The sequence below is a fragment of the Rattus rattus genome, chromosome 3 (assembly GCF_011064425.1).
Source record: "Rattus rattus isolate New Zealand chromosome 3, Rrattus_CSIRO_v1, whole genome shotgun sequence".
Classification (NCBI taxonomy): Eukaryota; Metazoa; Chordata; class Mammalia; order Rodentia; family Muridae; genus Rattus; species Rattus rattus.
This window is the reverse complement of record NC_046156.1, coordinates 1,627,109-1,699,197: the sequence shown is the minus strand read 5'-3', so window position 1 is coordinate 1,699,197 and position 72,089 is coordinate 1,627,109. Positions and strand designations below refer to the sequence as shown.

The 72,089-nt window shown below is 39.1% G+C and overlaps 5 protein-coding genes and 2 pseudogenes across 6 annotated transcripts; 5 read left to right on the top strand and 2 right to left on the bottom strand.

Moving 5' to 3' along the window:
- Positions 1-3,464: 3,464 nt before the first annotated feature.
- Positions 3,465-3,695, top strand: LOC116895274 (small proline-rich protein 2I-like). Its single transcript, XM_032896591.1, has one exon. The coding sequence runs from the start codon at positions 3,465-3,467 to the stop codon at positions 3,693-3,695; it is 231 nt and encodes a 76-aa protein (XP_032752482.1).
- A 15,121-nt stretch (positions 3,696-18,816) lies between these two features.
- Positions 18,817-19,101, top strand: LOC116895271 (small proline-rich protein 2H). The gene has a single exon (XM_032896589.1). The coding sequence runs from the start codon at positions 18,817-18,819 to the stop codon at positions 19,099-19,101; it is 285 nt and encodes a 94-aa protein (XP_032752480.1).
- Positions 19,102-26,110: 7,009 nt separating this feature from the next.
- Positions 26,111-26,502, top strand: LOC116895270 (small proline-rich protein 2G-like). The gene is made up of 2 exons (XM_032896588.1): positions 26,111-26,200; positions 26,365-26,502. The coding sequence occupies exons 1-2, from the start codon at positions 26,111-26,113 to the stop codon at positions 26,500-26,502; spliced, it is 228 nt and encodes a 75-aa protein (XP_032752479.1).
- A 5,290-nt stretch (positions 26,503-31,792) lies between these two features.
- LOC116895204 lies at positions 31,793-34,785 on the bottom strand (annotated as a pseudogene).
- Positions 34,786-44,359: 9,574 nt separating this feature from the next.
- On the top strand, positions 44,360-44,590 carry LOC116895269 (annotated as a pseudogene).
- A 10,600-nt stretch (positions 44,591-55,190) lies between these two features.
- LOC116895268 (small proline-rich protein 2G) lies at positions 55,191-55,409 on the top strand. The gene has a single exon (XM_032896587.1). It carries the CDS (start codon positions 55,191-55,193, stop codon positions 55,407-55,409), a length of 219 nt encoding a protein of 72 aa, XP_032752478.1.
- A 7,485-nt stretch (positions 55,410-62,894) lies between these two features.
- On the bottom strand, positions 62,895-63,284 carry LOC116895267 (cornifin-B). 2 transcript variants are annotated; one of them, XM_032896586.1, is made up of 2 exons: positions 63,186-63,284; positions 62,895-63,080 (listed from the first exon to the last, which is right to left on the bottom strand). In XM_032896586.1, exons 1-2 carry the CDS (start codon positions 63,282-63,284, stop codon positions 62,895-62,897), a joined length of 285 nt encoding a protein of 94 aa, XP_032752477.1. The 2 variants fall into 2 exon arrangements, with proteins under 2 accessions (XP_032752477.1, XP_032752476.1); XM_032896585.1 differs by having other exon boundaries at positions 62,895-63,284.
- Between the last annotated feature and the right edge of the window lie 8,805 nt (positions 63,285-72,089).

Below are 72,089 nucleotides of genomic sequence, written 5' to 3'. Positions count from 1 at the left end.
TTCACTCTCTTCTATACCTAGTATCCTCAGGTCTGATCTTCTCATTGTGTCTTGGATTTCCTGTATGTTTTGGGGTAGGAGTGTTTTGCATTTTATATTATCTTTATCAGTTGTGTAGATGTTTTCTATTGTATCTTCTGTCTCTGAGATTTTTTTCTTCTATTCCTTATATTATATTGGTGATTCTTACATCTATGACTCCTGATCTCTTCCCTAGGTTTTCTATCTCCAGGGTTGTCTCCCTTTGTGCTTTCTTTATTGTTTCTATTTCCATTTTTGACTCCTGGATGGTTTTGTTCAATTCCTTCACCTGTTTGCCTGTACTTTCCAGTGATTCTTTCAGGGATTTTTGTGTTTCCTCTTTAAGGGTTTCTACTTGTTTACTTGTGTTGTCCTGTATTTCTTTAATGGAGTTATTTATGTACTTCTTAAAGTCCTCCATCATCAACATAAAATGTGAATTTAAATCTAAATCTTTCTTTTCCAGTGTGTTTGGATATGCAGTATTTGCTTTTGTGGCAGAACTGGGTTCTGATGATGCCAAGTAGTGCTAGTTTCTGTTGCTTAGGTTCCTGTGCTTGCCTCTAGTCATCAGTTTGTCTCTGGTGTTAGCTTGTCTTGCTGTTTCTGAAGTGGCTTGACCCTATTCTAAGCCTGTGTGTCAGCACTCCTGTAGACCTGTTTTTTTTCAGTCGGATCTGCAAACAGAGACCTCTGCTGTCAGGTGTGTAGGTGCTCCTGGTGACTGGCTTTCAGCTCTAGGTGCATGCAGAAACTGGAAGGGTCCTGTCCCTGACTGCTCCTAGGTCCCTGTGCTCAGAGCACACAGATGGCACTAGGCAATTACCTCTTGAGTCTAGAATGTGGGCAGAGAGTAGTCTCCTCTGATTTCTCAGGAGTGTCAGCACTTCTGAGGGTCTAACTCTCTCCCCCATGGGATTTGGGTGGAGGGAGCTGTTTGACTGCTTCAGGTTCCAGGTGCAGACTAGAACCTCAGGTCCCTGCTGCTGACTGCTCCTATATTTTTTGTCCAGTGGCATGAGGCAATTTCCTCTTGGGCCAGAGATGTGGGCAAAGGTGGGCAGAAGTTTCAGTCTGTCCTGTGCTCTCAGGATTGTCCACCCTTCTGCGTATTCAGCTCTCTACACCACTGGATTTGGGAGCAGGGAGCTGTGGGATCTGTTTAGTTAAGTTCCGGACAAAGCAAGAAAAAAGAAGTGTCTTATCCCAGGGAACTTTTACCTTTGTGTGTCCTGAGTCCACCAGGCAGTCACTTAGAGCAGAAAAGTTTGTCTTACCTCTGCTCTCAGGTGTGTAGGTGCTCGTTTCAACTGGCTTTCTGCACTTGGAACAGGAAGGTACTGGAAGGGTCCTGCCCCTGTCTGTTCCTAGGTGCCTGTGCCCAGGGGACACAGATGGCAGTAGGCCATTTCCTCTTGGATCGGGAATGTGGGCAGAGAGTGGTTTCCTCTGATTTCTCAGGAGTATTCTCACTTCTGAGGGTCCAGATCTCTCCCCCACAAGATGCTGAAACACATGGACTTGTACTGTAATTAGGAGAGAAATGAGAAGCCAGAAGGAACTTTTAGAAAATGACTGTGCATATTTCTTATTCTTTTAGCAATATACAACAAAATAAAATATTTATCATGCTGAAATATATTTAATTACAGTTTGAAAATTTTGATTTTATTTAAGAAAAATTCAGACATTTTCAACAATGTCTTTGAAACCATACATATTTATCTGCTACTGATTCAAATTTTCCTATAATCAGAAATGGCCATTTTTAAATAATATCTAATAAATTAATTAAAATTACAAACAATAAAATTTAATTCATTTTGTCAGTTTTAATATGACCTTACTTAAGTAAAGTCTTAGAAAATCAGAAAGTGATACATCTACCTACATTGGAGGTTGAACTATAAGAATGGTTTTTATTCTGTGCATTTGTTTCTGTGACTGTTTATCTAACTCTTCTCATTTCACACTCCTCTCTATGTCAGATTTTTGTGTGTGTGTGCGTGTCTCTCTCTGTTAAACACCTAAGAAAAAACTTGTTCAGGACAGGTACAATTTTTGTTTTCATACTGTCATGATAAGCGCTCTTGTGGTTACCTTTAGAGTTGAGTTCTAATACATATTTCACATATGTCATTTAACATGCAGTCTTGAAGAATGTCAGGGTAAGACCCAAGGCTACAATGCTCTCTACTGAAGGATATACTCTATTTTCCAATATTCACACAAAACAACATTTTCAGAGAGGACACATGAACTAACTCAAGGAACAGGATTGTCAAAAAAATAAGGTGAAACCACAGCTAAAGTCATTAATTCTTTTTCTCTGCATATGCAGTATAGAAACCTGAAATAAAAATAGGCCAAGGCACAACACAGTATTAATAAGCTTAAGCAAAACAAATAAAATACATAAGTTAAGACATAAGAGGACTGAAAAACAGAAAGAAATATTTGCTTCAATCACAAAAGAGAACTTGGGCAACCAGTTAGATCTTACTGAAACTTAAAACAAGGAAGGACTCACTGAGTCACAGCTCTCAACAATGATGATGTCTGGGAACAGGACGTTTCCCATTTTGTAGAGTCCCATTCAAGCCAGTCATGCATGGATTTGCATTTTGGTTTGGAAATTTTGGGACCTGCCCACTCTCAGTCATCTCTGCCTCCACTGGGATAACCAGCCACTTCTATAAATTGGCCCTTGACTGTGTATGAGTGCAGACTCCTGATATTCACATCCTAGGCTACTTTGGAGAACCTGGTGAGTGTCTCTTTTTAAGTTGGTCTGCTATTTTGTTCGTTCTATGGGCTTTGGTCAATTTTGACAGAGTAAGTGTCTTGAGTTCAGTTTGGTCATGGGATGAATGGGATCTAACTAGCATTCAGAAAATTCACAGTGGTTACAATAATAGTGATAAGTGGCTTTTCTTTCCATATAATACCTGAAGAACACAGGATATTTCTCTTTCATGTGTAACTTTTGGTGTACTTTGAAGGGTTATACACTTAACTATGTATTAGGACCTGAGTCTTTCCTAGCTTTCCTTTACTCTTCTGCCTCAGACAACCAGCTGGCATGATACATGTAATGAAGAGGACAGGAGCTGGTGTTGTTAATTCCCAGGGCACCAGCACTTGGGACAGCCTGTGTTGAAGGGGTTTTCTTGTGTAAATATCATTACTTGCTTCATTGGAACGAAGTACTTTCTCTTGAGAAAAGGACTGAAACACAGGATCATTTTCCAAGGCTGCTGCAAACGAGTGCTGACAGGAAAGTGAAAAGCCAGCAAGCCCTAAAATAATAGGAATTAGGAAATTATGTTGATGTTCAGAGAAACAAATTGAGTTGATATTCCATAGCTCCATCTCTCTTCTCTGAATTGATCATCCCTGAAAACCCTCATGTAATCTCTTTCAGATCCTGAAACTCCAGCAGTATGTCTTACCAACAGCAGCAGTGCAAGCAGCCTTGCCAGCCTCCTCCTGTGTGCCCACCTCCAAAGTGTCCTGAGCCATGTCCTCCTCCAAAGTGTCCAGAGCCTTGTCCTCCACCAAAGTGCCCTGAGCCTTGTCCTGTGCCATGTCCCCCTCCCTCATACCAGCAGAAATGCCCTCCGGTGCAAACTCCTCCTCCCTGCCAGCAGAAGTGTCCACCCAAGAGCAAGTGAGGCCTTCAGCAGTCATGAGGACAAGGGAAAGAGAAGAGAATCTATTTCATATAGCTGCAAAGGAACACCTTCCTTTTCCCTCCAAAGCCTTTCATGAATGCACAGGAATCTTCTCCACTTTTCCCTCTGCATGTGCCTGTGATGACCGCTTACACAGAAGTTTTCCTGTTTTTGCTATCAAGAGCCTGCTGACAATGATCTGTCCTCAATGATTTGGCATTCCAGACAGTCAGTGTGAAGTTTAGCTGTTATCTATCCTGTGCACTCAGGAGACGTTTCTCCAAATTTCTGTTACCTTAGTTGTAGTGCTGCAATTGAAATTCCATTTCCTGAATAAATCACAATTTGATGAATGGGATTAGTGTGTCCTTTTCTTTTGATATGAACACTATTACAAGTTATGCAGGGATTTGCATTTTTGTTTCAAAATTTTAGGACCTGACCACTCTCAGTCAGTTCTGCTACTACTGGGCTGGTCAGCTAGTCCTATAATTGGTCCTTGAATGCATGATTGCAGACTTTTGGTACTCAGGTCCTGGAATACATTTGAAAAACTTGGTGTGCTTTCTTTTTCTTGAATTGGTCTTACTTTTTGTGCTTCCTATGTCCTGTAGTTCTGTACTTTTAATCATTGACTCTCAAGTCATCTGGCTGTAATCAGGTTTTGACTGATTTTTTGTCATAACAAAGATTGTTTTGTGTTGGTTTCTTTAGGAGACACATTATTTAACTCTGCATAACTATAGTGTCTCCTTTAGGATATACTAATTCAGGAGCACTATCTTATCTTCAGATATGAGGTGCCATTTAGAATATATTCCTACTTTCCCCTAATACCGCCATGTATTTTGTTCTTCATTGACTCATTCCATGGACAAATAGTAACACATTTATATCAACTATCATAATTATGTTTTTGTACTTTTATAATTGGCACCACTATGCCAACTATGGAATTTATAAGGTCTGTATTTTTCTTAATATAATTATATACAATTTCATTCAGTTTTCTCAAAATTATATGACATCATTATTCATTATCATTGACTATCACTCCAGTATATCTGTGTGTCATAATTTCTTAATTCATTCATTCTCTGGTAAGCAGCTAGATTGATTATTTTGTATGTTAGAATTAGTGCTGAAACATAGATGGTTATGCAGGCATCTCTATTGTATGTCCTCTAGGATATTTATTTAATAATATAATGAACCTAAATGATGCTGCTGAATTATATGATAGTTTTGCTTTAGTGTTATTTCTTTGGAAGACCCCACAGTGATTTCAATATTTGATTGGTTAATCTACTCTTTCCCAATCTGAGTATTTGTGCTCCTTTTGCTCCACTGTTTGGCCACGTCCTGTTATTATGTCAATGATACTCATTCTTACACAGGCAAATGATTTTGGTGTAATTTTGTGTTTTGTTTCTTTAATAACTGGAAATATTGAACATTTTCTTGTTACTATTATTTGTTGAAACTGTTAATTATACCTCAAACTTGTCTTTAGTAACTATTGAACTATGTTGTGCCTTTGGATTTGCACAGTCTATGGCACTTCATTAGTTGTTTGTAACTGATAATTTTAGAAGCTACTGGTCCACATTCTTTCCACTACCCTTACTACCATCCCATTTTCATCTGCAGGATGTACATCACTAATTCCACCATTATTATCACAAACAGCACAGGCTATCACACTATCCACTTCTACAAACCTTCACTATCATTTCCACCCTCACTCTTCTCATCCCATTTAAGGACATCATATTCATGTACATCCCTAGTTACATGTTCATTGACTCCAGCAACAACAGCATCAATTGTACAACCACCATCAGTAGCTCAATGACTATATTACAGTTGGTACAGTAAGGATGTGGCTTGCACATAATTAGCGTAGGTATCATGTTCCAACACATGTTATATTTAATCTTCCCTTTATTTTCTTCTGATATTTATTTTATCCATAATATTGCAGATAATAGGTGAATGTAATTGGGTATCTTCTTTGTTTTTGGAGGAGTTTTATGTATGAACCGAAATATTTTCATGTTTCTATTAGAATTCTTCTACTTACTATTATCATTATTATGTTACACATTAATTTTATATTCCTTTCATAGCCAGTGCTCCTGGTCAACCTCTTCCATAGTTTCTTCCCCATCATCCATCACTTTTTCTTAAGGGCAGATGGGTTCCTCTCCTTGGAATTCCCCCACCTTGGCACATATAGTATCTCTGATGCTAAGTGAATCTTCTCCAATGAAGCCACATACAAGGCAGCTCATCTAAAAGAATATATTCCACATAGGGGCAATAGTTTTTGGGCTAGTCACTTTTCTAACTGTTTGGACTCCATATGAAGACCAAGCTGCATATAAATTTATTCACTTTACATCTGGATTGTGCCTGCTGTCTCTCCCTTTCCTACTGTTATTAATCCCTTCCCCACTACTCCCCTTCCTTCTCCTCAGAGAAGTGGAAGCCCTCCCACCCCCTTGGGTTGTACTCCATCCTCAGAATCCAATCACCATAAGAGAAAGTGCATCCTTTTCCATTGAGATCCAACCAAGAAGTCCTGTCGGGGGAAGGGGATTCAATGACAGGCAACACAGTCAGATGGAGGCTCTGCTCAAATTAGTACCCTTTAAAACATGGATGTTTCAGAAAGTTAACATTGTTTCTAAAAGTTAAAATGGTCTTTTCTTCTCTTTTGCTATCAACTTCCTTTTACACTCCATAAAATTTAAGAAGCATTCTCTCATGGGGCCACACTTCTACAGATATTTTAAAGGTTAATCGGGGGGCTAGAGTTATTTTAAAAGTTAATCTGGGGAGTTGGGGATTTAGCTCAGTGGTAGAGCGCTTGCCTAGCAAGCACAAGGTTCATCCCCAGCTCCAAAAAAAAAAAAAAAAAAAAAAAAAAAAAAAAAAAAGTTAATCTGGGAGTCCATAGATCCTGAGTTCAATTCACAGCAAACATATAGTGGCTCATAACCACCTATAATTGCATCTGATGCCCTCTTGTGGTGTGTTTGAAGATAGCTACAGTATACATGCATAAATGCATAGATAAAAATAAATAATTATATTTATGAAATTAAATAATTTCCTCAATTGCACATCCAGATACATTTGTGATTTCCCTTTTAATTTAGAATTGGAAATTACTGCAGATTTACAACATTTCTTCTTAAGTACTGAACACGCTGGTTAGTTAAAGTTATGGCAAGTACTAACCGAGTCCTTTCTATACACTGGACAATAAAATTAAGGGCTATTATCTTTTAATAAGTGAAGATTAATTCTTGTTTCCCCTGCAACCATCAGGATTTTCTGTCCAATTACAACTTTCTTGAGAACAAGTGTGAGTCTCCATGATTTTTAGGAGTCTTTTTTGGTTCATTCCCTCAAAGCACAGTCAAATTCTTCAAGATGGCTTCCCAAAAGATAATGTTGAGTGAAAGGTTTATGAAGACTACTAAAACCATAGAGTTCTCTTTCTTTCCCTAATGATGCCTCAGAAACATTCTAGCATATCTTTCTGAAATAGCATGTAGTAAATGCCACAAGTCTTGCCAACAAAGAAAAATATTCAGAATACCAAAATGAGAAAAAGCCATCCAATCTCCCATGTCCCTTATTGAGACAAAAATATTGTAGGTAACTGACAAGCTGCCTGCCCACTTCTTTATCAAAGTATATACTTACATAAAGTGCAAAGAAGCCTCTCTGGTGAAAACTGTTAGGAGAAGTTTGTGCTGTGTTTCCCAAGGCATGGGTTAGTAAAACACATGTTTAAAAGTGTGAAAGCTTACTTCTAGGATACCAGTATGTGTTTACTGTACTGTATTTTTATTTAATACTTTCTATTTTTGAATTTAAATAATTGATCCCTTATAAAATATTTGATTATAATATTTTAATTCATTCTTGTTCAATGAAAATATTACTATTACTATTTACTTTTCTACTCAGTGTAGATTTCTTTGATGTTACCATTTGCTATTTCTGTATTTTATATATGATGAACTGTTGCTGATATGTAACCAAACATCAGGATATAATGACTATAATTTGTTCCACATATTAAAGTCTATTATTATTTTATGCCTGGTGCTTTAAAATGCTTTTTTTCTGTTTTCTTTCTTTCTTTCTTTCTTTCTTTCTTTCTTTCTTTCTTTCTTTCTTTCTTTCTTTCTTTCTTTCTTCCTTTCTTTCCTTATTTATTTCTTGCCTCTTTTTAAATTATTATTCATTAATTATTTTATTTATCTACATTCCAAAAACTGTCACCTCCCTTTCCCACCCCTATGGAATTCATCCCCTAATTTCCTCTTCCTGCTAGACCCTGAGTGTGTTCCCTTCCCTGGCATGTTTTTTCTTAGGGCGCTAAGTGTTTATAGGACTAGGGACATCCTCCTGTACTGGCCAGACAAAGCAGTACTCTGCTACATATGTGCCTAGGGCTGCAGAGCAGCTCACGCTTGCTCCATGTTTGGTGGCTCAGACTTTGGGAGCTCCCAGGGGTCCAGGTAAGTGTGGGGTTACCATCCTCTTCAGTTCCTTCAATCTTCCCTCCAACACTTCCATAGGGGCCTCAACTTCTGTCCAGTACTTAGCTGTGAGCATATGCATCTCTGTCAGTCAGCTGCTAGTAGAGCCTCTCTGAGGAAAGCCATGCTTGGACCCAATCGGCAGGCGTAACATAGCATTAGTGTCAGGGTTTAGTGCCTGCACAAGGGAAGGATGACAAGTTGGGCAAGTTACTGGTCAGCTATCTGTTCAGTTTCTGCTCCATGCTTGTCCCTTGTCCTCTTCTAGATATTAATACCCTGGGGTCAAACTTTTGCAGCTGGGTTATAGAAGAGTATCTATGGATGATGATGGTATAAATAGGAGGTTATTCATTTTTTCCCTGATGAATATTTCTCTTCATGTCGATCATTGATTATTCAATTAACTTTTGTGAACTCAGCATGTATATCAAAAGTTCTACCTTCCCAGTGGATTGTTTCCTTTTTTACATGTAGTGGTACTTTTAAGTTCCTCCTCTTTCCTTTAATTTTTTATTATATATTTCTTTACTTGCATTTCAAAGGTTATTCCACTTCCTGGTTTCCTGTCCATAAACCCCCATTACTACTCCCCCTTAAAGGTATTCTCCCTATACATCCCCCTTATTGCTCTCCCCCATATTCCCTTGCATTGGGGGTCCGACCTTGGCAAGACACAGGGCTTTCCCTTTCACTGATATCCAAACAATGCTATTCTCTGCTACATATGCATTTGGAGCCCTGGGTCAGTCCATGTATAGTATTTTGGTAGTGGTTTCATCTCTGGAAGCTCTGATTGGTTGGCATTGTTGTTTTTATGGGTCTTCAAGCTCATTCAACTCTTTCAATACTTCCTCTAATTCTCCCCCCAAGAGGGTCCTGTTCTCAGTTCTGTGGATTGCTGCTATCATTGAACACTGTATTGGACGTGCTCTGGATGTGTTTCTCAGGAGAGATCTGTATCCAGTCCCTTTCTGCAGGCATGTTTTAACTTCATCAATCTTATCTAGTTTTGGTGACTCTCTATATATGGATCACATGTGTGTCAGGCTCTGAATGGTCATTCCTTGAGTCAATGATCTAAACTTTTCTCCATATCCCCTCCTATGAATATTTTCCCCCATTTTAAGAATGAGTGGGAACATCTGCATTTTGGTCATCCTTCTTCTTGAGCTTCCTGTGGTTTTTAGATTGCATTTAGGGTAATTCAAGCATTTGGGCTAATAGCCACTTATCAATGAGTGCATGCCATGTATGTTTTTCTGTGATTGAGTAACCTAACTCAGAATGATATGTTCTAGTTCATTCAATTTGCCTATGAATTTCATGAAGTCATTGTTTTTGATATCTAAGTAGTACTCCATTCTGTAGATGTACCACATTTTTTGTATCCATTCCTCTGTTGAAGGGCATCTGGGTTCTTTCCAGCTTCTGGCTATTATAAATAAGGCTGCTATGAACATAGTGGAGAATGTGTCTTTGTTGTATGTTGGAGCATCTTTGGGTATACGCCCAAGAGAGGTTTAGCTTGGTCCTCAGGTAATGGAATATCCAATTTTCTGAGGAACCTCCAGACTGATTTCCAGAGTGGTTGTACCAGTTTACAATCCCACCAACAAAGGAGGAGTGTTTCTTTTTCTCCACATCCTTGCCAGCATCTGCTGTCACCTGAGTATTTTGTTTTATTTTATTTTGTTTTATCTTTATTAACTTGAGTATTTCTTATTTACATTTTGCTTGTTATTTCCCTTCCCGGATTCCAGGGCAATATCCCCCTAACCCCTCCCTTCCCCTTCTATATGGGTGTTCCCCTCCCCATCCTCGCCCCATTATCACCCTCCCCCCAATAATCACGTTCACTGGGGGTTCAGTCTTAGCAGGACCCAGGGCTTCCCCTTCCACTGCTGCTCTTACTAGGCTATTCATTGCTACCTATGAGGTTGGAGCCAAGGGTCAGTCCATGTATAGTCTTTGGGTAGTGGCTTAGTCCCTGGAAGCTCTGGTTGCTTGGCATTGTTGTTCATATGGGGTCACGAGCCCCTTCAAGCTCTTCCAGTCCTTTCTCTGATTCCTTCAACAGGTGTCCCGTTCTAGTTCAGTGGATTGCTGCAGGCATTTGCCTATGTATAAGCCATATTCTGCTGTGTCTCTCAGGAGAGATCTACATCCTGTTCCTGTCAGCCTGCACTTCTTTGCTTCATCCATCTTATATAACTGGGTGGCTGTATATGTCTGGGCCACATGTGGGGCAGACTCTGAATGGGTGTTCCTTCTGCCTCTGTTCTAAACTTTGCCACGCTATTCCCTGCCAAGGGTATTCTTGTTCCCCTTTTAAAGAAGGAGTGAAGCATTCACATTTTGGTCATCCATCTTGTGTTTCATGTGTTCTGTGCATCTAGGGTAATTTAAGCATTTGTGCTAATAGCCACTTATCAATGAGTGCATACCATGTGTCTTTTTCTGTGATTGGGTTACCTCACTCAGGATGATATTTTCCAGTTCCATCCATTTGCCTATGAATTTCATAAAGTCATTGTTTTTGATAGCTGAGTAATATTCCATTATATAGATGTACCACATTTTCTGTATCTATTCCTCTGTTGAAGGACATCTGTGTTCTTTCCAGCTTCAGGTTATTATTATTATTATTTGAGAAAATGGCCATTTTACTATATTAATCTTGCCAATCCATGAGCATGGAATATCTTTCCAACTTCTGAGATCTTCCTCAATTTCTTTCTTCAGAGATTTGACGTTCTTGTCATACAGATCTTTCACTTGCTTTGTTAAAGTCACACCAAGATATTTTATATAATTTGGGACTATTGTGAAGGGTGTCATTCGCCAAATTTCTTTCTCAGCCTGTTTATCCTTTGAGTAGAGGAAGGTTATTCATTTGTTTGAGTTATTTTTAACTCAATTTTAACTGGATCTGGGCTCCTTTTGGTTGGGAGACTTAATAACTCCCTCTATTTCTTTCAGAGTTATGGGGTTGTTCAGATGATTTATTTGTTCCTGATTTAACTTTGGTACCTGGTACCTGTCTAGAAAATTGTCCATTTCCTCCAGATTTTCCAGTTTTGCTGAATATAGACTTTTGTGGCAGGATCTGATGTTTTTTTAATTTCTTCAGATTCTGTTGTTATGTCTCCCTTTTCATTTCCGATTTTCTTAATTCCACACTTACAATACCATCGATTATGTTTGCATTGTTTGCAGCTTATATCCCTTTCATATAACTTTTTATGTCCATCTCTCACATATAATGTTCTCATTGAAGCCAACATCATCCTATAAGACTCTGTGATCTGAAATTTGAGAGAAATCACACAGTATTTGTTTTCCTCTTCCTGAGTAATAGGAATTTTAGTTTCGTCCTTAGTTATTATAGAGTATACTTTTTCTTTTACATGCCCTTACACTATTATGTGGTAAGCATTTTACACTATTATGTGCTTTTTACCTAGGTCATCTGTCACTTGGACATGGACTGTATTTAGGACAGAAACTAGAAGCCAGGAGAAACATTTATAATATTAATGTGTACATTTCCTATTCTTTTAGCAATATAGTATATGATTAAGTATGCAAGATTCTGAAATAAATTCAATTGTTATTGGAAAATTTTGATGGTATTTTATAAAATTCAGACATTTCAACAATGATTTTAAAAACATATATATTTACCTAATATTGATTAAATAATTTGTATAATCAAAATTGGCTTTTTCTAATAGTCTAACGAACAAATTAAACTTACAAAAATAATATTATTCATTTTGACAGTTTTAATATGACAGTAACTTAAGTAAAGCCATTGAAATTAGAAAGTGATACTTGCTGAGAAGAAGGTATATCCTTTTGATTTATGATGGAATGTTTTATAAATATCTGTTAAGTCCATTTGGTTCATAACTTCTGTTAGCTTCTCTATGTTTCTGTTTAATTTCTCTTTCCATGATCTGTCAGTTAATGAGAGTGGGGTGCTGAAATCTCCTACTATTATCATGTGAGGTACAGTGTGTGTTTTGTGCTTTAGTAAGGGTTTTTTTTTAATGAATGTAAGTGCATTTGCATTTGGAGCATATATATTTAGGATTGAGAGTTCATCTTGGGGGTTGGGGATTTAGCTCAGTGGCAGAGCACTTGCCTAGGAAGCACAAGGCCCTGGCTTCGGTCCCCAGCTCCGAAAAAAAAGAATAGAAAAAAAAAAGAGAGTTCATCTTGGTGGATTTTTCTTTTGATGAATATGAAGCATTCTTCTTTTTCTTTTTTAATGACTTTTGGTGTAACATCAACTTTCCTTGATACTAGAATGGCATCTCCACCTTGTTTCTTCAGGCCATTTGCTTGAAAAGTTGTTTTCCAGCCATTTACTCTGAGGTAGTGTCTGTCTTTGTCTCTGAGATATGTTTCCTGCATGCAGCAAAATGCTGGGTCCTCTTTACATATCCAGTCTGTTAGTCTATGTCTTTTTATTGGAGAATTGAGTCTGTTGATGTTGAGAGATATTAAGGATTAGTGATTTTCACTTCCAATTATTATTGTGGTTAGAGGTAGAATTATGTTTGTGTCTCTCCCTTTTGTTTTCATTGCAAGAAAATTATATTATTGTTTTCTGTACAGTGTAATTTCTCTCCTTGTGTTGGAATTTTCCATCTATTATTCTTTGTAGGACTGGATTTGTAGAAGATATTGTGTAAATTGAATTTGGTTTTGTCATGGAATATCTTGGTTTCTCCATCTATGTTAATTGAGAGTTTTGCTGATACAGTAATTTGGGCTGGCATTTGTGTTCTCTTTGGGTCTGTATGACATCTGTCCAGGATCTTCTGGCTTTCATAGTCTCTTGTGAGAAGTCTGGTGTAATTCTTATAGGTCTGCTTTTATATGTTATTTGACCTTTTCCCCTTACTGTTTTTAATAATCTTTCTTAGTTTTGTGCATTTGGTGATTTAACTATTATGTGAGGTGAAGAATTTCTTTTCTGGTCATATCTATTATCAGTTCTCTAGGATTTAACAGATATTTATAGAACATTCCATCCTAAATCAAAAGGATACACCTTCTTCTCGGCACCTCTTGGCACCTTATCCAAAATTGACCACATAATCTGTCACAAAACAGGCCTCAACAGATACAGTAAGATAGAAATAATACCACATATCCTATCAGATCACCACAGACTAACTAACACTGGCCTTCAATAACAATAATAATGACAGAAAGCCTACATATACATGGAATTTGAACAATGCTCTACTCAATGACAACTTGGTCAAGGAAGAAATAAAGGAAGAAATTAAAGACATATAGAATTTAATGAAAGTGATATTACAACATTTCCAAACTTATGGGACACAATGAAAGCAGTGCTAAAAGGAAAACTTATAGCTCTGAGTGCCTTCAAAAAGAGACAGGAGAGAACATATGCCAGCAGCTTGACAGCACATCTAAAAGCTCTAGAACAAAAAGAAATAAATAAACCCTAGAGGAGTAGAAGGCATGAAATAACCAAACTCAAGACTGAATTCCAGCAAGTAGAAACAAAAAGGAATATACAAAGAATGAACAAAAGCAGGAGTTTTTCCTTGAGAAAATCAACAAGATAGATAAACCTTTAGCCAGACAAACCAGCAAATTAAGAAAATCAGAAATGAAAAGGGAGACATAACAAAAGAATCTGAAGAAAGTAAAAAAAAAAATCAGATCCTACTACAAAAGCCTATATTAAACAAAACTGGAAAATCTGGAGGAAATGGGTTTAGTGCAAAATTCTATCATATCTTCATAGAAGACCTCATACCAATACTGTCCAAAGTATTCCACTAAACAGAAACATCTGGAGCGGGTTTGGGGATTTAGCTCAGTAGTAGAGCTCTTGCCTAACAAGCGCAAGGCCCTGGGTGCAGTCCCCAGCTCTGAAAAAAAAAGAAAGAAAAAAATTTAAAGCAGAAACATCTGGAGCACGACCAAATTCCTTCTATGAAACCACAATTACTCTTACAGCAAAACCACATATAGTCCCAACAAAGAAAGAGAACTTCAGACCAATTTCCCTTCTGAATATTGACTCAAATTGCTCAATAAAATTCTTGCAAAGTGAATCCAAGAACACATCCAAATGATTATCCATCATGATCAAAGATGGTTCATCCCAGAGATGCAGGGATGTTTTAATATAAAAATAATCCATCAATGTACTCCACTATATAAACAAAGTCAAAGATAAAAACCAGATGATCATTTCATTAGATGCTGAGAAAGCATTTGACAAAATTCAATACCCCTTCATGATAAAATTCCTGGAAAAATCAGGAATTCTAAGCCCATATCTAAACGTAGTAAAAGCCATGTAGAGCAAACCAGTAGCTAACATCAAACTAAATGGAGAGAAACTTAAAGGAATCCCACTAAAATGAGGGACTAGACAAGGCTGCCCACTCTCTCTCTACCTAGTAAATATATTACTCAAAGTCCTAGCCAGAGCAATCAGACAACGAAAGGAGGTCAAAGGGATACAAATTGGAAGGGAATAAATAAAAATGTCACTATTTGCAGATGATATGATAGTGTACTTAAGTGACCCCAAAAGTTCCACCAGAGAACTACCTAACCTGATACACAACTTAAACAAACGTGTTGGGGTTTAAACAACTCAGTAATCTTCCTCTACTCAAATGACAAATAGGCTGAGAAAGAAATTTGGGAAATGCCACCCTTCACAATAGTCCCAAATTACATAAAATCCCTTGGTGTGACTTTAACCAAGCAAGTGAAAGATCTCTATGACAAAAACTTCAAGTCTCTGAAGAAAGAAATTGAGGAAGACCTCAGAAGATGGAAAGATCTCGCATGCTCATGGATTGGCAGGATTAATATAGTAAAATGGCCATTTTGCCAAAAGTAATCTACAGATTGAATGCAATCCCCATCAAAATTCCTGCTTAATTCTTTATAGAAATAGAAAGAGCAATTTGCAAATTCATTTGGAATAACAAAAAACCCAGGATAGCAAAAACTATACTCAACAATAAGAAGACTTCTGTGGGAATCACCATCCCTGACTTCAAGCAGTATTACAGAGCAGTAGTCATGAAAACTATATGGTATTTGTACAGAGACAGGCAGATAGATCAGTGCAACAGAATCAAAGACCCAGAAGTGAACGCACACACCTATGGTCACTTGATGTTTGACAAAGGAGCTAAAACCATCCAATGGAAGAAAGATAGCATTTTCAACAAATGGTGCTGGTTCAACCTGAGGTCAGCATGTAGAAGAATGCAAATTGAACAATGTACATCACCATGTACAAAGCTTAAGTCTAAGTGCATCAGGGACCTCCACATCAAACCAGACACACTCAAACTAATAGAAGAAAAAGTGGGGAACAGTCTCAAACACATGGGCACTGGGGAAATTTTCCTCAAGAAAACACCAACTGCTTATTCTCTAAGATCAAGTATTGACAACTGTGACCTCATAAAACTACTAACCTCTGTAAAGCAAAAGACACTGTCATTTAGACAAAATGGCAACTAACAGATTGGGAAAAGATCTTTATCAATCCTACATCTGATAAATGGCCAATATTCAAAATATACAAAGACCTCAAGAAGTTAGACTCCAGAGAGCTAAATAACTCTATTAAAAATGGGGTACAGAGCTAAGCAAATCATTCTCAGCTGAGGATTATCAAATGGCCAAAAAAGCACTGTAAGAATTTTTCAATATCCTTAGCCATCAGGGAAATGCAAATCAAATCAACCCTGACATTCCACCTCATGCCAGTCAGAATGACTAAGATAAAAACTCAGGTGACAGCAAATGCTGGCAAGGATGTGGAGAAAGAGGAACACTCCTCCATTGTTGGTGGGATTGGAAACTGGGACAGCCACTCTGGAAATTAGTCCAGAAGTTTCTCAAAAAATTGGACATTCCACTACTTGAGGACCCAGCTATATCTTTCTTTGGCATATACCCAAAAGATGTTCCAACATATAACAAAGACACATGCTCCACTATGTTCATAGCAGCCTTATTTATAATAGCCAGAAGCTGGAAAGAACCCAGATGCCCTTCAACAGAGGAATGGATTAAAAAAATGTGGTTCATCTACACAATGGTGTACTGCTCAGCTATCACAAACAATGACTTCATGAAATTCATAGGCAAACGGAATGAACAGAAAATATCATCCTGAGTGAGGTAGGTAACTCAATCACAGAAAAACACAATTGGTGTTCACTCATTGATAAGTGGATATTAGCTAAAAAGTTGGAACGAACCAAGATGCAATCCACAGCCCACAGGAAGCTCAAGAAAGTTGACCAAAATGTGGATGCTCCTTCTTAAACGGGGAAAAAACATCCACAGGAGGGGATATGGAAACAAAGTTTAGAGCAGCAACTCAAGGAAGGCTATTCAGAACCTGCCCCACACGTGGCCCATATATCTACAGTCACCAAAACTAGATAAGATTGATGAAGCTAAAAAGTGCATGCTGAAAGGGACCGGATATAGATTTCTCCTGAGAGACACATCCAGAGCATGTCCAATACAGAGGTCAATTCTACCACCAAACCAATTAACTGAGAACAGGACCCTCTTGGGGGGAAATAGAGGAACTATTTAACGAGCTTACAACCCCATAGAAACAACAATGCCAACCAACCAGAGCTTCCAGGGACTAAACCACTACCGAATGCCTATACATGGACTGACCCAGGGCTCCAGCTGCATATGTAGCTGAGAATAGCACCAGTGGAAGGGGTACCAGTGGAAGGGGAAGCCCTTTCTCCTGCCAATGTTGGACCCCCAGTGCAGGAGAATATGGGGAAGCGGTAAGGGGGATGTATTGGGGGAATACCTTTATGGGGGAGGGGGAGGGGAAGAGGAGGGGATTGGTGCTTATGGACAGGAATCCGGGAAGGGGAATAACATTTGAAATGTAAGTAAAGAAATATATCTAATAATAATAAAAAAAAGTGGTACTTGTAGCTACATGGTAGGGAGGTTAAACTGTAAGACTCTCTGTCTTTCTGTGTATTTGTCTCTGTTTCTCCATTTGAGTCATTGTCTGTCTCAGCTCCTGCCTCTCCACTGCCCCATATGTTTGTTATGTTTTACCAAGAGTAGCGGTGTAAGCAGCCTTGCCAGTCTCCTCCTGTGTACTCAAGTCTGAAGTCCTCCTTCAAAGTGCCCTGAACACCTAATAAAGAACATGTGACTTTTGTTAGGATACTGTCTTGATACACAGTCTTGTGATCATATTTAGAGGTGAGTTCAAATGTATACACCAAAAGTGTCATGTGGCATGCTGTCCTGAAGGATGTCAAGACCAAAGACCCTAAGTCTCAGAAAAATTAGTATTGTAAGGAAGGAGACATGACTGATTCCAGGCATAGGGTTATCATAGATAAAGAGGAAACCACTATTAAAATCTTTGATATTTTCTTTCTTTTACTCTATAGGGAAATTATCCTTTGAAAATAAATTTAAATGAGCCAAGGCATCAAAGAATATTAATAAACTGAAGTAGAACAAATAAAACACATAATTTAGGACAAAAAAAGTGTTGTAAAAAAGAAAACAAACATTGCCTTCAATCACAAAAAAGAACTTAGGTGGCCAGTCAGATCTTACTGAAACTGTAAAGAGGGAAGTGTCCAGTGAGTCACAGTGATGCTGTTCAGGAACAGAAATGGATTTCCAACTTTGTAGAGTCCCAGTCAAGACAGTCATGCATGGTTTGGATTTTGGTTGGGAAATTTTTGGAACTGCCCACTCTCAGTCTCCTCAGCTCCCATTGGGCAGTCCAGCTAGTTCTATAAATTGGTCCTGAACAGCGTGACTGCAGACTCCTGGTAATCAAGTCCTAGACTATATTGGAGAACCTGGTGAGTGTCTTTTCTTTACTTGGTCTGTCTTTTTCTTCTTGTGTACAGTCCTTGATGGTGTATATCTCTAGAAATCAGTTTTAATCATGGGATGTGATCTAGCAGTCAGAAACATAGCAGAGGCTAGAATACTCAAGAGTGATAAGTGACTTTTCTTTACATTTCATAACTCATAGAACACAGGATTTTTTTTCTTATACTTCTTTAAGTGTTCTTTGAAAAGCTACACACTTAAGTATGTATTAGAACCCCAGTCTTTCCTTAGCTGTCTTTTACTCTCAAGCCCCAGACAACCTTCTGGGATAACATGCAATGAAGGGGACAGGACATGGAATTGTTCTTTCTCAGAGTACCAATACTAGTGACAGCCTGTCTTGAATGTGTTTTCTTATGTAAACACCATTACTTGTTTCTTTGGATCAAAATACTTTCTCTTGAGAAAAGGACTGAAATAAGGGATCATTATCCAAGTCTGCTGGGATATAGTGCTTACAGGAAAGGAAAAATCCAACCAGCTCTAAGACAAAACTTGGGAAATAATGATGTCCAGAGAGAAAAAAATGAACTTGATGCTCCAGAGCTCCATCCCTCTTCTCTGAATTGATCGTGCCTAAACACCCTCATGTAATCTCTTTCAGATCCTGAAACTCCAGCACTATGTCTTACCAACAGCAGCAGTGCAAGCAACCCTGCCAGCCTCCTCCTGTGTGCCCACCTCCAAAGTGCCCTGAGCCATGTCCTCCTCCAAAGTGCCCTGAGCCATGTCCTCCTCCAAAGTGCCCAGATCCTTGTCCTCCTCCAAAGTGCCCTGAGCCTTGTCCTCCTCCAAACTGTCCAGAGCCTTGCCCTGAGCCATGTCCCCCTCCCTCATACCAGCAGAAATGCCCTCCTGTGCAACCTCCTCCACCCTGCCAGCAGAAGTGCCCACCCAAGAGCAAGTGAGGACTTCAGCACTCATCAGGACAGGGGAAGAGAAGAGAATCTGTCTCATGTACTTGCAAAGGAACACCTTCCCCTTCCCTCCATAGTCTTTCATGAATGCAGAGGAATCTTCTAAACTTTTCCCTCTCCATGTGCCTGTGATGACCCCTTACACAGAAGATTTCCTGCTTTTGGTATCAAGAGCCTGCTGAAAATGTCTGTCCTCAGTGATTTGGTGTCCCAGATGCTCAGTGGGAAGTGTAGCTGTTATCTATCCTGTGCACTCAGAAGATGTTTCTCAACATGTTAGTCACCTTAATTGTAATGCTGCAATTGAAATTCCATTTCCTGAATAAAGCACAATCTGATGAATGGGATTCATGTGTTCTTTTCTTCTAATATATACTCTACTACAATTTATGCAGGGATTTGCATTTTGGTGTCTAAATTTAGGACCACTCTCAGTTTTCTCTGCTCCTACTAGGCTGGCCAGCTAGTCCTATAAATTGGTCCTTGAATCCATGATTTCAGACTTTTGGTACTCAGGTTCTGGAATACATTGAAGACCCTTGTGAGTCTGCTTTTTCTAGAGTTGGTCTTACTCTTTGTGCTTCCTACATCCTGTAGTTCAGTAATTTTATTCATTGACTCCCAAGTCATCTGGTTGTAATCCGGTGTTGACTAACTTTTTGTCATAACAAAGATTATTTGTTTTGGTTTCCTTAAGAGACACATTATTTCACTCTGCATAACAAAGAGTTGTCTTTTGCACATGCTAATTAAGGCAGACTAATCTTCAGATATGAAGGTTACATTTAGGACACACTCCTATATTCATTTAATACCACCATGTATTTTGCTCTCCCTTGACTCCTTCCTTGGACCAGATGTAATACATTTACATCAACTATCATAGTTATGTTTTTGTGCTTTTATAATTGATACAACTAAGCTAACTTTAGATTTTAAAAGGTCTGTATTTTTCTTAATATAATTATATGCAGTTTCATTCACCCTTCTCAAAATGATATGACATCATTATTCATTATCATTGACAATTACTCCAGTATATCTGTGTGTCATATTCATTAATTCATTCATTCTCTGGTAATTAGCTAAGTTGATTATTTAGAATAGTAGGAGTAGTGCTGAAATATAGATAGTTATGCAAGCATCTGTATTTCATGTCTTGGATTTTTTTTAAAAAAAATATAATGAACCTAAGTGATGCTGCTCAATTATATGATTGGTTTGTTTAATTTTATTTCTTTGGAATACCCCACAGTAATTTCAATATTTGTTTCATTAATCTCTTCTTTTACAATCTGAGTGTTTGTGTTCTTTTTGCTTCACTGTTCTGCCAGGTCCTGTTATTATGTCAATGGTACTAATTCTTATATAGGTAAAAATGGTTCTGGTGAAATTTTGGGTTTTGTTTCTTCAATAACTGGAAATATTGAACATTTTCTTCTTACTGTTACTAGTGAAAACTGTTAATTATAACCCAAACTTGTCTTAGTAACAATTGAACTATTTCATGCGTTTTCATTTACACAGTCTACAACACTAATTAGATGTATGTAACTGATAGCTTTATAAACTGCTGGTTCACATTGTTTCTACTACCCTTACTACCACTCATTTCCATCTGCAAGATCACCATGTACATCACCAATTCTACCATTATTATTATAAACAGTACAGCCTATCACAATATCCACTACTACCTATCTTCACTACCATTGCCATCCTCACTCTTCTCATCCCTATTAAGAGCATCATATCCACGTCTATCACTAGTTACATGCCCATTGACTCCAGGAACAACAGCATCACTTGTACTACCACCATCAGTAGCACAATGACTATAGTACAGTTGGTCTAGTAGTGATGTGGCTTGCACATAATTAGCATAGGTATTGTGTTACAACATGTTATATTTCATCTTCCCTTTATTCTCTTGTTTATATTATCTATAATATTGTAGATAATAAGTAGATATGATTGGGTATCATCTTTGTTTTCAGAAGGAGTTTTATATATGAAGAAAAATATTTTCATGTTTCTATTAGAGTTATTCTACTTATTATTACCATTATTATTTTACATATTAACTTGGTATCTCATTCACTGCCCCTGGTCCTGGTCAACTTCTCCCAATATCTATTCCCCATCCTCCATCATTTTTTCCTTTTCTGGGTATTCCTGACCCTGATACATTAAATCTTTGTGAAACTAGGTGAACCTTCTCCAATGAAGCCACAGGCAAGGCAGCCCAGCTAGAAGAACATATTCCACATAGAGGCAACAGTTTTGGATAAGCCCCTTTCCTAGTTGTTTGGGGACCAGCTGAAGACCAAGCTGAACATCTCTTGTAAAAGATTCCCTGAATGTTGCCTGCTGTTTGGCTGTAGGTCTCTGCATCTATTTCTATCAGATGCTGGTGAAGCCTTCAGAGGACAGTTACGCTAGGCACCTGTCTGGAGTTATAGCAGCATGTCATTATTAAAGTCAGTGTAGGCTCTCTGTCCCATGGGATGGGTCTCAAAATGAGCCAGTCATTGGTTGGACATTCCCTCAATTTCAGTTGCATCTCCACTCCTTTGCATCCTATAGCCAGGATAAATTTTTAGCCAAAGTTTTAGTGAGTGCTTTGGTGTATACATCTTTGCATTGGAGTCTGGTTATAGGGAATGGCTATTTCATGTTTTATGTCCTTGGTTGCTAAGGGTCTTAGCTAGGGTCATCCTCAAAGATGCTTGAGAGTTTCCCTTGTTATAGGTTTCTAGCTATTCTCAAAAATGCCTCTCCTCTGATTTAATTTGTCGCTTTCAGTTCTCTCTCCCTTTATCCTCTCCCCATTCCTTACATTCTTATCCTGAACCATCCACCATCATATACTCTCCCTCTATTCAACCCCAATATCTAACCTATGTCTCCATCTTGGTGAGATTCACCCTTGGGCCCTATTTGTTACTTAGCTTCATTTTATCCAATACAATTTAATAGTATTCACTCAGGTGCTTAACAAAATTGGTCCTTATTCATCCACTGTGCTTTTTAATCACTTCCCACTCAAATATGGGTTATTTTACATTTGCCTCTTCTTGACCTCATAAATTTAATTTTGTGTAGTTCAAATATTCTAGACAGTAGGGTCTACTCAGGTGTACCATGTATCACGTCATTGAAGAAAACTAACACATTTTCTCCCAGAAATTATTAATAGGTCCTCAGTTGGTCATGGGATTTTACACTTCTTTTCTCTTCCTTGCTGAGTTTTGTCTGACTTGATCTTTCACAAGTCTTATGCACACCATCTCAATAGTTGTGATTTCAGCTGTTTAATGTTCTGGTTGAATGAAGAAAAGAGTTTCTAACTCTGGCTCCCACAATCTTTCTGCCAAGTCTTCTATGACCATAATACTAAGTACATACAAGTCTTTTATCCTGTGTACCATATATCACTAAGGGCCTCTGTGTTAATATTCTTTTGCAAGTAATATCTTCTCTCATGAGGAATAAGAGATGTATTCATATGACTTTAGCAATGTCACTAGGGATTTTTTTGTTGATTTGTCCATTGTGAGAATGATGGTGTTGGTTGTATTATCCCCAAAGGCCTATATCCTATCTAGCTACAAATTCCCTTTGACCAGTGTGAGATATGCACTTTGATTCATGAGGAGGAACATTAAATGTTAACAAAAAGTCAGTGGTTCTTCCCAGGCGTTTGTCCTACATTCATACCACTGGGCACAACTTGTCAAGCTAGTCATTGTTGTAACATGTGTCCAGATCTGGGTGAGACTTGGTGATTATTTCTATTTCAACAGTGTACATAGGGCCTTCCAATATCATGCATGCTATGCAGAAGGGATGAATATCTAGATGAGCATCTCCTAGGTCTCTCCATGTTTTCTATCTTAAGAATGTTATTTCTATAGAAATAGGATCTTACCATAATTTCTAGAAGGTAGACAAGATTAAAACCATTAGTCTGAAAGATATTAGGGTCAAACTATGGGACCCCACTGACTAACTAAATACTGGTAAGCTGTTATTGTCACTGAGGTTTGTATTTCCTTGTATGTGGTATCTACTTGGGGAGGTAAGGCCCCTAACCATCACTCTAGTTGTAAGGTAATTTAATTTAAACATTTTACATATGTATATATATTTGTAAACATTTAGAGTAGTAGATTTCCTTATGGTTTAAAAAGTTAATTATCCATCTCCATATGCCCTGATATATTCTGCTCTCTTTCATTTTCATTATTTCCCTTTACTGTTTTGTACCCTCTTGAGTGGGCTATATTAATAAGAATAAGAATATCCTCAGGTTAAACTGACTCTGTCTTACACTGGCACTGAAACTCAGCAGCCAAATTTGTAATATGTCATGGTAGACATTTGCTTATGATGATACTCTATGTGTTTTATGCAAACATGGAGAGTTATAAGTCTACTGACCTGAATGTGAGGCACCTGTACTGGCTTTTCTGGGCCATCCACTGGTGATACATTTCCTATTATCTTACCTCCAGTGCTGAACTGTGACGGCTCTTTTCCCTTAGGGGAATTGACAGTGGCATTCTCAGCTGAACCCTTCCATACTGTCAAAAGTACTGACAGTCATAGGAAGCTGACAATGATTCACTGATGATGATTCAGTGTGCATGTGATTCTCAGAGCAAAGCTGTAAGTAAATGAAAGCTGGTTTCATTCTCCTCCAAAAATAAAGCAACTTTCTAGGACCAAATAGAATAGTTTTCTTTTTTCAGAACTCTTTTGTTGTCCCAGGTCTAGACCCTGGAATTCTGATTTTTGTTTAATACCTAGTCAATTTCCTGGGACATCACAAGTGTTAATAATGGCAGTAGTTACTGTCATTACTGAGATAACTTGTTTTTAGAATTTAAATGTCAGAAGGACTATCCTAAAGATAGTTTTTTTTTCTCCTAGCACTATTGCACTGCCATTTTGAATAAAGTTATTCATTTTTCATGGAAAATGTGAAGAAAAAGGAGGGTTACCTAGGCAAATGATTGAAAATGGTGACAAGAAGTCCTGAGGAAGAATAGGGATTGATGAGTAGTTCTGATAGCCTACAAATGTAAGATTCATTCTCTGCAAGGATCATTTGTGAGAGAACTATCACATAATTTCTTTCAGATCCTGATACTGCAGTATATGCATTACAAACAGCACCAATGCTAGCAACCCTGCCAACCTCCTCCTATATGTCACACTTGAAGTTCCCAGAGACCTGTCTTCCACAAAAGTGTTTAAAACAGTCAAGCATTATAAAGCATCCAAGTTTTAAATACACGTTGTCATTTTTATGAAGCAATGTTTTAATATGAATGTTAGAAAATCAAGAAAGGATATATAGCAGATTAAAATATAAGACTGATATACTCTCTTTTATGTGTGTGTGTTTGTGTGTGTGTGTGTGTGTGTGTGTGTGTGTATAGTGTTGTATTTCCTGTGGAAGTTCTCATAGACGCCTTAGAGGCCATGTACTATATTTGTTCTCAATAATACTTCACATAAGTAAGTTGCAAGTGATTGTGCACCTTCATGATAGACACATAAGCATAACATACTTAGGACAGGTGGGAATCTAGTTCATTTCCTGTCATAATAAAGTCTTGCAGTCATATTCATAGGTTAGTCCAAATATATATACCCCACATAAATCATTTGACATGGCAGTCTTGTAAATAGTCACAATATTGTCAAAGATCGTCAGCCTTTACTCTGAAGGGCATATACTTTTTTCTATTTTTCACAGAAAAGTGTGTAGTTTAGACAGGAGACATGAACAGTCTCTTGTAACAGAGTTATTGATGATGATGCTGAAATTATAACTAAGGTCCCTCAATTCCCTTCTTTCAGCACTTAGGAAAATTTAGTCTAAAAAAGAGAAATGTAAATAGGGCTTGTGTACCACATAATACCAATGAGCTGAAGTAAAATAAATAGGACAATTGTAGCAGAGGAAAAAATAGTCTTGAATCAAGAAATAGAACTTAGACAAGCAGAGGAACAAGCCCTCTATTTCTGCAGCTGTCAAATCTTTTGAAACTTAAAAGTCAAAAGTGCCCTCTGAGTCACAGCACTGAACTAGTGTTGATGTCAAGGAGTAGGACATAAATTACTTTGTAGAGTTCTGGTAAAGCCAGTCATGCGTGGATTTGCATTTTGGTTGAGAAATTCTTGGGCTTGTCTAATCTCAGTTAGTTCTACATCCACTAGACTGAGAAGCCAGTCCTATAAAGAGATCCTTGGCTGACTGACTGCAGACTCCTGATACTCAGGTCCTACACTACTTTGGAGTAGCTGGTGAGTGAGTATCATTTCTTGAAATTTTCTGTCTCTCTGGTCTTCTTATGTGCTGTCGTTAGTTTTGAGATGATAAGTATAGTGAGTCCCATTTTAATCATGGCATGAATGATACCTACCTAGCAGTCAGAAACTTATCAATGAATACCACAGATCATTGTGAGAAGTGGCTTTCCTTTTCCTTTGGTAAGTGCTTGAATAGAGAATATTCCTCATTGATGTGTATGCTTTGCTGTTCTTTGAAAGGCCATGTACCATAGCAGGTATGATAATCTGAGATTTTCCTGAGCTATCTTTTATTGTCCAAGCCCAGATAGCTTGTTATGGTGATGCAAGTAATGTTGGATACAGGAATTCATTCGAAAATTCTCAGGATGAGAGAACTTGAGATTGCTATTCTTGAAGGTGTTGCTATATAAAATAGCTTTATTTGTTTTACTGAAACAAAATACTTTCTCCTGGAAAAGAATATCAAACAAAGGAGGATTTCCCAAGGTTTGTGCAACAGAGTGCTGACAGGAAAGGGAAAATGCAAGAAGTCTTAAGACAGGAGTTGGGGAATAATGTTCATCACTTCAGGTAGAAATGAATATGATGTTCCACATGTCAATCTATCTTCTCTGTTCTGGATCACCCCTGAGCACTCTCATTAATGTCTTTCAGATCCTAAGATTTCAGCACCATGTCTTACCAAGAACAGCAGTGCAAGCAGCCCTGCCAGCCTCCTCCTGTGTGCCCACCACCCAAGTTCCCTGAGCCTTGTCCTCCTCCTGTGTACCCACCTACACAGTGCCCTGAGCCTTGTCCTCCTCCTGTGTGCCCACCTACACAGTGCCCTGAGCCTTGTCCTCCTCCTTGTCCTCCTCCCTGAGCCTTGTGTGCCCACCTACACAGTGCCCTGAGCCTTGTCCTCCTCCTGCGTGCCCACCTACACAGTGTCCTGAACCTTGTCCTCCTCCAAAGTGGCCTGAACCGTGCCCTGAGCCATGCCTCCCTTCTTCATGCCAGCAGAAATGTCCTCCTGTGCAAACTCCTCCACCATGTCAGCAGAAGTGCCAACCTGAGAACAAGTGAGCACATCAGCAGTCCTCAGGACAAGGGGAAGAGAAAAGCATCCATGTATTGTCTTTCCACAGCAATACCTCCATCTTCCATTCAAAGGACATCTTGAAAACAAAAGAATCTTCTCTACCCTTCACCCTCCATGTGCCTATTTGTCTCATAATAGGGAAGGCGCTTCTCTGAAACTTTAATCCTGCTTTTTCTTTTTTCAACTGAATGCTCAGAATGACTCTCCTTCAATAATTCCATGTCCCAGAAACTTAGAGGAAAGAGTAGTACATGTCCCCTCAGTGCATTCACAGTATCGTTTCCAAATCTGCATACTACTGTTGTTCCATTTGATGAATAAATTATAATCTTTTTGATGGTATTCATGTGTTTTTTTTCATAAACATACTTTCCTCTCCTTGCGACATCCTTGTTTTCCTTAATTTTTAAACTTTGGTGCACCTGTCAATCTGTAGCATTTGCATTTTGACTGAATTTTGAGTCATGGCAAAGATTACTTAGTGTTTGATTTCTTGAATGACACATTATTTCATTTCATAAAACTATAATCTCTTTTATTATGATATACTAACTTAAGAAGATGTCATTTTTCAGTCATGTATTTATGACTCGGATCATATTTGCACCTATGTCTCAAATATTTTGCTCTCACTTGTCCCCTAATATTTGTACATGTACATTAATGTAACCTTGCTAAATTATTCTGTTTTTACATCTAAAACAAACATGCTCACCATGTCTTTTAGAATGATCCTTGGTCTTTTTATTTTTCATTTATTCATTCACTTTACATCCAGATTTTAGTCCTCCTCCTCCTCTTTTTTTCACTCCCACCATCATATAGCTCTCTTCCCCTTCTCCTCAGAGAATAGTTTTATTGTTTTTAATAAGATGATATTCAGTTATATCAATTATCATGAACACAATATGATGCTATTGTTCTTTATGACTAAATATTACTCTGCTACATATATATATATACATATGTCTGCTACATATATATATATATATATGTCATACTTTCTTAATAGAATCTTCCAACGATGGGCATCATTCCTGATTATTTAACTTGCATATTATGAGTTGTGATATGATAAAGAAGGACATGCAGATATCTCTTGAGTATTTTCTATTTGACAACTTTTTAGGAATATATAAACACTGCCTATCAATCTTATATTAGTACAACTTTTCTTGTTTAATAGGAAGAAACTCCATATTGATTTTCATCCTGGACCGATTGATCTCCCATCTGTTTGGCAGAGTGTTTGGGTTCTCCTTATCTATATTCTGGATAAGGCTTATTATTTTGAGAGTATTCATTCATAACTTGGAGCAATGGGATTCCACTGTCCATTTGCATTTTCCTGAAATTTCAGGGTACAGGCTGCTTTATTTCTACTATAAGTCATTGAAACACTTAAATAGATCAATGACTTGTCTTTGCCAAACTAGAATAAATGTGAGTCATTTTTTGGTCCATTCTCTGACAACTTAGAATTAGATGTGTGTCAGGGCCTGGTAGATGGTGATCATCTTCACTTTTACCTCCTTAACTATCATGGTTGTCAGTATCACCAATAGCACATCTATCATCACCTACCACCCTCTTTGTCTATACTATGACCCTCAGTTCCACTTATACCACTGTACCCAGGACATTCATCTCCATCACAGTAACCACAAGTTCATCACTACTACCTCCATCTTGAACAACATTAGGACCATAACCACAATTATAGTACCACAGTAGAGAGTGGCTTAGACATATCAAACTTGTAGAGGAAATATAATTTTAAAAGTTATTATTCTTTATATTCTATTTTTACTTTCTTTCTATATTATTTACAAAATATATTTATGTTTTATGTAATATGAACAATAATGGAAAAATCAGAGGATCATCATACTTAAAACAAACATGGGTTTTAAATATTTGGCTCCTTTCCACCTTTGCTACTGGCCTCCCTTAACTGTCTACAACATTTAAATAAATTCTCCTTGTGCTTTAATGCTACAATTATTTTGTGAGTTGATCTCATTCTATGTGGGTTTGAATTGCTCTTTCCTATGTTTGTTTAGCACTGTTACTAATTTAGAGATACAGCTTTTCTTTTTTTTCATAAAAATTATAATTTATTAAATGTACAAAGATGCACAATACAAGCTACAGGATTTACCCAGGTCTAGACTATAATACAATGTTAAACAAAGCAGACTTAATTTTTTAAAGTATTTTAAAACTTAGAGCTTTATATTTGAAGTAAAAAAACCGCCCAATTTCAAATCCTAGTTTAAATCAAAAGTAAAAATATATTGGGTTTTAAAAGATGCTGGAAAGACTCTAACATTAGATGTTTTATGCTAGAATAAGCTCCAGCTTAGTTTTAGTTCATTTATGATTCCTGATCCCCTCTCCCCCAAAAGCCTGTATTTTTACTTCTGGTGGTAGTAATACGGTACTTTCAAACTGATATGTAATTCTTCTGCCTTGTTGAATTTTTTTCAGAGCTGTTTATGAAGAAATTGATATTTGTCACCAGAAGGGAGCTCAAAGTCATAGTGACTGCTGACATATAGTGACATCAGCTTTTATGCACCTAATTTCATCTAACTTTTATCTAATTTCAGTGGAATTATCACATCCTGTATGAAATTCTATAAGAACCACACAAGTCTGACATGTGTTTTACTACAATACCAAGTTCCTCTGAATTACTTAGTGATGAGCAGTGCTCACTAATGAAGTATAATCTCTGCTCCTCTTATCTAGAAATGAGGCATGGTAATTAAGAAATTGGGTTTGGGCATATAGTATTAATGCTAAGAAAACCAGATGATTAGTAGAAATTCCTTGTCACTTTGATGCAGCCCTTATGGCTCTGGTGTGCAGTTCATATCTGCACCAATAGAAACCATCATTAGTGCTCCTGCACCAGTTATCCTATTTACGCACTATGGGAAAGCTGATTCTGAGTAACTGACCTGTTCCCTTTCTATTTCCTTCTCATCTGTAACTGTGGAGGAAGTCCATTCCAGCCTTTCTCCTACTTAACTGTGGCCTTCCAGTCCTTCAGGAAGGGCAGATAGGCCAATGTCTTCCTTTTATTTCAGATAGACGAACTGAGCATCATAAAGGGTCAGCTCTATAAAGTAGTCCCTGATCAACTAAGGCCTGGAAGACAAGACCTGCCAATGGGGAAAGCTAAGGTGGACCATTTCTTTGTTGGAATTTTGTTTTGTCTTTTAGTTTATGAGCTTTTATGTCAGTAAATCTTCACAATTTCACCCTTCCATGATAACGTTAATGAATTTGGAATTATGGTGGCAAACGCTAGCTTAGACTAGCACGCATAATTCTTCTGTTAGATCATGACATCATCATTTCCAAGTCACTATCACTTCAGTACTCTGAATAAAATGGCCTTCCAGCTGATCTAAAAAAGCCATGCTTGAACTAAGAACACAAACTTGGGAGCAAGGGATTCCTCTTCCACACAGAGGTTTTAACTGTTGGTTCAGCCAAAGAAAGCTCAGTGAGGGTATTTACTATCCTGTCTGATTCTGCGAACCTCATAGTAAGAGAAAACGGTCTCCCCCAGCTTGCCCACTCACTACTAAATTGTCTGCTGCAGCCTAGATACCACTCATCTTCCCCACATAGGAGAAAACTGCAGCCAGCAGCCTATGAACTAAAATAGTTGTGCATAGACTCTTTTTTGAAGTTTTCAGCTACATTATTATAGGTATGAAGGGCTAATACTTCAGGACTATTTAACTATTAAAGCTGTTTATACCTCTGTGTGTGGACAGCCAGGGCATACATATTCAGGCAAACTGATCTCCTGGCTCAACCTCCTACCTCACTTTGAGAACTCTGGGATTACAGATATGAGCTACTGCATTCACTTTTGTATTTTTGTAAGTGTTAAATACTCTTTTCTTGATATCATACATAAAACACATTAAATGCCTTTCAGTGATAAAAGGCAGCATCATTGTTGTAGGGAATCCTAGTTAAAACAGCATTGTCAAGAATAGTTCCTTCCTGGAGTTTAGCATTGCCTGTAAGAGGCCAGTGAACACAAACTGAAGCAGCACGGGTGAGTCATTTGGTTTCTGAGACAGTGATAGAATTTTCCCAGTGTTTAAACATACCCATATACCCAATTATGTAAATCTAAGTATAAAACCATTCAATAGGTTTGAGGCGACACCCACATATTTATGGAAAGTAAAACATTACTAATTAAATCCAATCTTACCTTAAGAAATGGAGAGCAGGTATAGCATGTATACAACAGGAAGTGTTATTTTTAAAGAGATCATATCCACCTCATGACAAGTCAGTTTTACTTAAATCAGGGCTGTCCAACCAAAAACATTGTTAGCCATTCATGATCTGATTTTGGTGTATGAATTAAATTATCACTTACATTAAAAGCCATGAGACATTTGTTGTGTAATAAACAAGAAAGTAGAATTACTCATAAGTATCCTTTTTAAGATAAGCTTCTTACTTCTTCTTAATTCCAGCAAAGATCATTTTTGTTCCTTGGATTTACTTTTAGGGATTTTCCAAATACTCCATCAGGGCATCCTCTCCCCTAGAGGTGACACCTTTGTTCTTGCTCTCATCTGTGTAAGAGAATCCAGCAGCTTGCCCTGTCTTCTGCCCAAACAGACCCTAGAGGTTTGTTTCAGTCTCATGCTTGCCTCCTTTTTCCATCATGTGACACTGGGCACCCTTCTCAACAAAAACCTTCTTGCCTTTTTCAACATCACCCATTTTAAATTCGGTCCGGGTTGGTCAACACCACAAATGTTAAGTCTCTTACACAGATGTCCTGCTCTCTACATTCACTCTTTTAAGGCAGATTCTAGGAACCAGAACCCAAGTTGTCAGGCCTATGTGGCAAACAGTTTAAGCCACTGATTCACCTCCCTGGCCCATGATGCTGTTTTTAATAGTCACACTTGTGCTACATCGGGCAGTCATATACAATCCCAGCTTGGAGTGTGAGCATCATTCATATTCTCTTGCTTAAAACAGCGCAATGTTCTTTTTCTTCCCTTAAGCACCATCACAGACATAGTTCTGAACATTTTTTTCAGTCTTAAGTGGGATAAACGAATTAACAAAGAAAGAAAAGTAAAACCATTTTAGAATACAAGGTTTCAAAACACACTACTGTAAAATATTTCTCTTCTGAGAAAGCTCCGGCCTGACACCTTGGATTGGCTTCATGGTTTTCCAAAAATCACATCTCCAAAGCAGGTGTTGGGAGCTTCTTCAATTATAGCCTGTGACCAACAACTTGTGCCCTTCTTTCACTTCAAAAAAAGTGTAAGAAAGATTGATGAGTTCAACATTCTACATTCTTGGATCTTCTGCAAATTCAGGAACAATATAGAAAAAACACTGGCATATGTACAACAAAACAGAAGCACTGTATTTTATTGAAATTCTATCCAGGTTCGAGCGGTACATTTTATGTAGAAATTCCAATTACTGGTTTGTCCTATCTGAGGTTACTCAATCACAGAAAAACACACTTGATATGCACTCACTGATAAGTGGATATTAGCCAAAAAGCTGGAATTACCCAAGATGCGATCCACAGACCACAGGAAACTCAACAAGAAGGATGACCAAAATGCGGATGTTCCCATTCCTTCTTAAAAGGGGGAAATAATATCCATAGGAGGGGATATGGAAGCAAAGTTGAGAGCTGCGACTCAAGGAATGGCCATTCAGAGCCTGACCCACATTTGGCCCATAAATATACAGCCACCAAAACTAGATAAGATTGATGAAGCTAGAAAATGCATGCTGAAAGGGATCGGATATAGATCTCTCCTGAGAGACACATCCAGAGCACGTCCAATACAGAGGTCAATGCTAGCAGCAAACCACCGAACTGAGAATAGGACCCCCTTGGGGGGAATTAGAGGAAGTATTGAAAGAGTTGAAGAAGCTTGCAACCCCATTAAAACGACAATGCCAACCAACCAGAGCTTCCAGGGACTAAACCACTACCGAAAGACTATACATGGACTGACCCAGGGCTCCAACTGCCTATGTAGCAGAGAATAGCCTTGTTGGGGCACCAGGTGAAGGAGAAGCCCTTGGTCCTGCTAAGGTTGGAACCCTAGTGTAAGGGAATCTCGGGGAAGTGGAACACCCTTATAGAAGAAGGGGATGGGGAGGAGATAGGGCTTATGAACAGGAAACCGAGAAAGGGAATTGCATTTGAAATGTAAGTAAAGAAATATATATAATAAAAAATTAAAATAAAATAAAGTAAAATAAAATAAGAGGCTAGTGCAGTCTTTTCTGGTCTGAAGTTCCACTAGAGACTGGCATGAAAGTCAGCAATGATGGTGACCTTAATGACCCGATCCTTCACAGGCACCATGTTTTCAATCTGATCTACTGTGTGCCAGGCCACTGCTGATCCTCCAAGTCTGGTAGTCTGGCAGTAGAGACGATAGAGGGGCACCACGGGATAGAAGGCCCCAGCACGGCCATGGCGGCCGCGGCCACTTAGGGGAGCACCATCTTATTCCGCAGCTGCCACTCTTCCTGGAAAGGGTTGTTCTTCCTTGGCTGCCTTGGTGTAGGCACAGCGGCACCCCCAATCCCACCCCGGACCTGCTCAGGCGTTTCCATGTCCTGAGGCATCTCAGTCTCTGCTCCCTGTCTCCTAGCCCTTTCCACCAGAGCCTAAGAACCCATTCTGAGTTCTCCACAGTCCAGCATGACCACTCAGGTTGGCTCCAGCACTGGCCACACAAAACCACAAAACTCCATCTGGGACACCAGACCCCTCCCACAATCCCTTTCCTCACCCCCACCTGAAAGCAGCCGCTTTTCTTTATAAGTATTAAATAGTGATGTCAATTAAAATTGTGACAAATGACAAATAGGTCCTGTTTTAGGGGCAGAGATATGCAAAAGCACAGAGTGTTAGTGGAATGATGGCATGTACACATCTAATCGCTGGAGTTTGAACCTCTAAGTCAACAAGACACTCTGAACAATTACCAGTCCCTTGAGAACAGGTATGAGGTTCCTTGATTTCTGGAGTTTTCTTGGTTATTGCTCTTGAAGTTGAGAAATGTCCTTGGTAGAACTCACAATTAGTTAATATTGGGGGAAAATGTCTCTTAAGGAATTTACCAGATTTATAAAGTTAACTATGCCTTTTTAATACAGCATGACGTTTACAACTCTTTTACAACATCCTATACAACTCTCCAACATATCTACTTGTTGAAAGAAATGGAATTTTCTGTGGAATATATCACAACAAATAAAAGTCTATCCAACTTGGGAAATAGAAATTTATTCATGGTAAAGACAAGAAGAGAAGCGACCCAGTGTCTGACAGACCATGTTTGAGATTTAAAAAAAAAAACACATGATTTTTTCTTGTCTGTTTGTTTTAAATTGAAGAAATGCATGCCTATCCCTTAGGAAGAATTTAGTGTACACAATGTGCAGGGTCTTCTCCTGTGAATGTTCTGCATGGAAGCTTTTGATTAGTATCCTGAGTCATGGTCTCTTCTGCAGTGTCAGCAGCAGCAGAAGCAGCCCTTCCAGGCACACATCTGTGCTTACGTAAGTGTCTAGTTTCTACCCCACAATCAAACTGTTTAGACTCATGTATGCCTTGGAAGCTTTCCTCAAAAAATATGCCTTCTTCAGATCCAAAACCCACCTCTGTGGTGTACTCAACTTGGCCAATTGGACTAAAACCCTCATTTTTCCTATAGATGTCAGTTAGGATTCCAGTGTTTCAGGACCAGGAAATAACAACATGACCTCTGGAGATCAGTGAGACTTAAAAAAAAGGGCAATATTTCTAAGGGAGTAAACATTAGTGTTTCATTAGTTATTTGTACTTAGGAAACTAGTTTCAGGACTAGACCAATTTATTTTACACTTCTTCCCTAGATGAAGCTCATGTTTCCTGGTGGGGCCTCTGTTTTCTATACTACTCATGTTTTATGATTAAATGCTCTCTCAAGAAGCTTGTCTCTAGATTTGTGAGGCCCAAAACAAAGAGTCTTTCTACATTGGCTGAAACTCTTACCTGTCTTTCAATTGTCAAATGACTACCTGGAATAAGACCTTTTAACTCCTATATGTCAACTTCATTTTCTTCCTGGGGTGAATATAACAAGAGTTTTCCTTGGTGTATAATGGTTCACCATTACAACTGACAGTTGATCAAATCCAAGATAATATGACTTTGTCACCACCATACCCAGTGCCATCATTACCGGTAGTAAACTTATGTTGGAAGGTAGTTGCACTAGGCTATGGCATGCAGAATTTGTGAACATATTACAACCTGTAATGTCATAGTAGTTTCTTGCTCCTTTGATACAATGGGATTGCTAAGAAATTTCTATTTCTGGGAAGATGGAGAAGAAACTATTTTTATTAATATTGTTAAGTACCACACAACACAACAGGATATAATATATATTAATATATATATTAAAGATGTTAAAATGCTAATGATGTTAAAAAGAAGCTCCAGGTTAGGAATGTGATATTGGAAGAAGGACACAGGGTAGATTTCTTTTTATTTTGAAGTAGGATATCATATAATTTCTTTTCTTCCTGACTTCACATCTCAAGTGCTGATGCAGGCTTACTTCACTCTGGATTATTTATGCAGGCCTGGAGATGAATCCCACGCTGTGTCTTTCTCTACAACAACTACAGATATTCATCCCAAGTGCCTAGGATTCCTTCTTATTATGGATATCCAAAATAGAGAAACTAAGAGCATAAAAATGGCTGGACACATATGCCCCAAATCTAAACATAATGTTTTTCTCCCCTGCCATGGGACAAATGAACATTTTAACAAGATGGGAATTTTACAGGCAGTAATTGTCCTACTCCATTGAAACATCACAGAAAAAATAGATGCTGTCTCCTACTCTTCCCACTTTCATGTACCCACACATACACGTCCATTGTAAGCAAAGCAGTGTGGAGAACCTGACAAACTTCCACCCTTTAGACTCCCTTTGGTGAAGAATTGCATGAGCAGTTCAAGGATGAAATAGTACAAGTCCTATGTGGTATCCTATAGAACACAGATTTCCGTGCTTCACAATTAATTTTACCAGGTGAACACCATATTGATACCAATGTCAAAGAACTGTCATAGTAATTTTCAGAGTCAAACCTGAGATGAAAATACAGGAAAACAAGAGGGAATGTGGGTGCTTCAAGAGGCTTTACATTTCTAATAACTTCTTAGCCATGGGATTTTGTGACTATTTACCCTTCTATTTGTCTTGTCTGCTTTTAACGCATGTACATCTTCATCACGTCATAGTTTCTCAATTTGTATGTGTATCAGCCCTGTTGTGTTTGCAAATGTAAGAAGCTCTTTCTTTTGGGTCATCTCTCACTTCTGGTTCTTACAATCTTTTCACCTGTTCCTTAACCTTGAAGAAATCTGTTTGATAAAGACATTCCATTAAGATTTAATGTTCCAAAGACCCTGAACCTCTACATGATAGACAACATGGGTTTCAGTGTTCATTCATCTATTGTTAGGAGTTTCCCTATCAAGAATTGAGTGATGCACTTATCTATGAGTATAGCAATATCATTAGGGGTAATTTTATTGTCTGACCATTTAGCAAAGTAACTATGGTAACATTTCTGTGGGAGCCCATATGGACTGTCTAACTCTCAGGTTCTTGTTTACATTTGTGTTGGATATGGGTTTCATATTAGGGTTTTGTCCTGAAATCTGATCAAAATGTGATTACTTACTCCCCTAATATTTGTGTAACTATTGCACTAAAGGTTATATATTGCATACAGGTCTGTATTGTAGATCTCAAGGTTGTATCTTAGTGGGACTTAATATGAAATTTTTGGGTGAAGTCGTATTATAATAATTTCCAACACTGTGGAAAATGTTGACTCCAAGCTTTATTACTACATTTTGAATGACATAAATGTGCAATATCTTCACCTATCAGACTTTTTGGAAGTTCTCCAGCAGCACTAACAATAGTCTATGATGCAAAGTCTCTGGGACCCACTTTGATCAAGAAATCAAAAGAATGTGACTTATTCTATGTACTAGAAGTTTTATTTGAGAGCATAAGCAGTATAGTTGAAACATTGTCTCCACATTACATGGTATGACTATTTAAATTCCATTTAAATCTTATGTATTTTAGAAAACTTTTATAGTAGGGGCTTCCATATGGCTTTTTCTTTTACTGTTAGTTATTTTATTTATTTGCATCCAAAACTTTGCCTTGCCTCCCAGTTCCTCCTCGCAGGGTTCTTCCCTTCATCATACATCTGCTTCACCTCTCATAGGGTGATACCATGGTAACCCCCATGCATGGGGTATCAAGTCTCTATAAGATTAGGTGCATCCTGGTATTGGTACAGAGACAGACAGATAGACCAATGGAATAGAATTGAAGACCCAGAATGAACCCACACACCTATGGTCACTTGATTTTTGACAAAGGAGCCCAAACCATCCAATGGAAAAAAAGATAGCATTTTCAGCAAATGGTGCTGGTTCAACTGGAGGTCAACATGTAGAAGAATGCAGATCGATCCATGCTTATCACCCTGTACAAAGCTTAAGTCCAAGTGGATCAAGGACCTCCACATCAAACCAGACACCTCAAACTAATAGAAGAAAAACTAGGGAAGCATCTGGAACACATGGGCACTGGAAAAATTTCCTGAACAAAAACACCAATGGCTTATGCTCTAAGATCAAGAATCGACAAATGGGATCTCCTAAAACTACAAAGCTTCTGTAAGGCAAAGGACACTGTGGTCAGGACAAAATGGCAACCAACAGATTGGGAAAAGATCTTTACCAATCCTACAACAGATAGAGGCCTTATATCCAAAATATACAAAGAACTCAAAAAGTTAGACCGAGGGAGACAAATAACCCTATTAAAAAATGGGGTTCAGAGCTAAACAAAGAATTCACAGCTGAGGAATGCCGAATGGCTGAGAAACACCTAAAGAAATGTTCAACATCTTTAGTCATCAGGGAAATGCAAATCAAAACAACCCTGAGATTTCACCTCACACCAGTGAGAATGGCTAAGATCAAAAACTCAGGTGACAGCAAATGCTGGCGAGGATGCGGAGAAAGAGGAACACTCCTCCATTGTTGGTGGGGTTGCAGACTGGTACAACCATTCTGGAAATCAGTCTGGAGGTTTCTCAGAAAATTGGACATTGAACTGCCTGAGGATCCAGCTATACCTCTCTTGGGCATATACCCAAAAGATGCCCCAACATATAAAAAAAAAGACACGTGCTCCATTATGTTCATCGCAGCCTTATTTATAATAGCCAGAAGCTGGAAAGAACCCAGATGCCCTTCAACAGAGGAATGGATACAGAAAATGTGGTACATCTACACAATGGAATATTACTCAGCTATCAAAAACAACGAGTTTATGAAATTGTAGGCAAATGGTTGGAACTGGAAAATATCATCCTGAGTGAGCTAACCCAATCACAGAAAGACATACATGGTATGCACTCACTGATAAGTGGCTATTAGCCCAAATGCTTGAATTCCCCTAGTTGCCTAGAACAAATGAAACTCAAGACGGATGATCAAAATGTGAAGGCTTCACTCCTTCTTTAAAAGGGGAACAAGAATACCCTTGGCAGGGAAGAGAGAGGCAAAGATTAAAACAGAGACTGAAGGAACACCCATTCAGAGCCTGCCCCACATGTGGCCCATACATATAGAGCCACCCAATTAGACAAGATGGGTTCGGTCCCCAGCTCCGAAAAAAAGAACCAAAAAAAAAAAAAAAAAAAAGAAGAAGTGCAGACCGACAGGAGCCGGATGTAGATCGATCCTGAGAGACACAGCCAGAATACAGCAAATACAGAGGCGAATGCCAGCAGCAAACCACTGAACTGAGAACGGGACCCCCGTTGAAGGAATCAGAGAATGAACTGGAAGAGCTTGAAGGGGCTTGAGACCCCATATGTACAACAATGCCAAGCAACCAGAGCTTCCAGGGACTAAGCCACTACCTAAAGACTATACATGGACTGACCCTGGACTCTGACCTCGTAGGTAGCAATGAATATCCTAGTAAGAGCACCAGTGGAAGGGGAAGCCCTGGGTCCTGCTAAGACTGAACCCCCCAGTGAACTAGACTGTCGGGGAGGGCGGCAATGGGGGAGGTGGGGAGGAACACCCATAAGGAAGGGGGGGGAAGGGGATGTTGCCTGGAAACCGGGAAAGGAATAACACTCGAAATGTACACATAAGAAATACTCAAGTTAATAAAAAAAAAAAAAAATTAGGTGCATCCTCTCCCACTGTTTGTACCCTGGCAAGACTTCCTGTGGACAAATAAGGAGAGCAACCCCCACAAAGCCTTCTACCACAAATGTGTCCTCCCTAAAAGATCTTCAAGGACAAAAATAGAGAAGAGACCAAGGGAATAGCCAACCAATGACTGCGCCAAATTGAGACTCACTTCATGGGCAAGAGCTAATCCCTGACACTATTAATAGTACTCTGTTATGCTTTCAGGTAGGAACATAGCATTAACTGTCCTCTGAGAGGCTCCACCCAGCCTCTAATAGAAAAAGATGCAAATTTTCACATCCAAAGAATAGATTGAGCTCAAAAAATCCTAAAGAAGAGTTGTGAGAAACATTGAGTATCTCTAAGAGGACAGGGACTCCACAGAAAGACTGAGAGAAACCTGGACCTTTGGGACTCTTAGGGACCGAACCATCAACAAAAGATCAAGCATGGACTGGACCTACGTACCAGGGCACATGTAGTAAATGAGCAACTTCGTCTTCATGCTGGTCCCAAACGTCTGGAGCAGGGGCAGGGGCACTCCATGAGCTTGTTGCCTACCTGCTTGTGGCTCCTGAGACCCAAATGGACTACCTTATCCAGCCTCAGTAGGAGAGGATGCACTTATTACCACATCATCTTGTTGAGAAGTGTGGGGGATATGTGAAGGGGTGGATCTTAGTGGGCTTCCCCTTCTCAAGAAAGAAGGGGTATGTGGAATGGGGAAGGGCTTGTGTGAGGGGGTTACTTGTAGAAGAGAAAGGACTGATTTGGGTTGTAAGGTGAATAAAAATATTTAATATATACTATGCTAATTTATAGTAGACAGAATAGAGCATATTAGCCCTCATTCAAAACTTCATTCATCCTTCATTAACACTCATTCAATATCTGAGGAAAACCATGACATTCATCTTTTGGATATTTGCTTATTTTTCTTAATATGATACCTTTAACATAATACTTAATAATTCTTTGATAGTATCATACTGTACATTTTTATATTAATCACCTCACCCATTCTCTCTTCTACTGACTCTGTCCACTGTCACACCCTAACTGCTAAAGCACCTTGAAGTTCCCTCCAGCTGTCTATAAGCCAAGATTGTAATTCTCAAGGTGTCATGGTAGTGTGCCATACCCAGCAGTGTGATTAACCTGCCAGGGTCCCCTAATTAAAGAAAACTGACTCTCTTTCTGCCAGTAGCTATCAAACGCAAATTGCTATACCCATGGAATAATGTATCACTTATTCCTCATCAGAGAAGTTTCCTCATGTATACTTAATTAACACAGAGATCTCCATTGGTCAATGAACAGAGAATTACAATCTTGGGAGTCCTTGGGCATAGGGAGTTATTTTAATGCTATATATGTTTAAAAATACAATAATATTTCATTCTCCCCTAAGGACTCTGCCCTTTCCAGCCTCAGGTTCTCAGCTTCATTAACAGTGCCAATAGCAGATATGGGTTCCATTTCATTGACCAGGCCTTTAGATATAATCAGAAAGTAGTCAGTTACACTATTGGACCAGTGTGCATGTCTTATTTGGCTAGTCGGTGTAGATTGTAGGTTTCACGCATGAATGAGACATATAATTATAACAATGTCCTGAGGGATTTTTGTCTTGATTTGTCAATTATGAGAATAATAGCACTTGGAATATCCCCCAGAGTTTATGTCCTGTCTAGCTATAGATTCACTTTGTTTCATGGAGAAGAATCTTAAATCCAAACAGAAATTAGATGGTTTCTCCTATGCATCTGTGCTACATTCTTCCTGGTGGTTGGTCATACATTGTCAATGCAATCATTGTTGTAGCTTTCACGATCTATTCCTTTGTGATAACTGGTGATTATTTCTCTCCTTCAGCAGAGTACATAGCACCTTCCAGTATCATAGGGGTAGCCATAAGAGATAAAGTATCCAAGTGAGGGTTTCCTAGATTTCTCCATGCTCTCAACTTAACCATGTTATAACTAGACAAGTAGGTTTTTACCAAAAATTTCTAGAAAGTTTAGTGCAATGATAGATGGCAGTTACTAAAGATCCTGCAATTATATTCATATGGATTCACAGGAATGTTCTATTTCTCAAGCCTTGAAGGCTCATGCATAAAGAAAGTCTGTTGTGTTCCCTTGTTCCTGGCAGCTGTTTCTTCATGGAGATTATGTGGAAAAAACTCAATTTTAGAGCCTCAATCCGGATAATGACTCGGGATGCTATGACTCAACTTTTAAGGATACAACAAGATTGTCAAGACAAGATTATAGGCAATAATTAAGACCATCTATGAGACCCCACTGGTTAACTAAAAAGAGGTATTATTAATTCTGAGGTTTATGTTTCCCAGTATATAGTGTCTTATTGTAGTAGTGTACCCCTCTCTAGTTTACTTGTAAGATAATTGTATTGAAATATTTTATATAAGAACACATATAACCTTGCATAGTAGTAGACTTTTTTTTTCCGGAGCTGAGGACCGAACACAGGACCTTGTGCTTACTAGGCAAGCGCTCTACCACTGAGCTAAATCCCCAACCCCTTACATCACCTTTTCCAGACCTTCAATGTTGATCATCCCTCTGCATATGTCCTGATGTGCTCTGTTTTCATATCTCCTACCACAATCTAAACCTTCATTTTTCAGTTTTACCATTTTTACCCTTTATACCCTTCTGAATGGGCTACATTCAGAAGAAGAATGTGGGTGTACCTGACTCTGACTCATGGACAATTGAGTTAGCATGAGTCTACTAACATCTCAATGCAATAGATAATTGTGTAATTGTCATGACAAAAGTTGGTCATTTTCCTAGGATGGTCCTTCAAGTGTTATATGCAAATATGGAGAGTAGTATGTCTCCTACTAGTCTAGACAGGTGGTATGTGTAAAGTCTTTATGAGTCTTCTACTGCTGGTGTATTTGTCAACATCTGTCTTCAGGTTCTGAACTGTAATGACTCTTTCCCTTTAGGAACATGAATTAGTGGCATTCTCAGCTGAATCCTTCCTTACTGTCAAAAGCTTTGACAGTCATAGGAAGCTGACATGCTTCAGTGAGATTGACTCAATGTCCATCTGCTTCTCAGAGAAAAGCTGAGAGAAGTTAAAGGCCCTTTTTCATTTTCTTCATTCTATTCTTTTTCTTCAAAATATAAAGCACCTTTCCAGGACTAAATAGAATCCTCCCCTCTTTCTGAACACTTCTGTTGTCCCAATTAGCAGGTCTAGATCCTTGATTTTCTGGGTTTTTGGTTATACTCTAGTCAAATTCCTGAGACACACCAAGTGATAATATTGACAGAGGTTGTATAATCACTGAGATTCCTCAGTGTTTTAGAATTTACACTTCAGACTGCCTGTCTTATAGATGACATTTTCTCCAAGTACCATTTCTATGTCCTGTAGAGAAATACATGTCTTAATGGAAATGTGAAGAAAAAGAAAAAATCTAAGGATAACAAATAGAAAGCTGACATGGAAGGAAAAGTCACAAAGTTCTGAGGAAGTTTGGAATTGATGAGTTGTTCTAATATTTCATGTACAAAATGTTCCCTCTTTGTAGAGAAATTTACATAATATTCTAGATCCAGAGAATTCCTAACAAAAGGAGCAGTACAAAGTGGTTTGTTGTACTCTGGTGTGCACATGCTCTAAGTGCCAAGACCCTTCTCCCTCCCAAAAGGGTTAAACTACAAAACCCCAAAATTGAATTATGTCAGGTTTTATGCAGCATTGATTTAATAATAAACCTTTGAATATTAGGAAACAATATTTATATAAGTACATGACAAATTAAAATGTAAGACCTGAGGTTCCTACCTCTCCCCTTTCTCTCTGTCGGTTTTCTTTGAGTGTATATGTGCCTGGGCTTGTGTGTGTGTGCATGAGCATGTTTGTGTTTCTGTTTGCAGGTGTGTGTATATGCATGTATGAGACAGAAACAGATAGAGAGAGGCAGAGAAAGACAGAGAGACAGAGACAGACAGAGAAAAAGACAGAGACAGAGAGATGCTCATGCCTTCAATATTCAAAGGATCCATGTACTATACCTTTTGGAAGTTCTCAGATAAAATTTAATTGCTGTAACACAAGGAATCCTCACACAGGTGATCTATGAATGACTGTGAATTTTCATGCTAAGCAAGAACTGTTTAGGATAGGTACAATTTTATTTCCTTTACTGTCATAATAAGCAGTCTTGTGGTCATTTTCAGGTGTGAATCCAAATATACATTCCAAATATATCATTTAATATGGCAGTTCTGAAGAGGGCCAAGTCCATAAGCCTCCTGTCTGGAGGACTTAAATGTATACCTGATCTGTCTCAGGGAACAGAGTTGTCAAAGGCGATGCTGAAATCATGGCTATGGTCCCCTTTAATTCCCATCATTCAGCCCATAGGCAAGTTAAACCTAAAAGACAAGAATGTAAATAGGCCAATGTACAATAGCATACCAATGAGTGGAAATAGAACAAAAGGACACAAGTTAAAGAAAATAATATTGTCTTTAATCAAGAAAGACAACTTAGGCATCTAATGAGATCACACTGAATCTGAAGGACATGAGGGCTTACTGAGTCACAGCACTCAACAAGGGTGATGTTCAGGAACAGGATATTTCTATTCTGTAGAGTCCCAGTCAAGTCAGTCACGCACGAATTTGCATTTTGTTGGGAAATTCTTGGACCTGCCTTCTATCTGGCATTTCTGCTTCCATTGGGATGGATAGCCAATGGTATAAAAAGATCCTTGGCTGCTTGACTGCAGACACCTGGTATTCAAGTTCTGGACTACTTTGGAGATCCTGGTGAGTGTCATTCCTTGATTTGGTCTGTCTTTATGGTCTTCTATGCACTGTCATCAGTTTTGAGGAAGTAAGTGTTGTGTGTAAGGTTTTTGTTCATGAGATGGATAGTACATACCTACCTAGCAGTCAGAAATTTAGCAATGGATCTAATAGTCCACTGTGACAAGTGGTTTTTCCTTTCATTTGGCCGGTAGTTGAACATAGTACATTTTTCATTCCCAAGCATCTTTTGGTGTGTTTGAAATGTCATATACCTTATGCATGTAATAGAACCTGAGACTTTACTGAGCTGTCCTTCACTGTACAAACCCAGAAAACCTGCAGTCATGATACTGATACTGAGGGGGACAGGAAGTGGTTTTGAGATTTCTCAAGGTACCAGTGCTTGACTGCCTGTTTTGAAAGTGTTTTGTATAAACAGTTTCTTGTTTCATTGGAACAAAATACTTTCTCCTGAAAAAAAGGAATGATCCAAAGGAGCATTTTCCAAGGCTACATGCAACCAATTACTGACAAAGGAATAAGCCAGGGACTCCTGAAACAAAAGTTGAGGAATCATGTTTATTCCCAGAGAGAGAAATGAACTTGATGATCAAGTCTCCATTAATCTTCTTGGTGGGGATCACCTCTGAACACTTTGATGTAATTTCTTTCAGATCCTGAGACTTCAGCACTATGTCTTACCAACAGCAGCAGTGCAAGCAGCCCTGCCAGCCTCCTCCTGTGTGCCAAACTCCAAAGTGCCCAGAGCCCTGTCCTCCTCCAAAGTGCCCTGAGCCTTGTCCTCCTCCAAAGTGTTCTGAGCCTTGTTTTTGAGCCATGCCCCCTCCCTCACACCAGCAGAAATGCCCTCCTGTGCAACCTCCTCCACCCTGCCAGCAGAAGTGCCCACCCAAGAGCAAGTGAAGACCTCAATATTCATCAAGACCCAAAGGAGAGAAGGAACTCCATCCCATGTACCTCCATAGCAACACCTACGTCTTCTGTTCAAAGTCAGTCAGCGATGCAGAAGAATTTACTCCATGCATCACCTCTCTCTACATGCCAATGCCAATCTCTCGTCAAACAAGCATTTACCTGAGATGATAATCCTGTTGCTGCAAAGGGGCAGCTGAAAAATTTCCTTCTTCCATGGTTCAGTAGGACATTTTTCAACTCTCTCTGTCACCTGGGCAGGGTAGTTATCACTGTAGTTTTATTTCCTGAATAAAGAACTATTTTGTTGAAGGCATTTTTTTGTTTATTTTCTGCCTGATCCAGCATGGCTGCATATGACACAGTTCTTGCCCCTGAAGCTGATCTTCTGTCTTTACTATTTTGCTCTTAATCTTTCTTTCTTCCCAGGAAATATAGTAATGAGATACTCAGAGCGCATCAGGTCATAAGAAATACAACAGATGTAGTTCTCAGGAATGAGGTATGGGTGTGGTATGAGGCTATGGAGGACAAGGACCAGTCCTTTTGCTAGGTCTTTAGAGCCACGGGAAAGGATCTAGACAATATAACCACAGAGGCCATAAAAGCCTGCATGGTCCTTTGTAGAAGTAATTCATTGTCAGACTTGGCCTTGAATTTGGAATCATGAGGAGGCACAGGTACCCTCTAGTCCAATGACTACTATTTTAATTAGTCAGGGTGCACTTGTGGCCATCAAGGATAGAAAGATAAAATGGTCTGAGGAAGAAAAGGTATGGATAGAAAAACTCATATATATATATATATATATATGTATATGATTTAGAAATAAATAATATAGGAAGAGTACATGAAGCTTTGGAATTGCTAAGATGAGGAAACAAAAATTAGAAAATTAGAAGATGATATCGATGTATAGAAAAATTAGTACTTTGTGTTTTTGTGTTTTGGGGTTTTTTGTTTTTTTATTTTTTTCCATCTTTATTAAATTGGTTATTTCTTATTTACATTTCAAATGTTATTCCCTTTCCAGGTTTCCGAGCCAACATCCCCCTAACCGCTCCCTCTCCCCTTCTCTATGGGTGTTCCCCTCCCAATCCTACCACCATTACTGCCCTCTCTCCAAGAATCCCGTTCACTGGGGGTCCAGCCTTGGCAGGACCAAGGACTTCCCCTTCCACTGGTGCTCTTACTAGGATATTCATTGCTACCTATGAGGTTGGAGCCCAGGGTCAGTCCATGTATAGTCTTTGGATAGTGGCTTAGTCCCTGGAAGCTCTGGTTGGTTGGCATTGTTGTTCATATTGGGTCTCAAGTCCCTTCAGCTCTTTCAGCTCTTTCTCTGATTCCTTCAATGGGGACCTCGTTCTCAGTTCAGTGGTTTGCTGCTGGCATTCGCCTATGAATTTGCCATATTCTGGCTGAGTTTCTCCGGAGAGATCTACATCTGGTTCCTGTCAGCTTGCACTTCTTTTCTTCATCCAACTTATCTAGTTTGGTGGCTGTATATGTATTGGTCACATGTGGGGCAGGGTCTAAATGGGCGTTCCTTCAGCCTTTGTTTTAACTTTGCCTCCCTATCCCCTCCCAGGGGTATTCTTGTTCCCCTTTTGAAGAAGTACTTTGTTTTTATCTAGCCAATTTGAAAAATTGGAGATGATAATGCCTGGAAAGATATTAGAGAGAGCTAAGCACTTCACTTAAATAAATTTTAAAGCATTGTAAGGAATAACTTTAATTTTAGAAGTCTGTCATCTTTCTGTTCTTATATGAGAACAGTTACTAAAGACTGCTGTCTTCTGTACCAGGAAAGCACAAGAACTGTGTCCTGCTGCCTGTGAAAAACAGGCCATGTAAAACCTATAAAGAAATGCGCTTTTGTTTTGTGTTTAGTTTTGCTCTAAGGAAACACAGGTTGGAGATATTGATCTGAGACTCATAGAATTTATGTAAATTTAAGAATTTTTGAAGATTATTAACAATGAACAAAGCCACGATGATATAATTTTAAAAAATAAAAGACTGTGTTCAGACTCTCTGGTCAGAAAGGAGAATAAGGAAGAATGATGAGACTCTTCAGGGAACAGAGAGAGTACCTGAACTAACGGCATTCATCCACCACTGACTCTGAGTTACTGAATCAGCACTGCTCCCGTCTCTGCCTTTCTCAAGACTCTCCTCACTCTGGACCTCAGTAATTTTCTTCAAAAGAAAGAAAATATAAATTATTTGAAGAACATTTGCTTTATTACTGTTATTATATGGTCATGTTCCTTTAATTCTAAACCTTGTTCTGCTTGCCAGTTTGCTGTAATCAGGTTTTGACAGAGTTTTGGATCATGTTTGGATCAAAATTAGTTTCCTAGTGAGAATTGCTTCTGTTTTGATGACACACTGTGGCCAAAATGAAATTGGGTAGGAATGTGTTTATTTGGATTACACATCCATATTCACAACTTATCAATGAAGTCACTCAGAAAAAAAGACTCAAAGAGAGAAAGAACCTGGAGACAGGAGCTGAAACAGAGCCTATGGAGGAGGGCTGCTGACTTGTCTCACATGGCTTGCTCAGTCTGCTTTCTTATAGAATGCAGGACCACAGTGCTGCCATCCACAGTAGGCTTTAATCACTAACTATGATAATCTCTCAAAGGCCTGCTTGCATCCCAGTCTGATGAAGTCATTTTCTCAATGGAAGCCCTCTCCTCTATCATGACTTAGCTTGTTTCAAGTTGACAGCAAACTAGCCATCACACTTAGTATTTGATTGCTCAGGAACATATCATCTATTTCTGCAAAATTACAGTCTCACCTTCAGCACATGCTAGTTTGAGAATATCATGTAATATTCAGATATTCATATGCCATTTGGTTTATATTTTCTACGCACACCTCCACTGAATTTGCTCTCACTTGTGTCTTCTAAATTTCCCCTTCCCTAGAACTTACCCATCTACACTAATCTATCCTTATTATATTCAGTTGCTTTTATATTTGAAATAACCATGTGAACCTTGCTCTTTAGAATATATGTATGTATTTTTCTCTACATGATCATATACAGTTGTGTGCATTTGCCTGAAGCAATTGAATATCATTATTTTTATTATTGAACACTACTCCATTGTATGCTCTATTTGACTTTTTGTTTATATGAATGAAAGTGATGTCACTGCATCATAAAATACTTCTGCTTTTAGTGTTAATTCTCTGGAGTAAATCCCACACCAACTTCCATAATAAATGGGTTAATCTGTTTTCTTACAGTCAGTGAGTTTCAATTCTTTCTCCTCCACTTCTTTGCCAATACTTATTATTATGTTAGTGGTACTCATTCTTTTTTTATTCATTAAATTCATGTATGTATTCACTTTACATCCCAATATCCCCTCATGCAGATCTTCCCCCATTCCTCCCTCCCCTACTTTAAGAAGTGAGTCCCCCCTCTAGATATCACATACCCCAACTACTCCTATCCACCCTGGACATCAAGTCACTGCTGAACTAGCCACATCTTCCCTCAAGGCAGCCTAATTAGGAGTATAGGGTCCACAGGGAAGCAGGCAGGCAAGCAGGCAGGCAGGCAGGCAGGCAATATATCCAGGGACAGACTCTGCTCCTGTTGTTGGAGGACCTCCAAATAAGACAAGCTGTTCATTTGCTACATATGTGCTGGAGGTCTAGATACAGCTCTTACTTGCTCTTTGATTGGTGGTTCAGTTTCTGGTAGCCCCCAAGGGTCCAGGTTAATTGACTCTGTCAGTCTTTCTGTGGGCTCCCTGTCCTCCTTGTGTCTCTCAATCCTTCTCTCAACTCTTCCTGAATGCTCCTTGAGTATTCAGTCTGTTTGAGTGTGAGGCTCTGCATCTCTCTCCATTGGCTGCTGAGTGGAACCTCTCAAATGACGGTTGCTCTAGATTTCTGTTTGCAAGCATAACAGAGTATCATTAATAGTATCAGGGCTCAATTCTTGCCCATGGGATGAGGGTGGTGCTGATTCTTACACTGGTATAATGATCCTCTGGTGTAGGTTTGATTTTAATTTCTCTAACAGCTAAAGATGTTGAATTTTTTCTTGTTGTGGTTGTGAAATTTTGTAGTCATGTTTAAAGCATGTCTTCGGTAATAATTGAATTAATATATGCCATTTGGTTTGTAAAATCCTAAGTATGTAATTAGAATCAAGTAAGCATTAGTTTTAGAAGCTGCTGCTCTACAGAGTTTATACTACTGTCACTACCATTCCCACTTCCATCAGCAATATCATCATATCAGCATCAGCATCAGCATCATCTTTAATCACCAATACCACCATCATTATCACATGCATTACACTGCAAGTCCTCACAGCATCCACCACTGTCAACCCAATATTCTTGTGATCCTCACTATTATAACCCCCCAAATAGCACTATTCAATGTTTATCAACAATTTCATGCCCATTACCAACAGGGCCACAAACATCATCATAAACCCACATAAATTTAGTAATGTAGGGGAAAGTGATTCCAGCCAAGCAATGTGGGCCCTGCATTTTTGCCCTAGTTTTCAACCACCTTCCTAGATGGTCCTTGGGGATAGGGGATAAGAAGGCACAGAATCAATAACACAGGATCTGGGAGCCAGATGAGAAGCAGAAGCAGACTCATTTGTTGTTATAGCAGAGAGTGACTTTATACACTCTGCCCATGTCCATGTCCCCTATGCCTGTAGTAACTGCCTGTCTTACGCAGCTCACACCAACAGATTGACTGTCCTGCTCACAAGCTCTGTCTTACATGTCTTATTTGTCTCTGGGTATCAGGCAGAGTCTGGGATTAGTAAGTGTGAAAGTGCCTCCTGCGCATGTGTGGACCCTATATTCCTTCACTGTATAGAACATCCTGGGTTTTTTTTGTTGTTGTTTTGTTTTTTCATTTTTTTTCACCTGGTAGTGTAGAATCGTTGATTATTTTTAGGGACTTTTCTTGGTGACATACATTATATCATAGTAAAGTATGAAATTAAATGAAGAATTATAAAAACATTAAAAATTCATGTCTATGCTTGTCAGGAAACCAGGATAAACAATATTCAGGTTGAACACAGCACCAATTGACCTAAATTGAGAGACTCAAATATTTTGTGCAATGAGAGAATGACAAATAGTATGACCTTTGTGTGGGTATTCAAGTATGTGCACATGTATGTTCTCAGACCATGAAGGCTCATATTTGGAGAAAGTATGCTGTGTGTTCTTGTTCATCTGTGGCAGCTCTTCATGAAGCTTACATGGAAGAAACTCAATCTTAGTGTCTCAGCCTGGAAAGAGACTTGGGCTACCAGTGCTGTGAGAATTAGTAGCCTCTATTTTAAAAACGTTATTAGCATATATAATTGTAAAAGGTGAAGCATGTCATCATATTCAATATGCATAAAGACTGCATTCAACCTCATTTACTGCATTCAACATATGAGAGCAGACACATACCTGTCCTTGGAGACTTGCTTATGTCATTTAATAAGATACTTCCCTTAAAATATTATCTTTATTAATTCTTCGAGAATTTTATACAATGCATTTAGATGGTAGTCACTCAGGTGCTTACAAACAACTGTGCTCATTCATCCAGTGTGACTTTGCCTTTCTTCCCGTCCAACCTTCTGTTCTTTTCTATATGCTTCTTCCTTTTCCATCAATTCCAGTTTGTGTAGTGCACAACTATTGTAGAGAGTAGGACCTCTTTTGTGTATGGTCAACATACCAAGGATAACATCACTGAATAACACTGAAGCTATCAATCATCAATAGCTCCTAAGCTAATTGTGAAATTTCATGCTTCCTTTCTCTCCTGTGCCGATTTGTTGTCTGGCTTGAGCTTTCACATGACTTATGCACAGTGTCTCAAATATTTAATGGCCTTGTTGAGTGAATATAAGTTTCAACCTCTGTCTTTAAGAACATTTCTTCCCACTCTTCCATAAGCATAATGTAAAGCACACACAAGTTTCTTATTTTCTGAACTATAGATCAGGTGAGGGTCTCTGTGCTAATCTGCTGCAAATAGAGCTTCCCTGATGAAGTATTGGAGATGTATTGCTATGAGTATAGAATTGTCACTAGGATTTTTGTGTTGATTTGTCCATTATGAGAATAGTGATGTTAATTGGGTTATCCTGCAGGGCTTATGTCCTACCGAGTTACACATTCTCTCTCCTTTACAAGTGCCAGGCATGTACTTTGTTTCTTAGGGAAGACCCATACTTAAATACAAACAGAAAGTCATTGATTCCTCCCAGACCTTTGTGCTACATTCATACCAGTGGGCACAAGTTGTCAGGCTACTCATTGTTGTACCCTCAGCATTCAGATCTGGGTGAGACTTGGTGATTATTTCTCTTTCTCAACAGTGGACATAGTACCCTCCAGTACCCTGAAAGCTGGCCAGAAAGGATTAAGTGTCTAGATGACTGTCTCCTACATCTCTCCATGTTCTCTGACTTAAGCATGTGATTTCTAGAGCAATAAGGTCTTAACCATGAAGTTCTAGAGGATAGAGAAGAGTAGAGATAATAGTCTGCAAGACAGTAGGATCAGTCTATGGACCCCACTGGCTAACTTAAAGAAATAGTTTATTGGGGCTGGAGATATGGCTCAGCGGTTAAGAGCACTGACTGTTCTTCCAGAGGTCCTGAGTTCAATTCCCAGCAACCACATGGTGGCTCACAAAAATCTGTAATGGGATCTGTTGCCCTCTTCCGGTGTATCTGAAAACAGCTACAGTGTACTCATATAAACATAGTAATAAATAAATCTTTAAAAAACACAAAACAAGATAACACCTTAAAAAAAAAAGAAATAGTTTATTATTGGTATCCAGGTTTGTATTTCCTAGTACGCATTGACTACGTGTGGTAGTATCTCACCTGTGCTTCTCTCCCTAGTTGTGACGTAACTTCATCAAAACATTTATATATGTATACCTTTTAGTAAGCTTTTAGAGTAGTAGATTTCTGCAGAACTTTTTTTAAATTAAGACCTTTAGGTTAATCTTCCTTCCACATATGCCCTGATGTACTCTGCCCTCCCATCTCCCATCACAATGTAATTCTTTTCCATCATTTCCCTTTTACCATTTATACACTTCTGAGAAGAGTGTATAAATGGTCTATGAATGTATTCAGAAGAAGAAACGTGGGTATAACTGATACTGTGTTATTCCAGCATCACAACTCAGTAGGAAATTTTGTAATTTGTCATAGCAAAAGCCAGACATTTTCCGAGGATAATCCTTTATGTGTTATATGCAAATATGGAGAGTAGTAAGTCCTGTGCTAACCTGGACAGGTGGTACATGTACAGCCTTTATGAGCCTTCTTCTGCTGGTGCATTTGTCATCATCTGCCCTCAGATTCTGAACTGTGATGACTCTTTCTTTTAGTGACATGGACAGTGCTAGGCTGAACCCTTCCTTACTGTCAAAAGCTTTGACAGTCATAGGAAGCTGGCATGCTTCACTGATGTTGAATGAGTAACCATCTGCTTCTCAGAGCAAAGCTAGGAGAATGAATGTAGCACAAAGGCCCTGGAGGAATCAGTGACTTTCTGTTTTGGATTTAAAGGCTTTCTTTCACCTGCCTCATTCTATTGTTTGTCTTCCAGATACAAAGCAACTTTCCAGGACCAAACAGAATTTCTTTTTTTCTTTCCTTTTAGCAGGGTCCAGATTCTTTAATTTTTCTGGGTTTTGGTTTACACTATAACTTCCTGAGACATTCCAAGTGATAATAATGACAGTAGTTACTGTCATCACTGAGATTTCTGGGGTTTTTAAAATTTAAACTTCAGACTTTAATGAAGTACTGGAAGGTACTATGTCCATGGTTGAGAGAGAGAAATAATCACTGAGACTCTCCCAGATCTGAATGCTGAAGGAACAACAATGAGTGTCCTGAAAACTTGTGCCCACTGGTATGAATGTAGCACAAAGGCCTGGGAGTAATCAGTTACTTTCTGTTTGGATGTAAGTATGGTTCTTCCCCAAGAAACAAAGTACATTCCTGGCTCATAAAGGAGAGAAGTTTAAATAACATTTAAAAACGTTATTTTCTCCTAGCACCATAACTTGTCACTACAAAGACATTTTCTCATTAAAGAAAAGGGAACATTTCCTAGAATAATAAAACAAAATGTCGAAATAGAAAGAAAATGGAGGATCCTTCCAGTTTCCACCTGTAGCCAGAGCTGACCCTGTGACACAGTTCTCTGTACCTAGATACTACTGGAAGAGAGCTAGAGTCTCAGAAGTGTGACACATCTGAGAGCACAGATGAGACCACCATTTCTGCTCACATTCTTAACCAAGAGGAACCTGACCACAGCCCTCAGGACACAGGAATCGAGGATCAGTCTGGGACAAAAATCTTTCTGGTTTCTTCCTGTGCCCGGAGCTGACCCTGTGCCACAGCTCTCTGTACCCAGATCCCGTGGGTGAGTGAGCTGGATTCTCAGAAGTGAGGACAACCCTGAGAGCACAGGTAAGACCACCACTTATGCTCACATTCCTGGCTCAAGTGCAACCCACCTGGAGTCCTCTGGATACAGGAAGATAGGAGTAGTCTGGGATAGGATCCTTCCAGTTTCTGCCTATGCCTGGAGCTGACCCTCTGACACAGTTATCTGTACCCAGATCCCACTGGGAGAAAGCCTCCATGAGTGCTGACACACAGGCTTAAAGGAGGGTCAAACCACTGTCAGAGACAGCAAGACCAACTAACACCAGAGATAAGGAGATGGCAAGAAGCAAGGGCAAAAACCTAAGTTTACTCTGAGTTGATTTTGTATATCAGAAATCAAACATTTCCCTCAGACAATGTTTTAGATGTAGTTGGAATATGGAGAGCAGTAAGAGACCTACTGAAGGAATGCTATTGAATTTGCCCTGCAGTATGTGAATCAGCCTGTGTGAACCATGAACCAGCCTTGGGTGAGGAACTGACGACTCTTTTCCTGGAGGAACATGGACAATGGCATTCTCAACTAAATCTTTCCTAACTTTCAGAAGACTTGACAGTCTTAGGAACCTGATATACTTGACTGAGGTTGATTTAGTGCCTGTGAGCTTCTCTGAAGCATAGCTGATACAAGTTAAAACAACGTTTTATCTTCCTCATTCTATTCTTTCTTTACAAAGAATAAGGTGACATTATTTTACATTTTTTCTATTTTTTTAAATTCAAATTTGATTACATCGAATTGTGGAAGCCTTCTTAGTCACTTCATCAAGAAAAGAAGGTTCTAACAATAGCACATTAAACATTTAACGTCCTATTTTCCATTAGTCTCTTGAATACTGAAAGAACGTGAAAGGTCCAGGTTCCAAACATATTGGTTACATAGAGCGTATTCAGAAATAGTCATCAAATTACACATTTAAGTGGCAGACCATGTATCAGTCTTATGAAAGCAAATGGGTCTGTGTGCTACAAAATGACAAGCAGCTAGAGTAGATGGCTTTTAGATTTAGTAAAGATGAAAAACATAGTGTCAAAAAACAAGAAAAAGGATTTTTGACAGCCAGTTGTACCACAACCACCCCACCCCCAGATTTTCCAACTGCTGCAACAAAATACAGAAACTGAGAAAGAAGTAATGGTCTCTGAGTCACTGTACTTCACCCAATGACTATGTCCAGGAACAGGATATTTCCTATTTTGGGGAGTCCTTGTTAGGCCAGTGATAAGGATTTGCATTTTGGTTAGGAAATTGTTGGACCAGCCCACAGTGAATTGGCTTTACATCATACTGGGTGGGGCAACCAGTCCTATAAAAAGGTGCCTAGATGAATGAGTGCAACACACTTGGTACTCAAGCCTTGGACTACAAAAAACTTGGTGAGTCTAACATTCTGAATTGATATGTGTTTATAGCCTTCTCATGTATTTTAATTTGGAGAGGCAGTTTGATGCTTCTAAATTGTTATCATGGATTGCATGCTAGTTAACAATGTGAAATTTAGTAGTGTTGTAGCGTGATACACTAAGTTATCTTGTTGTTGCTTTTGTGTGTGGGCGATTGAGGTCTATATCAAATATCAAGACAATAGGGGAGGGTTGCTTTGAAGAACATGAAAGAACAGAGAATTTTAATTTTCTTGCATTTTGGTGCCCTTTAATAAGGCTTATGCCTCAGCGGGCATTAGACTTTTATATTTTCTCAGGCTTCCTCTGATATGAACCCTATATTCTTGGATTTAACGGATGCTAGTCATGAAAAAAAGGTTTTGAAATTGCTTAGGGTTTCAGAAATTCGTACTGCTCTTATCAAATATGTTAATTTCTGCAAGCAATGCTATTTTGTTCTGTGGAACAGAGATGATTCTGGGTATGTAGCCAAACAAGGACTTGCAAAGTGAAATGAAACAAATCATGAAATTGGAATGGAACATCTATAACATCCTAAAAGAAGAGTTGGGGGATTGATGTGTGTGTATGAGAGAATTACTACCCGATATTCTAAAAACTTGGGGAAACTTGGGGAATATATAAGAATCACTTTTTGTGAGAGAGAAATATCATTTAATGCCTTTCAGATCCTGAAACTCCAGCAGTATGTCTTACCAACAGCAGCAGTGCAAGCAGCCTTGCCAGCCTCCTCCTGTGTGCCCACCTCCAAAGTGCCCAGAGCCTTGTCCTCCTCCAAAATGCTCAGAGCCATGTCCTCCTCCAAAGTGCCCTGAACCGTGCCCTCCTCAGCCATGCCAGCAGAAATGCCCTCCTGTCCAAACTCCTCCACCATGCCAGCAGAAATGCCCACCCAAAAGCAAGTGAAAGCTTTAGCAATCATCAAGACCAAGAGAAGACAAGGTGCATCATGTACTTCCAAAGCAACACCTCCAACTTCCCTTCAAAACCTCTCATGGATGCAGAAGAACCTTCCCCACCCTTTACCCTCCCTCCACATACCACTGATAATCTCTGATTGGAAAGGAGCTTCTCTGAGTGTATTCTCCTGCTGCTATCAAGAGATTGCCAGAAATGGCCCTTTGGTAGTCTAGTATTCCTGATGCTCAGAAGGAAGAATAGCAGGTGGTGTCCCAATGCCCTCAGAGGAAACTTCTCACTGTTCCTGTCACTTAGGCAGGGGATTACACAACTTGGACAATTGTTACTGATGTAATAAAAAAAATTTAAAAAAAGAACTAAAGTGTCTATATTAGCATAATAACTATTTCATGTAACAAGAATATGCAAAAAAGATTCATAAAGGTTACAATTTTTTATTAGATATATTTCTTTACTTACATTTCAAATGTTATTCCCCTTCCCGGTTTCCTGTCCATAAGCTCTCATTCCCTCCCCCTTCCCTTCCCCCATACGGGTATTCCCCTATACATCCCCCTTACAGTCCCCATATTCCCCTGCACTGGGGGGCCCCAACCTTGGCATGACCAAGGGCTTCCCCTTCCACTGGTGCCCCAACACCAGTGTAATATGTAGCTATTCTCTGCTACATATGCAATTGGAGTCAGTTTGAGAGATTACAATCATGGTGGAGGCATGGTGACAGGGGAATAGTCACATTTTTATGGAAAATCAATTAGCAGAGAGCAGACAAGAACTGGGGCCATGTTTTAGACCTCAAATTCCATTTCCAGTTACCAGTAAAGCTCTACTTACTCAAGATTCTAGAACATTTTAAACAGTTATAACCTCTGGATTCAAGCACATGAGGTTATGGATGGCATTTTACATTCAAACTATAAAGAATATCTTGGCAAGACTCTGAAGATCAATTGTCTCAGAATTAGAAACTGTACTAAATATTATTTTTAAAATAATTCAGATACTTGTTATTGTTTACAGTTACTATTTGGTTCTTTGAGGAACAAATTTTTTAAATATCAGAAATTGAATTCCTTTCCCCTGCACTCATTCAAGAAGTAGCATTTACATTATAACATTGTTAGAGAATTTTATCAGTATCTTTATTAGATTAGCACAATGCCCAAGAATGAATTAGCTCTTAGCAAACAATGATTTATTGGCAGCGTCTGCCATCATTACTATTTATGTATGAGGCTTATGTGTAGCTAGTATGGGAAATACTATTTTAAATGTATTATTCTGAGGTTTTCAAATTAAACTCTATTTTCTATATAACATTTGAGGAAAAGAAAGTTTGGTGGAATATATGGAGTGACTATCACTGTCCTTAAAATGTAGGGAGTACAGAATAGAAAGAAAGACAGGGGTCAAGGTATGAAATTGTCTGTCTCCTCTTCATGCATATCACCTTCTTTCTCTAACAGCCCCCAAACTGTCACATCCTGTCACTGTTGCTCATCTGAATGTTCTGACTCCATATTTGAAACACTGGTATTTTCAATCTTAATTAGATTTGCAGAGTCACTATTGCTATGCAACTCAGTTACTAATTCTCAGTCTCCTAGTTAAGTTATTACTAACATGGCCTTGGGTGTCCAAATGGGATTACAAGCATTTTATTCTTCTATTAGTTTAAACTATAATAATCACAAGATTACTAATGCTGTTAGATTAGGAGCACCTTGAAGGTAGGCCTGAATCATTCATTCTTTGGAGTAGAGCATGAGTTCTGTCTATGGAAGCTGAGTTACATCTGTAATAGGTACTTCAAAGGATAATGTGATGAAAGCGTTCTTAGGAAATTGATCAAGCAGTTATAAAGTTGATAATGTCTTTCTGGAGTTCTTTTGTGTAGTCATCTAATATTAAATGTTAAATATTATTCCTGAATATGAGTAGAATTTTCTGTTGTATTACGAGGAAAGAAAGTTCCTTTTAGGCACATATTCAAAGTTAAGATGCTATAGAAAAAAGGAAACCATACAAACTTCTAGCAGTTGTGTTTGATAAACTAAGCATTCTTTGGGATTGAAAGGATAAAGGTTCACCTTTCTTCTATGATTTCTACTAATGCAAAGTATCTTGTGCATGCTTCTTTTGGTGTCTGATTTCCATCATACCTCTGCTGTGCTTCGAGTCATAGCTGTCTTGAAAGCCTCCCTTGATGAAACTCCCCTTCCTTAGTTCTATGTGTTATCTCCAAAGTGCACTTAGTTGGGGCAAAATCAACAAAAACCTTGCTCTGCCTGTAGCTTCTGTAAGGCAAAGGACATAGTCACTAGAACAAATCAGCAACCTACAGATTGGGAAAAAAAATCTTCACTAACCTCACATCTGATTGTGGGCTAACATTCAAAGTATATAAAGAACTCAAGAAGCTAACCACTAAAAAACTAAACAACCCAATCAAAAAAATGGAGTATAGAACTAAACAGGGTATAGAACTAAACAAAGAATTCAAAACAGAGTCTTGAATGGCTGAGAAGCACCTAAAGACATGTTCAAAGTCTTTGGTGATCAGAGAAATGCAACCCAAAACGACCTTGAGATTCCACCTGACACCAGTCAGAATGGCTAAGATGAAAAACTCAGATGGTGAGGATGTAAAAAAGGAGGAAATCTCCATTACTGGTGGGATTGCAAACTGGTACAACCATTCTGAAAATCAATGTGGAGGTTCCTCAGAAAATTGTTAACAGAACTACCAGAAGACTCAGCTAAACCACTCTTGGGAATATACCAAAATGTTGCCCCACCAAGCCACAGGGGCACATGTTCCACTATGTTTATAGTGTTCTTATTTGTGATAGCCAGACCCTGGAAACAACTCAGGTGTTCCATGACAGAAGAATGGATACAGGAAATGTGTTTTATTTGCACAATGGAATACTACTCAGCTATTAAGAATGAGGAAATCTTGAGTTTTGCAGGCAAATGGATGGAAGTAGAAAATAGTATCCTGAGTGAGGAAACTCAGACCCAAAAAGACATGCCTGGCATATACTCACTAATAGTGGATATTAACACAGCAAATTACAGAATACCCAAGATACAGCCCTTGTAACTCAAAAAGGTCAATAAGCCAAAGAGCCCAAGTTAGGATGCCTTAATTCAATTTGAGAGGGAGAAGAAAGAAATCAAAAGGAGGGAAGGAAGGACTCGGGTGGGAAAGGGGACAGGGAGGGGAAGTGGGGGACGTGATCAGGTATTGGGTTAGGGAAAAGGACTTATGTCCTGAGGGTCAGCAGGAGGAATGGAAACAGGAAACCTTGAGAGGTAGAAGATGGGAGGTCACTCTAGAATGCACCAGAGACCTAGGACTTAAGGGAAGGAAACTTAGATAAAATGCCCTAAAGTAGGGAGAAGGAACTTGTAGAGCCCACCTCCAGTAGAAAGACAGGGCATCAAGTGAGTGGCGAGGTTGACAGCCCACAGTCAAAATTCTGACCCATAATTCTTCCAGTCTAAAAGAACTTCAAGGACAGAAATGGAGAAGAGCCTGACAAAAAGGAGGTCTAGTGACAGGCCCAAAGTGGTATCCAGCTTAAGGGGAGGCATGGAGGTACAAAGGCATGACACTGTTGCTGAAGCTATGGAGTGCTTACAAACAGGGGACTATCAGAACTGCCCCCCAAACGACCTGACAAGAAGCTGGAAGAGTCAGATGCATGTATTTACTCCCAACCACTGGACAGAAGCTGCTGACTCCTGTGGTTGAATTAGGGAAAAGCTGGAAGAAGTTGAGGAGGAGGGCAACCCTGTAGGAGGACCTGCAGTCTCAATTAACCTGGACAACCAAGTTCGCTCAGAAACTGGACCACTGACCAGGCAGCTTACACCAGCTGATATGAGGCCTCCAACACATATACAGCAGAGGACTGTGTGTCTGCGTTCAGTCAGAGAAGATGCACCTATCTGTCAAGAGACTATTGGCCCCCATGATGTTTAGAGGTTGGATGGGGTGGTGGATGTGAGGTGGGGATGGTGACATCCTCATGGAGACAGGGTGGGGAGGAGGTATAGGATAGACAACAGTCAGAAAGTGGACTTGGAGGGGGATAAAATCTGGAGTGTAAAAAAAAGATTAAATAAAATTGAATAAATAAACAAATATCTACAACTTTTTAATAGCTAGAATATATATTTAAATTTTTATTTGATATATTTCTTTACTTACATTTCAAATATTATTCCCTTTCGTGGTTTCCTGTCCATAAACCCCATTCCCTCCCCTTTCCTCCCCTCCCACATATGGGTATTCACCCCATACATCCCCCTTACTGACACCCAATATTTCTCTACACTGGGTGTCCAACCTTGGCAGGACCAAGGGTTCCCCCTTCCACTGGTGCCCCAGCAAGGCTATTCTATGCTACATATGCAGTTGCAGCCCTGGGTCAGTCCATGTACAGTCTTTCGTTAGTGGTTTAGTCCCTGGGAGCTCTGGTTGGTTGGCATTGTTGTTCTTATAGGGTTGCAAACTCCTTCAACTCTTTCAATACTTCCTCCAATTCACCCCAAGGTGGTCTATTCTCAGTTCGTGGTTTGCTGCTAGCATTGACCTCTGTATAAGACATGCTCTAGATGTGTCTCTCTGGAGAGATCTATATCCAGTCACTTTCCGCATGCAATTTTTAGTTTCATCTATCTTTTTTTTCTCCATCTTTATTAACGTGAGTATTTCTTCTTTACATTTCAATTGTTATTCTCCTTCGTGGTTTCCGGGCCAACATCCCCCTAACCCCTCTCCCTCCCCTTCTGTATGGGTGTTCCCCTCCCCATCCTCCCCCCATTACCACCCTCCCCCCAACAATCACCTTCACTGGGGGTTCAGTCTTGGCAGGACCAAGGGCTTCCCCTTCCACTGGTGCTCTTACTAGGCTATTCGTTGCTACCTATGAGGTTGGAGCCCAGGGTATAGTATAGTCTTTGGGTAGTGGCTTAGTCCCTGGAAGCTCTGGTTGGTTGGCATTGTTGTTCATATGGGGTCTCATGCCCTTTCAAGGTCTTTCAGTCCTTTCTCTGATTCCTTCAACGGGAGTCCCATTCTCAGTTCAGTAGTTTGCTGATGGCATTCGCCTATGTATTTGCCTTATGCTGGCTGTGTCTCTCAGGAGAGATCTACATCCGGTTCCTGTCAGCCTGCACTTCTTTGCTTCATCCATCTTATCTAGTTTGGTGGCTGTATATGTCTGGGCCACATGTGGGGCAGGCTCTGAATGGGTGTTCCTTCTGCCTCTGTTCTAAACTTTGTTTCCATATCCCCTCCTATCGATATTTTTTCCCCTTTTAAGAAGGAGTGGGACCATCAGCATTCTGGTCATCCTTCTTCTTGGGTTTCCTGTGGTCTATGGATTTCATCTTGGGTAATTCGAGCTTTTTCGCTAATCACACTTATCACTGAGTGCATACCAAGTGTGTTTTTCTGTGATTGAGTTACCTCACTCAGAACTATATTTTCTAGTTCATTCCATTTGCCTATGAATTTCATGAAGTCATTGTTTTTGATAGCTGAGTAGTACTCCATTGTGTAGATGTACCACATTTTTTAATCCATTCCTCTGTTGAAGGGCATATGGGTTCTTTCCATCTTCTGGCTATTATAAATAAAGCTGCTATGAATGCAGTGGAGCATCTGTCTTTGTTGTTTGTTGGAGCGTTTTTTGGGTATATGCCCAGGAGAGGTAAACTGGGTCCTCAGGTAGTAAAATGTCCAATTTTCTGAGGAACCTCCCCACTGATTTCCAGAGTGGTTGTACCAGTCTGCAATCCCACCAAAAATGGAGGAGTCTTCCTCTTTCTCCACATCCTTGCCAGCATCTGCTGTCATTGAAACAAAAAAAAAAAAAGTGTCTACTGAGAAGTGAGCCAAGATTCAGATATCTTAAGACCAGAAATCAATAAGAACAACAGGACTCCTGACACTCAGAATAGAGTTGATACTTCTGCGAAATTCTCTGACAGGATCATTAGAAGTGTTACAGATACTTATCTGTGATATGAATAGATAATTTTGTTACTTGGGCATCTGATGTTTCTCTTAGCTTTCTGGAAGTGGCTCTTGTTTCCGGGTGGCATACAAATTTTCATTCTGGTCAGCTAAATCTCCAGTCTGAATATCTGGAGGAGCAAATTTGGTTGCTATTCTCAGGGCAGAAGTGTGTGTGTGTTTGTGTGTGTGTATGTATGTATATGTAGTATGTAAATGAGTGTGCATATGTGTCTATATTGTGTGTGTGAGAGAGTGAGTTCATGTTGTGTGTACATGAGTGTGAGTATCTGTGTGTGTGTGCGTGTTGTATGTATGTGAGTGTGTGCATGTCTGTCCATGTTTGTGTGTGTGTATGTGTATGTGTGAGTGGGTTCATGTTGTGTGTACATGAATGAGTGTGTGTGTGTGTCTGTGTGAGTGGGTTCATGTTGTGTGTACATGAGTGTGAGTGTGTGTGTGTATGTGTGTGTGTGTGTGTGCGTGGGTTCATGTTGTATGTACATGAATATGAGTGTTTGTGTGTGTGTGTCTGTGTGAGAGGTTTCATGTTGTGTGTGTGTGTGTGTGTGTGTGTGTGTGTGTGTGTGTGTGTGTGTTTCAATGGGTGCTGGGGTGAAGCACATCCCACTAGGAAGTTCCCTGACAAAAACAGAAAAGGACTGCCCGAGCTAACAGTTGTGTCAATGAGTCTTCATATTTTGTGGGAAATTTGAATTATGGATATATAGAATAAATTAATAAGAAGGAACAGATTTATTTCTGTTGAAAAATTCCTTAAAGTGAACAAAAGCAGTTGACTAAGCTAGAAACCAAGAAACCAAATTCAGGGACAGAGCACTCAGGGTCAGATAAGTCAGGTTCAGCTTGGGCAGGTACTAATTAAACGCCAGAGCGACTCACTCAGTTTTAAGAGGAGCGTCCTCCTCTACCTCTGAGTGACCTAAGCAAAAGTCTCTGATGGCATTGCATAACCTTCTCCTGGCACCCTAGGATTTATAAGTGGGGAAGAGCTCCCCACTCATCAGTACAAGGATTGGATGTTAGTGCCAAAGTCAGATGCCAGCTGAAAGAACCCTTTTATGCCCTCTTGTCTGAGAATAGTCTTTGTTTCATAAAGAAAAGGAACACATCACTGAGTCAGACAATAGTCAGGAGTGGAAGGAAATTTAATAGAAACATAACAGAGCCCAATCATTTGTAACTTGGTCTCTTTTCAAAAGAATTCTGAGCGGACAAACTAGCACAACTACCAAGTCCTCAGCTCAATTCCAAGACCCAGAGGCCCCACATTAATAGGTTAAAATAAAGCTTTGCAGTACTTAATTTAAAGATAGAAAGAGAGGTGGGGCTGTGATATAAGTATATTCAAACAGAATGGAAATTGAGGCACAGCATCCATCGGTGGTCATTTCCCCAACACACAGCTTCGGACAACATTACTTTTGCTTTGTCTTCTGTTGGGCTAGTATTGGAGCAACGGTTGAGGGACAGGGTTCAGGAGCCTTGGGGTGGCAGGGCTCAGGAGCCTTGGGGTGGCAGGGCTCAGGAACCTTGGGGTGGCAGGGCTCAGGAACCTTGGGGTGGCAGGGCTCAGGAACCTTGGGGTGGCAGGGCTCAGGAACCTTGGGGTGGCAGGGCTCAGGAACCTTGGGGTGGCAGGGCTCAGGAGTTTTGGTGTCGCAGGGCTCAGGAACCTTGGTGTCACAGGGTGACTTGATTTGTGAGACGCATGGCTCCTGAGGTGGTGGCTGGCAAGGCTGTTTCACTTGCTGCTCATGTAGCTGAGGAGGAGCTGTGCAGGGCTGCTTTTGCTGATGGGAACTCATGCTTCAAAGATGGGTGGACCTAGAAACAGCATAAACAGTGTACAGAGGAAATAGCTTGGCAGGGAATAGATTTCCAGTCTTAGGAAGTAAAGGTTCTCCCTCCCTGTCTACAATAGATGGTACTTTGCCATGGAGGTACTTAAAAGCAAAACGTTTGGTTTTAAACAATCAAGGTCTTTCTGGTTGCCTCCTCTTCCAACCTATAATATTGCACAGTTAGCAACACATAATAGAGCTTTAGTAGGAATATTAGACTGCTGACATTGGCTCACATGGAAATGTGATGGTATGTAGAAAATATAACCTGTGAAATGCAAAGGGCCCGCCGATCATTTGCAATAAAGATGTTTTATCACCTGTAGAATGCCTGCGGCCACTCCAGCATGCCTTACCATCACCTGTGGCTCACACGCTCCTCTGCCTCAGGTGATCTACTCACAGTTGCTTGCTGGAATTAGCCCAACTGCCGTGGATCACATGCTATGCTTTTTTAGGCAACTTTTCTTTCTTTTTTTTTTCTTTTTTTTTCTTTATTAACTTTCCCAGTTTCCGGGCCAACATCCCCCTAACCCCTCCCACTCCCCTTCTATTAGGCAACTTTTCTAAAGCAACCATTTAAGACATTTTCTGTCCTTCCAAAACTGCCGTAGCTCTTGTCCCTATCTCCTGACACTGACCCCTCATGGCATTGCCTTTAGTTAATTTTCTAAATAAGATGCCATTTTGTACAGCTGAATTGTCCTTTAGCAGTTCAAAACACCACAGTAAACCTATAACAAATGCCTTTGTTGAAAGAATAAAATTCTCGGCATTAAGGTTATAGATAAAGCAATGATTTCACTAACAGTGGGATAACTCTGTGTTCTGCTTCTTATCCAGACACTTCGAGAATCGAGAATTGATGGGGCACAGCAATTATGTCTAAAGTTCCTTCAGTCATGATTCCTTTTAAAAGACTGTCTCCATCATCTGCACTATAACTATGATGAAATTACAATAAGAGGAAAAGAAACACCCCAAACGCAATGATGCAAAGGAAGGTCCAGTGAAAGCCACAAAATGCATAAAGTAAATGGTAAAGTTTCCGTGGAGAGAGGCTTACCTGGACAAGGCAGTATGGCCACTGGGATCAGACGTAGAAGTCAGCCTCTTCAGACTGGCTTTTTATAGAAAGCACAAGCCCAGCCTCAGGGTAAATGGGAGCTATGGGGCCACTGCATCATCACTGCTTGCCTGTCAGACATGATTCATCGTAGGTGCTTCACCCACTTATTGGTCCAGCTACAGTGATGAAACCAGTAATGTGATTTTTTTCACATGCTGATAATTATGCCATCTGATCATTAACCCTGTTTTCAAGTATGATGATGTTTATAGGGGTTGGGGGTGATAAGGATTGAAAGAGCGAGAAGAAAATTCTGAGAAATCAAGTATCAGAAACTCTGCTTAAGGGTGTCATCAGTAGAGCCTCATTTCAGAAGGGTTTATTGGGTGGATCAGGATCTGAAGTAGGTGACAGATAGATAACTAGTAGGTGTTTCCGGCTCTTCAGGAAAGCTATGGTTTAATGTCATTACTTTCTCCTACTTGGGACAATTTAGTGGAATTAAACACAAGACAGAGCTAGAAACAAATAAACAAGTGAACATACAAAAATCCTAAAATGACTTTATTCTTTTTCCTTTTGAGAGTCCTATCTCCAAGAAAGGATACAGCAATGAAAGACTGGGAATCTCTATGAGAGAAATGGGAACTCTGAGCTGTGAGATGACCTTTGGCTTAGGTCCAAAGTAACTTAGTTTTAGTTCAGCCACTTTTATATCTAATGTGGCAAAGACTTGGATATGTGATTACAGGGAATGTGGATAATGAGGAGAGATCAATATATTGGTGGACAGTGACAAGGTGAGTTTTATGGTGGTGGACATTTGAAGAGAATAGTCACAAACTCTAGGGAGGGCATATAGGGTATTCAGGAGAGATTTCAGGGGAGACGGGCAAGCAGAGCATCCTTTCTCAAACTTAACCATGACTTAAAGGATGAAGTGGCTGTGTTTCCATGGTGTTTCTCTTTCTGGGAAAGAAGGAAAAGTTTCTTTCATAAGTTAGGACAGCAGTAACCTGTGAAGATTGTTTTCTGCTCACCAAATGTCCACCATTATAACATAGGCTGCTTCACCTCACTTCCCCTTTCCTTACTAGAAATCATGATTCACTAGAAAGTCTCTCTTTCTAGGCCATTGTTCTAAAAAATATATTATTTTTATGCAACAAAAACAACTGAACTGACATAAAAATTAAGAAAGACTGAATAAAATCTTGAAATTTTCTGGTTATTTTTTAACTTTTTTATCGGATTTTTTAAAATTTACATTTCAAATGTTATCCCCTTTCCACTCCATAAATCCCAGATCCTATCCCCAGTCCCCCTCCTTGTATGAGGGTGTTCCTCCACCCAACCACCCACCCCTTCCCACCTCCCCACCATGACAACCCCCTACACTGGGGGATCCAGGCTTGGTAGGACCAAGGGCTTCTCCTCCTTCTGGTGCCCAACAAGGCCATCTTCTGTAACATATGCAGCTGGAGCCATGGGTCATTCATGTGTACTCTTTGAGTGGTGGTTTAGTCCCTAGGAGCTCTGGTTGGTTGGTATTGTTGTTCTTATGGGGTTTCAATACAGAAATGGTATGTTTTCTCTTGTCCACCCTGAAACTTAGGTTAAGCAAACAATGTTCCTTAATAAGAGAAAAGCTCACTGAAAGAAAACCATTTCTGATTGATTCTTCTAAATCAACACAGAGAATTTTTTTCTTAAATGGAAACTTCCTTGTTCTCTATCAGTTCCTTTTATTCCCATTTACCATTCTTCATGAGAACTTCAGAATAATCTAGTGTAGAACAAAATAAGAATGTTACACAATTTCCATGTTTTTGACTGCATTAAAGAAAACTCCAATTTCTCTAATATCCATCTATTGTAATATTTTTAAAAAGGTATCTAATTGCTCTAAAATTTCTAAGATCTCAGACTCAGGGCTATGGGAGATTGCAACACCAATGGTGACACATGGAATAACCACAAACAGTAGGATCAGTTAATTGTCAAGCCAAATGTCAGGCTTGTGAAAGTGAGTAACAGAGTTTCCTGTAATGGCATGCCCTGGATCCTCCCTCCTGGGGTGCGGACTCAGTGCTCTTTATGCTTCTTGCAGTCATAGTAAATTTTGGGACGCGATGGAAAAATTTGAAGGTTCTCTAGCTCTACAAAAAAGAAAACACACTTCCCCAGTTCATTCATTAATGAAGATGTGAATGTCCATAGCACACCAGGTATGGCACATTGATGTATCAGTGAAAAACAACAAAGCTATTGAACCATTTGAACTGAACACATTGAAGGCAGAAATCCATTATAAATAATAAAACATGTGAGTATGAAAATTTTACATCTAGTGCAATTGAAAACAGTAGCAATATAAGCAATTAGGACCACCAACAAGTCAGCAGTATTTGTAAATAATATTCCAAGAGGTGGTATTTCGATTCAAAAGAACTGAAGCCATTGGGATACCTGAGGGCAGAGTGTTCAAAGTCAAACTCTCGAAAGGAAATGCCTCAAGTAGAATTCCAAAGAAAATGCTGGGGCTACCTGATAATGCTCCAGTGGCACAAGACTGAGGCACAGACCACAGCCCCACCTGTCAGCCTGCTTCCTGTCACCCACAGAACATGATGACTCATCCTCTCACAGGTCATTATAAGTCTGCTTTAAAAATCCTTAGGAGAGTATGACAAAGAAAGGTCTCCAGGTGCCCGATTGTCGTGTACTTTGGATATTTTATTTTTAAGAGCGAGAGTTAGCACTCTATAATGGAAGAGTTGCATTTTTAGTAGATTAAACACACATCTATAATCATTTTAATACAGGGAATTTATTTATGTGATAAGAAGGCCGACCAGTGAGTTACTTAATTTGTTAAATATAGAATTGGCCCAGAGCAGCAGGTCATTTTTCAGTGACAGGGTCCTAAAAGAAAGGACTTTGGGCAAAAAGGTAATAGGATGTTAATTGGGACTTATACAAGCTATGTCTTAGCCATGGTAGCTTATTAAGAAATACAGCACCATATATACTATTTCCAGGGGAGAAATGTGACAAAGCCAGCAGAAACTATCAAACAATGAGATGAAGTCAGCATGAAGCCAATCAAGAAATGACAGGGGAACCCAGGGTATCTCGAGAATACTATAGAAACAGCAGCAATTATGTTCCTATTATCTCTTTGCATTTGGTTTGAGGTTTTCAACCCCTTGGTTTTACTTTTCTGTTTTCATATTATGTTCTGACATTATGAATATTATTCAAACCTTGTGGTGGGATGTGTTGGGGGAGCATTAAATATATTTTTTTTCTTATATGCTTTTTTAGAAGAAAGGAGAACAATGTCAAATTAGTGCCAAGTAAAGTCCAGGATTCCTGCTCAGCATTACTTGGCATGTGGGTGGGGCATGTGGTCTGTTGTCTGCTGACTGTTGGGTAACAATTGAGTTACACCTCACTTTCCACAAACATAGTGGTCACATTCAGGCATGAAGAAAACTATACTTTCCATCAGGCCTCCTCTGTCCGCACGTCAGTAGCACTGGAGTTGTGTCAATTTACTAGATGGAGGTACAGTTAAGTTCTCCAAGTCCCCATTGACCTAAGAGGTGAGAACTTTATTAACATATAGTGGGTATGATAGACATAGTCTCTTTTAGTGGAGATGGGGGATGGTCAATATGAATGAAATAGGTAGACTATATCTCTATCTACCTACTGCCTGAAATACTAGTTTTTCAAAATGTTAACGTTGAAACACACTGACAGTGTGCCTTTTATAGCTACATGAGACGCTGTAATTATCTTAGTAAAAATTTTAATTAAAAGTCAGTATGAGAACCTAAAGGAAAAATTGATTCCCTAGTGAAAACTCTAAAGATTCTACATACTCATAAGAAGTCTTTCTACCACAGTATCCTCTCTATCTTGTATACTTCTGGTTCTCTATGTAAATAAGCCAATGACTTTTCATTTATCTGTCCGTTACTGCTTTGATAATATATCCTTTGCTTATTTTTATTTGGTCCTTCCGATTCAAGAAAAATATATTCTGTTAAAACATTCTGCACAAATTTTTCATTTGGTATACATATATATGTTCCATAAAAATAATATTAAATTATGTTTTTAAAAAACAATATAATGAAAACAGAATAGATGCATTTAATTTATATGTGACTATAAGTCAGCAGATATACTGTGGCAGATTTTATAGCAAATACTTTATACTTTTGGTAATCTCTGTAACAGCAAAACTTCTGCCTTTGGAGGATGAAAGTAAAGATAGATACTATACAAATAAGTAGGTCTTCAGGTTGTTGGTCTTTGCTATATGTTGTAATGCTAAATACTGTCCTCCAAGGCCTGGTTGCTCCTAGGGATAGGAGAATTGGCATATACAATTTAACTTTCCTCCATAATTTAAAACTGCCAGTAACTGGGCAGAAGAGACATAGTTGGAGTTGGGAGTTCCCAGGCTTGGGATCAGAGGAGAAGAACGAAGTGGACAAAGAAGGTGGAGAAAGGAGGAAGCTACCATGGGGTAGGTAAATCATGAAAACATAGCCATAACGGCTAGGCAATTGGAGTTAAGAGCTGCCCAGAGGGACCATGGCGAATCTAACTTGGGGAAATAGATTCTAATAATATAGAGGGTAAATATATGTCCAGCTCTAATGCTACTTAAGGCTTATAATAATAATAAAAGTTGTGTGTCTTTTATCCTGGAACTAAATGATCAAAGGAGGGATATATATTTCTACAAGTGGATACAACTGGACTCTGCAGATCTTGTTATAGACCCTAAAGTATAAACTTCATATAATATACATAACCAGAATAACATTCTTTTGACTTCTCTTCTACCAGTTAAATGTCCTTAGTTTGCAAGACATTCAGCTTGCTTACCCATTATATTACAGAGTTAGTGATTCCCAAAAATTTTCAGAGGTCAGGGTACTTCTTTTGGTGAATCATTTCATGCCTACAAAGATCCGCATTTGTTTCCTGCAAGCCTCATCACAGTAAAGAGAAACCTTTCACTGTTTTGTGTTAGTGGTTTGTCTTGAATGTAGTTGTTTATGTTTATTTTAATTTCCTAGAATTTTGCTAATCTGTCTAGCTATAATTTGATTTCACTTTTTTCATTTTCAACATTCCCGCCGAGGGGGTCAGTTGGGAAACAAAACAGCTGGGCATAAATAAGGTTTTGAATCAGATTCCTTATACTGCCAGGACACTTAATTTTTCCTCAGCCTCAATTTATTCAGTTGTAAAATGAGTATAAATGGTGTAGTGGTTTGAATAGGTACAGCTCCTATAGACTCATGTGTGAAAATGTTTGGCCCATGGGGAGTGGCACTACTAGGAGGTATGGCTTTGTTAGAGTTGCCTTGCTGGAGGAAGCATGTCCCTGTGGAAGATAGCTTTGAGGTCTCAGATATACACAAGCTCTACCCAGTGTGGAACACAGTCCCCTTCTGCTACCTTCATATCAATATGTAAAATTCTTGGCTTCTCCAGTATTATGTCTGCCTGCATGTCCCCAAGTTTTCCACCATGCTGAAACTCTGAAACTACCTTTGAAACTGTAAGCCAGCCCCAATTAAATGTTTTCCTTTATAAGAATTGCCTAGGGCATAGTGTCTTTTCACAGCAATAAAACCCTAAAACAGCATTGCCCCAGGCATATATGAAAAAAAGTACTTTTCAAAACCACCATTAAAAATGCATAAAGAGTAAATGTTATTAATATTTAACTCAGACATCATTGTTGACTGATTTTGATAGAACATATTTAGTTGTTCACCATTAAATTCAAGGAAGATTTTTTTAAACTAATGTTGGTAATTTGGGTATATGTAGTTTGTGGGGGGTAGATAGATGTCCTTGATCCATGTATTTTATTCATTTGTCAAGAAACTTTACAACCTTTTGTTCTTTTAGATCAGTTCTGTCTTTACAAACAAGGACAAGAAATAATTTCTGAGTGAGCATTGCCTTTATGTTTTGATGTAGTATTACTATCTACTAGTTTGTTTTATTGGATAATAGAAATGGCTTGCCCCTTTTCTTCTTTAACATTTATCTAGTCTTCTCTTGTTTATCCACCCTTAACTAGTCCTTACTCCAATCTCCCCTTTTCCCCAACTCAATCCCTCCTCTATTTTTTTCAGAAAAATATTAGCCTCCCTGAGATATCAACCAATTACTTCATAATGAGTTACAGTAAGACTAGTAGCATACCTTATATCAAGGCTGAAGGAGGCAACCCAGAATGAGGGAAAGGATCCCAAAAGCAGGCAAGAGTCAGAAACACCCTGATTCCTACTGTTAGGAGTCTCAAAAAACCACCAAGCTACACAACCATAACATATATGTAGAGGACCTAGTGCAAACCCTTTCAGAGTCCCTGATTGTCACTTTAGTCTCTGGAAGCCCCTAAAAACTTTGCTTAGCTGATTCTATGGAACTTGTTTCTCTTTGACCCCCTCTCTTTACCTACAATCCTTTCTCATCTTCCATGGGGTTCTCTTGGCTCTGCCTTATGTTTGTCTGTGGGTTTCTACAACTGTTCCAATCAGTTGTCAGACAAAGTCTTTTTGGCAACAATTGGGCTAGAGTCTAGTCTATGAGTATAAGAATATCACTGGGAATTATAATAAGTTTTTGTCAGTTCTATCCTAGATCTCTAGGCCATCCGGCCTCTGGTTCCTAGCCAACCGTACAGTGTGAGGCATGAACTCTCACTCATGTTGTGTGCCTTAAGCTAGACCAGTAATGGGTTCAATACTCCCACCAGTGCTGTACCATCTTTACTGCAGCACCTCTTGTAAGCATGAGAAATAGTAGGTCAAAGGTTTTGTAGCTGAATTGATTGCCAGTACCAACACAAAGTTGTTCCTGGTTACAAAAGATGGCATTTTCAGGTTCTATATCCCCAATTCCTATTTCCTTGGAGATTACATTTCATTTCCTTAGATTCCATGGAGTTTCTATTCAACAAGGTTTCCATATTGCTCCCCAAATCCCCACAATTCCATGCATCTTTCCAAGTACTGTCTCTCTCCACACCTCCAGTCCATCCTGATCTCTCCTGTTCCCATGTCTACCTACTTGAAATTCACTAAGTAAATATATTTTATTTTCCCTTCCCAGGAAAAGCCATGTTTGCCCCACCTTGAGCTCTCCTTGTTACTTACTGTCTCTGGGTCTGTAGATTATAGTGTGATTATTCTTTACTTTACAACTAATGTCCATTTATAAGTGAGTATAAACAATGTTTATATTTCTGATTCTGGGTAAACTCACTTAGAGTGATTTTTTTTCTGACTCCATCCATTATCCTTCAAACTTCATATTGTCATTTTTTAACAGCTGATTAACACTTCATTATATAAATGTACATTTTCTTTATTCATTTCTTAGTAGAGGTGCATCTAGGATGTTTCCAATTTCTGGCTGTTATGAATAGTGTTGCTATGAACATAGTTGAACAAGTGTCCCTGTAGTAGGATGGAGAATCTTTTGGGTATATTCCCATGAGTGTTGTAGCTGGGCCTTGTGTTAGATTGATGCCCTATACTCAGAGGACCTGCCAATTGATTTCCAAAATGAATATACAAGGGTGTACTCACACCAGCAATGGAGGAGTGTTCCGTTAGTTCTACATCCTCATCAACATGAGCTATTACTTGTTT

Bases quoted from the DNA above. Each gene is read 5' to 3' on its own strand.
- LOC116895274 (XM_032896591.1), top strand. From the start codon at position 3,465: ATGTCTTACCAACAGCAGCAGTGCAAGCAGCCTTGCCAGCCTCCTCCT.
- LOC116895271 (XM_032896589.1), top strand. From the start codon at position 18,817: ATGTCTTACCAACAGCAGCAGTGCAAGCAACCCTGCCAGCCTCCTCCT.
- LOC116895270 (XM_032896588.1), top strand. From the start codon at position 26,111: ATGTCTTACCAAGAACAGCAGTGCAAGCAGCCCTGCCAGCCTCCTCCT. The intron at 26,201-26,364 runs GTGTACCCACCT...CCACCTACACAG, and splicing joins CTGAGCCTTGTCCTCCTCCT to TGTCCTGAACCTTGTCCTCC.
- LOC116895268 (XM_032896587.1), top strand. From the start codon at position 55,191: ATGTCTTACCAACAGCAGCAGTGCAAGCAGCCTTGCCAGCCTCCTCCT.
- LOC116895267 (XM_032896585.1), bottom strand. From the start codon at position 63,284: ATGAGTTCCCATCAGCAAAAGCAGCCCTGCACAGCTCCTCCTCAGCTA.